Below are 56,857 nucleotides of genomic sequence, written 5' to 3'. Positions count from 1 at the left end.
TCTTGGAGAAGCAGCTCCGCTTCCCAGACCGTCCCCAAAGAGCCTGCGAGTACTCGCTCTCTGCCGTCCCTCCTCCTGCCTTGATCAAGGCTGAAGGCTGAAATCCAAGAGCATTGATCAAAGCGGCTTCTTCGGGCGAGATTCGCTGGCGAGGAAAAGCAAGGGCTGAGGAGCTGCTCCAAGGGGCCAGCGGTTCCTTGCCAGGCAGAAGATGGTGGTGGTGGGCAGGAGGTGAGAAGGACTTGACAACACGCAGGGCAGTGGAGCAAAGGGGTTTTCACCGCCCGGTGAGATGGTGTGCTGTCACAGGAGAGAGGGGTGCTGCCTGCTCCCAAGGCATTTGGGGTTGAGCAGCAGCCAGGTATCTCAATTCTGAGCTCTCCTAGGGAAAGATACAACTTTACATACAGCTGGGACAGAGATGAATAACGCCTGGGCACGGTGTGCCACGTCCAAGGTCCTTTGCCTTGAGACAAAAGCCCCCATTCCTAGGGGCCAGCCTTAAAGCAGCTTAGACTCCACAAAGCGCCTTGAAGAGCAGTGGGCTGGCAGGCCCAGGCAGCAGCCCCTGGTTCGGTGCCGAGCTGTGGGGCTGGGTGCCAGGTGCTTCATGCCAAGGTGAAAGCGGAGAGATCAGGCAGCCAGATGGCATCCTCCCACAGAAACAACCACGGGACACACAACAGCTCGTCTGCCATCGAGGGCTGAGGCCAGCCCCATGCCGGGTGGCTGCCCTGAGGGAGGTGTCCCAGGAGGGGAGGGGGCAGCAGGAGCAGGGGTAAAGCCCTATGTAACTCAACCAAATCCATCTACGGTCCCCCAGCAAAACACACACCCTTCAAAACATTGGGACAGGTCCTCCTGAGAGGTCACACGCCCCCAGTTAACGGGGACACCCGCCTTGGTCACTGCTGCCAAGGTGGCAGACAGCTGGGGCCACACTGCCTTATTCCCTGGTGGAGTCAATCCCCACTAGCTCCAGCTCTCAGACCTGGTGAATCCAGGTCTCCAAGGTCAGACCATCAGCAGGTGCAACTCCAGGAGATTTCCACCAGCCATGAGGCCCATCCATCTGTGGGAGAGGGTCAGATGTGGCTGGTGCCGGAGGAAAGGCCAGCAGTGACATTGGCAGGCTGCTCCTGGCAGCCTCCAAGCTGCTGCAGCAGCTGCCTTTGAGCACTTTTCATCTAATTCAATGAAAATGAGATGTTCAAGTGAATGAATATAATTTAATAATGAATAGCTCCAACTTATCGGAGAAGCTCTCCATCCCTGCCTGACAGCCGCTGCCTCTAAGTGCAGTTTAATAAGGGAATCACCATCACTCAGCCCTGTGGTAGCAAATCAACATTTTGTTACTCAGGGAAAAGGCTCTGCACTTTCCTAAAGGGTGAAGCTATTTCTCAGAGAGCCTCAAGTCTGTGGGGCTTTAAAAGGAAAACGAGAAAAAAAAAGGAAAAAAAATAAGAAAAAAAAAAAAGGAAAAGGAAAAAAGAAGGAAAAAAAAAAAGGAAAAAAAAAGCAGAGGAAAATAATGAACCAGCAAAGCAGCCCATCTTCAGAGGCAAAATGTAATTAAAAATAAAAGCCAGCTTGAAGAAGGCTGTAAGTAATCACAAGCAGCAGCCAACACTGCAAGTGAAAGTGACGCTGGCAGAGCCTGTGAGCAGGGACACAGGGGGTCCTGAGGCTGCGCTGAGCCAGAACAGCATCTCAGGAAGACATTTTAATCCATCAGGGTGCTGCTTTTTTCAGCCAGGACTAAGATATCTCTGCTCCTCGCCATCCTCCCCGGCTGCCTCTGTGGCTGGGACAGGGCAGCATCATCCAGCTGTGGCAGCCCAGCCACCCTGTGCCATCTCTGGGGTTATGCTCCCAGCCTCTGCCACTGTGGAGAAGTGCTGCCAGTCATCTCCACCCAAAATCACTCTGTCTGTACAGCAAAACCAGAAAATGCCCACACAACATCTTAAGTGAAGATGGATTGCGCTGGGAAGCATCCCTGCAGTGACAACGGGACTACACACAGGTCTCACAGCCGGGCAGGCAGCCTTGGGTCCTGATCCAGCAGGCAGCCCTCCTCCATGCTGGGGAAATTCCACCAGCGAGTTATTTCCTCAAGGCACGGATCTGCATCCTCCCCAGCATCGATCCAGGGCTGCATCCCGCCTGGCGCTGCCTGCTCCCGCGCGGGCACAGGGAGGTGTTGAGGCGGGGGATGCCAGGCCCTGCGGATTCCTGCTGACACCTGCCAGCACTGAGTGCTTAATTATTAATTGCATTTCCAGTAGCAATTGTTGCTTGTGCCGATGGAGTTGGACGAGACATCACAAGCAATTAGCAGACCCTCCGCTGGCGTTCGGCCGGTCCCTGCTTAGCGCTCCGCTCACGTCCTCCGCGGGCTGTGGCGCCGGGAAGGAGGAACCATTTCCATCTCCGCTCGGAGCTGCCACGTGCCCAGCCTGGCCATGGTGGGCACGGGCAGCAGTGCTGCCACCAGCCAGGGGCTGGCATTGTCCCCTCCTGCAGCCGTGTGGAGGAGGACACGTGGGACGTTGGCCGCTGTGCATCCGTGTGCCATCGATGGCCATCCCTTGGAGGCCTCCTGGGCAAGCAAAGCCACGAGCAGGAGTGGTGGGAGCTATGTCAGAGGAGCCAAACCCAAGCCCAGTCCTGAGCAGAGAGATCTCAGGGCCAACCTCACCTCTGCCACAGCTCAAGAGTTCAATCAAATTAATTTTTATCATAACTAAAGCGACTGGTCAGTGGAGTCCAAGCGGGCTTTTCCTACTCATTGAAACCGTTTCATAGCTCAATTTTGGGAGCTTATTTTCCACTTCATTGAGTGCCATGTTACTGCAAATGAATATATTCCTTGGTTGGTGTGATGGAAAATACAGCTGTAAATGCTTTCTGCTTCATTTGGGTAAAGAGCTCCAGATAGGACTAAGTATAAAGAGAATTTAAATGCTCAACTTCATTAAAAAAGTTGTTTCCCATTCTCTTTCTTCCTGAAAATACAAGGCTGCTAGCAGAGAGAGCAAAAGAAGGCTTTAAATTTACATCAGTGTCATGCTAACCCAGATCACTCCCCACCCGTGACTGATGGCACATGTCTGCCAGGAGCTTCAGTTCTGGAGGTTCAGAGGAGTGGGAAGATAAGGCAGAGGGTGGGATGCCCAGTGCTGAGGCCCAGGGTCATGCCACACCCACCTGTTTACCTCTACACCTCTGTGATTCCTTTCAGGCAGTTGTAGAGAGCAACACGGTGCCTCCTGAGCCTCCTTTTCCCCAGGGTAACCACACCCAGCTCCCTCAACCACAAGGATTGTGCTCCAAGCCCTTGTCCAGTTCTGTTGCCCTCCTCTGAACACGTCCTAGCACCTCAAAATCTTTCTCGTAGCAAGGGACACAAAACTGAACAGAGGATTTGAGGTGCCTCAGCAGTGTCAAGTAGAGGAATGAAGTGCTTTTCCAACAGCCATAAGCTCTCCCGGCTTCTCGTCCTTCCTGGATCCTTCTCCGAGCTACCCAGCAGCCTCCCTGGTATCTCCCTAGGCCAGAGCAGGGAGAGGATCCTCCTGCTCCAGCTGGGACTGGCAAAGTCACTGAAGGAGATCCCATATCATGCAAAATCTGAACAGATTTCTCCCCTGGGAGGGCGACTGCAGCCCGGGGAGACACCTCAACAGGTCTTGGGAATCTTGAGCCTTGCAGATCCCACTGGGCCAGGATGTCAGGTTGTGCTCTGCTCTTACTCGATGCCAGCAAAGTGAGGGGAGATTTTCTTCTCTGCTAAATCCAATTTTAACCCAGGAGGAAATACATTCTAGGTTCCCAGGGTTTACCCAGAAACAGGTCATCTCAGCAGGGCTGTGGCAGAGCAGGTGGGATGAGTGACAGGCAGTGGGATTACAGCTGACTGCAGGATAAACAGAGTTCACTTAAATCACAGAATAACCACCTATTGCACATTTGCTAAATTTCAAACTGCAGCTTCTTACCCCCCAAATATTTATGTGGAATTGATGAGAATGAGCTCCACGTAAGATTCACAGAAATATCTGAAGTTGATCCAACCTTCTATCTGAGTGGGGAAGCCAGGAGCAAAGGGACATCTGTGGCTCTCTTACCTCTAACAGCCTGGGCAAACCAAAGGGACCCAGGTCCAACAACGCCATGGATAGTAAGAAGGAGCCACAACAGCCTCATGTCAAAGACTTCCCTTCCATTTCCCCTCCTCTTACCATGAAGTTCATCACCCTGTTTTCCAGCAGAGCTTCAGGCACTTTATGAAGGTATTAAATGGCACCATTTCAATCTCCAAGGCATGGGGACAATCCCAATGTGCAAGGGCAGGACAGGGAACCTCCCACCCACCATCCAACCCCCGAGAGCGGCTGCCTCGGTCACCCCAAGACATTGAATCCCATGTGGCCTGGAGGGTCCCTGCCCAGCCTGGCACCCTCACATTATCCAGCTGGAATCCCACCACTCACTGTGCCACAATTTTCGTCTACAACCGCTTCAATAGCTGGCAGCAGGTGTGAACAATTACCTCCCAAAATCTGGATGAAGTACAACATGATATAATTATCACCTTAATGGCATTTCAAGACTATCACCAGCGTCTGGAAGTAAAACTTCAGCTGAGTGAGTTTAATAAGCATATCTAATATAATATTTGTAGGGAAGGGCAGGCTGGCTTTAGGAAGGATTACAGTAGCTTTGCAGCTTTGTGTAGCTTTACACGGGATATTTCACGTGGCAACAGATAAAGCAGGATGAGCCTGTGATAGCTGCAAACCCCGATGGCAGCAGCAGCCTGGAATGTTCCCTCCCAGCTCCTGGTAATAGGAGATTACATGCTCAGAGGCTGGGTGGCACTGCATCCTTGCTCTGGTTGTCTCCACCATGGTGGCAGCCAGCAGGGTCCCCATGTTCTTGGCCAGACACTGTGTCATCTCCCAGACAGAGGGCTGAAAGCTGCATCGGTCTCCACCTGTCCACAGCAGGCTCCAGATCTGCACATCCAGCCTCCTTGAAGGTGCCCCCCCATCTGATGGGAACAGATCCCAGAGGGACCCAGGATTGGCTTAACTGGGCTCAGAGGAGTCCAGCTCTGGCTGCACCAGCTCCACACGCTGTGATGAATCCATACGCCATCTCCACTTGATGCCTTCTCCAGCCCAGGAGCCTTCACCAGCTGTGAATCAATGACTTGGACCCCCAGACCCAGCCAGGCACCTCAAGTCTTGTGAATTAGTGCCAAGGGAGCAGTGGGCAAGGAGTCACCGGGGATTTTCAGCTGGTCCTGCTGATTCACTCACCCCCCAGGGATGGAAATCACAGGGAGGGCAGGTGATTGCTCAACAGCTCAAGGGATCTATTGTTCATGTCCAAGCCCTGAAACACCCAGCCACAGGGTGCCAGGAAGTGAGGGGTTTATTCAGGTTTAGAGACCTTCCTAAGCCTAACAGATATCCCAAATGATTTTTTATGAAGGATTAAAAAACAGAAAAGAGCTTTGCAAGTCTCACATTCCAGTGTGGTTATCCTAAGCAGAAGGTACCTGTCAGCATGTGAGAGCCCAGACTGCCCTGGGACCAGCCAGGCCTTAGGTAATATTCCACATAAAGCTCCTGCCTCCATGTGCTGCCCTGGAGAGCTCCGTGGAAATGCTGCCTTACTGCCTTGAGATGCATCAGGTTTTGCTCAGCTTTGAACCACCGGGTCACCTTGTTGTTAATTAATGCACCACTAAAATTATGTTTGGGGGCTACTAAGGTTTATTGGGTAGAAAATTATTTCAAATACAGAGAGCAGGCAGTAAAGACTGGAAATATGTTTTCAAGTATAAAGCTAATTGCTGCAGGGAATCCCTCTGGGATCCATTTGGAGCCCTGGCTTTTTTATTTCCTTCCTCCGCTAACGACCCGGCCAAGGTTTGTAGAACAGCAAATGCACAAGTGATTGCTGCTGGTGTGGTGTCCTGCACACTGGCAGCTGGCACGGGGGGATCCACAAGTTTCAGCCACGTGCCCTGTCACAGCAGAGCAGGGCAGCCTGGCAGCCAGAGAATCGTGGAATTGTTAAAGTTGGGAAAGAACTTTAAGCACTGCCAAACCCACCAAGCGCCCATCCACCCATTTTTTGAACACTTCCAAGAATGATGACTCACCACATCGCTGCTCCAACGCTCAACCTTTCTTTCAGTGAAAAAATATTTTTCCAATATCCAATTTAAACCTTCCCTGGAGCAACTTGAAGACATCTCCTTTTGTCCTGTCACTTGTTACCATGGTGGCAACCTTGCTGGAGCCAGCTCTGCTCTCAGCTGTAGGGCCTCTTGTCATCCTTCTGCTCTCTGGATGAGTTCAATGAGCCACAGGAGAAGCCTGTCCCACCCTCCTGCTGACATGGGTGTTTCTGGAGAGGAACCCCAAGAAAAGGATCTGCTGCTCCCAGGAAAGCCTCGTGCAAGTCCCACAGACATACCAGTGTTGGCAACTGCACTCAAAATCATCAGAAAGCAAAACTGTCCAGATGCAGCCCTGAAAGTGAGACTGACCTAAGGCCAGACTTGTCACCAGAGGACTTTGCTTCAACATCCCAGAGACCCCAAAGTACCTGTTTGTCTGATAAAGGATGTCCTGCCTGATATCCTGCAGGCCTCCAGCCATCCCAGTAGGAAGGAGTGAGTCCCAGTTTCCAGGAAGGAGTCCACTCCTCACAGGTACATGCAAAGTAAAATATAAAATAAAACAAAATAAAATAAAATAAGATAAAATAAAATAAGATAAAATAAAATAAAATAAAATAAGATAAAATAAAATAAAATAAAACAAGATAAAATAAAATAAAATAAAATAAAATAAAATAAAATAAAATAAAATAAAATAAAATAAAATAAGATAAAATAAAATAAAATAAAATAAAATAAAAATAAAAATGTAACTTCCCAGGCCAGACTCAGCCACGAGTGGATCAGGAAGAGCCAAGAGGGGTTACCTTGCTGAGCATCTCATGAGGCTGCTGAGAGGCAGTGGCTCCCTGGCTCCCAAACCCCAAGGCCAGGCCTTGCTGCCCTGCCCCAGCCAGGGACACTGCACACTGCTGCCTGGAGAAGCGCTCACACAAGCCTAAGTGCTTTTCTGGACCTCAGCCCAAGTGAACTGAGGGGGTTTGAATGGCACAGATGGCATTTTTCATCTTTCTTTTTCTCTTTGGTTTGGTTGTTTGGTTTTTTTTCCTCCCCTGACGGTGCCCTCTGAGATGTAAGTGCACAGTGTGACCCAGACAGGTGCCTGACCTGGACACACTCAGAACAGTTTTATTCATAAAACTATCTTGTTCCCCACTCAGTTTGGTGATGGGGGAACACACTGAACTGCCTTACTTGCTATGTGCAGCCATTACTTTGCTCTATTTAATTTTGTTTCCTAGAAGAAGCATCTCTCCCTCTAATTGCTCCTTTCTCCAGCACCTCTGAGGCACACAAGGTTCCAACACAAGCCAAGCATCAGGATCCTGCTGCTGGTCTGGACTTAAAGGGTCTGGGCAGCAGCAGGGCCACCAAGGAATGTGCAGGTCTGCTCACCCATCACCTGGAGACTTTGATGTCCTGTCACAGCCATAATCCAGGCAGAACAGGCTGGAATCACTCAGAAATCGGGATTTGCTGGTGCTCCCTCTTCCCCTAGGGAAGCAACTGCCCTGGGAGCACGACAGCAGCCAGCTGTGTTGTGGAAGAGATGCTCCATCTCCCACCGAGTTGGCCAGCACAGACAAATGAAAATGGTGCCATGCTGCCCAAAACCACCCACTCTCTAGAATTTCCCCTTTCAGAAAATACTAACACAAATAAAACAATTCACAGCCAAAAACAACCCCCTTGGAAAAAAAAAAAAAAGCCATTTGTGGTGAAGGAGGTTGTGTCCAGCAATCATGGCCAGGCTCTGGCTGTCATTCCTGACTCAATCCCTTCTGTAACTGGAATACAAAATCAAACAATTTCATCACCACTGGATTTTATTTCACTTCCTGCTCCCATGGCTGTCTCTCCTGCCTGGACCAAAGGCTTGTGAGGCAGGAACTGGCTCCCCCTAAGAGAATCTCCTATTTCTGGTGTGGCCAGCCTCCACTTGGGTTGTTCTGTGCAGAGCCAGGAGTTGGACTCAATGATCCTTATGGGTCCCTTCCAACTCAGGATATTCTGTGATTCTGTGACTCTGTGGTAGGGATGCTTCTGTCATTAGTAACCAAATGAGGCACCACATCCATTTGAAAGCAAAACACAGTTCCAAGACTTCTTCCTCTGCTGCAGCCCATGTTAGACAGCACCGTGCCCAGCTGGCATCACCTCACTGTGCAATTCGTGTGGGGTCACAAACCTTTCTTTAATGGTGGCCTGAGCGTGGAGCTGGCTCTTGCAGGCTCTCCAGTCCTGCAGTTCAAACAGCTTGGTCTCTGCCTTGGCAGCAGGAGCACGTCAGCTCCAGTGCTACAGAAACAACGCGCTTTGAAATGCAGATCCTGCCCCGCTTTGTTCCCGCATCTTTGTAGGTGCTGATTTACAACGCCCTCGCATCTTGATCACTGGCCTTACACCAAGGCCCCTGCACCGTCTGCGTGTGATGAACTCTCGTTAGTGCTCAGGACCACGCAAACCCCAGGAGCCTTTTGCCTCCCTCGGCTGCTCTCGACTGATGCTCGGGCAGGGAGATGCGGCGGTGCAAAGCTCGGGGTCAGCAGCAGCCGGACGGATCAGAGGAAGCTTTTCAAGTTCAAGTCCTTGGTTCAGAAAGCTGCTCAGAGGAGCAGCAGTTCACGTGTCTATCCTGGTGCCATCGCAGGGGAGATCACGAATGAGAGAAAATTACTGCTCATGCACCAGCAGCTGGAGATATCAGCCCGCCTCCGGGCACGGGCAATCCTTTCACAAGGGGAAGCCGCATCAGGAGAGCTTCGGATGGAGATGGATTTGGGATCCCTGCGATGCTGATCACCTCCCCTAACGCAGGTGTCTGCCCCAGCCTGTCTCCCCTGTCCTCGACCAGCGAGCTCGAGCTGCCAAGGGGAACGTGGCTCACGGTCTGCTGGCAGACGCCCCATCCTTTTCAATTATGTGCAGTCCAATTCCCATCACGAGGAGGGGAGCCAGGAGGAAATGCCACCGAAGTCAGCGGAGTCATGCTGCACAGTCTGGAGTGAGCAGGAGGAGATGCTAAGCCTGGCCTAAGCACACCACCCGGGTCTCTTATATCTGCCCCGTGCCGGCACAACCCTCATTTAAATTTATGGCATCCGTTCCCTAACTAGCAGGCTGTGTTTATAATTAATAACAGGGACGTGGGGAGATGTGTCCTTTTTTCCTCTTTAAATCCAAACATCAGACAGTGTTTCAGCCTCTGCTGCCTGTGATGCAAAGCCTGCTCCAAAACCTGGTCCCCAGCTGCCAGCCTAAAAGCCAAACCGCAGGGCCTTGACCCCAGCAAACATTACCAACACACAGAGCTGATTTTTTCCCAGGCTAAAGCTTTAATGGCCCATGGGCTTGGAGCCCTCAGCCCAGCTCACAGAAGTGGGCACCAGCACACTCTGAGGTGAAGCCAACACACCTCAAAACTTTGGCAGCCACCAGCCCAGGGAATAGATGCTACAGAGCTATTCCTGCTGGCCCAATTCCCACAAGAGGAATGAGCCCCTTTTTACTGCCTGTCCTCACCCCAGGCTTAGGGCAGCACAGAAGGGCAGACCAGGATGTCCAGCAGCTGCCCAGGATTTCCATCCCAGCACATCAGTCAGACCTGGAGAAAAGGCCATACCCCAAGCTGTCGGACAAGCCCATGGGAAGTCCAAAAGCCACCAATATAACGTGGCATGGGAAGAAATCAACAAAGATAAAGAGCTCTGTGAATTTCCTAGGGCCCTGTAAAACCGAGGAATTATTTCAGAAAACTGTAAGATCTGTGGAAGCCTCCAGGCACCAGAAGGAAGCCAAACAAAGCCCTGTGTTCCCTGTTGGCTGACTGGGGAAATTACTCCCTGTCCCCAGCTGAGTTCCAGCTGTGGCCACTCTCTGCCACCTCAGAGAGAGACAGGACCACCACCAAACCCAGGAGCCAAATTAGGCACCAAGGGAGATGAGGATTCATCCCTGGACTCTGCAGAGGACAGCAGACCCCCTGAAGTGAGGGATTAACACACAGCAAAGACAGCACAAACAAAGATCAATCCAGTCTCAGCACACCAGATACCCAAGGACTCTCCCTTCTGGAAAGGCTCTGAATGAATAATCCTTCCCATGAATATTGAGAGCTATCTTGAAACAGTGGCTGTCTCTTCCCACCCACCAGCCCTTTTGAAGGCCACTCTAGAAGGATCTCTTTCAAGCATCAGAAACTGCTTTTAAAATCCCATCTAAATTTATTTATGGCTGGCTTATCACACTGGGCTGCACCTTTCCTGACCGGAGTCCTCACAAAAGCCAATGCATTAACAACTGGATGTCTTTTAAACCCTTCTGGGGGTTACACCTAATCCCACTTACTATAGAAAGTCTGGGATACAGCCAAAGGATTTGCCCTGCCCTGAAGGGGGACCTTTGATGGGACCCCCAGCCCCCTCCTTCCCCTAGGGAGGAGCAGGGAGGGAGAGTGACTGGATATCTTAAAGCCTGCTTTAATGCCCAAAACAAGATCTATGTGTAGACTTTGTGGCTGAAACACCATTAATTTTTATTTCTCCTGCACTGAGGCTATTTTGGGCTTGTCTGCCAGCAGAACTTGGCCCTTCCTGCATGCAGAGGCTGATGCCAAGCAAGGAGGAACAAACCCGGACACCTGGGATGGGAAAAGGTCCCTGCTCCCTGCAGGATGGCATGGCTGCCCTTCCAGCCCATCCCACAGGGGTTACAGATGTTCTTTAAGCCCTCCCCTGCTTTCTAAGTGATTCCTAACTCCCACTTCATTTCAGCAAGGACCATTAAGCTTCTGAGATCTCTTGGAAACCTAAATAAAAAGTCTGAGACTACCAAGAGATTTGCAGCCAGTGGTGGAAGGAAATGCTATCCATCCCCAGGAGAAGATGCTGAGGGGGTGGAAAACCAGTGTCAAGCCTCTGGGACCTCCTGGATATACACTGAGCATGAGAGAGGCTGGGGACATGGCCTCCAGGAGGACACCACAGACAAACTGCACACCTGGACCATCTTTCTTAAGGACACAGGAATTCAGAGGGTCCTTCCACCCCGGTAAAAGTTTGGGATTTAGATGCTCAGTGATATGGTTGAAACAATTTCCTTGATCTTTTATTACCCTGGTAAATAATTTATCGGGACAGGCATTTTAAAAAATCCCATAAAAGACCTATAAAACATATTTATCACACAAAAAAACTCCACTCCTTGGCTCCAACCAACAAGCTGAAAACTTGTTTGTATACTTCACTGCACATAAACTAACCAATGCTTTGTGACAGCTTTAAGCTTTTTAACAGCTCTCTCCCTGATGCTTTTTATTTCCATTTTTCTCTCTGTGAATTCACAAGGTAAAACAATAAGAACCCACCACAACAGGAGAGGCTTCTGCTCTTGGACAGATATTGACAGTCAGGAACTGCCTTCCCACTTTTCCTGGAAAATTTAACAAATGTTGCTTTTTTTGGCTGAAAAACACAACTCAAAGTTGTCGTAATTCAGAGTACATTGGGACATAGGAGTTGGCAGATGTACACAGAGGGATGGATGCATGTGTGACTCAGGTGCCAATGGCACAGGCTCTTTGAGCCTCAGTTTCCCTCCTGAGATCAGGAGCACTTCTGTCATCTCCTGGCAGAGGGCAGGGTCCCTTTTTTTGTCCAAGCCTTGAATAAATTGAGAATTCAAACAAAAGGCTGAGGAATGAGTTTTCCCACCCAAAACATGCAGCAGCCACAGGCACCAAAGCTTTTTGGCATTCCCTCGGACACCCAGAGGATCCAGCTGGATGAAGCCTAGCCAGCAGGATGAGAGCTCAGCCTGCTGCCAAAGTACAAAACCAGAACCCAAACCACATTCATTGCTGCAGGCAGGATTCCTGGTGCCAGGCAGTCGCACAGATCCAAAGGCAGACTTTCCACATCCCCTGCAGGGTGCCCACAAACCCAGACCTCATCTGGGACAGCTCTGCCCAGCAAAACACCAACAAACACAGGCAAGGGGTGACTGAGCTGGGGATGGTCTGAGGGGGGTTTCTCCTCATCCCAGGAGCAAGGGGAGCTGTGGGAGCAGCAGTGAGGCCAGACTGAGTCTGGAGCTACCCTGCATCACTCCTCCAGGCGTGCAGAGAAGCTCTGGGAGGAGGGGGAGCACAGCTCTCCGGGTCAGCAGAGCTGGCCATCAGGGCTGCCAAGGCACACAGACACCCAGGCATGCACAGAGCTCGCTCCAGATGGCATCTGGCAGAGGGAGCCAGGAGCAGTCTGGGTCACAGCGCTCCCCATGCAGGACTTGGCTCTTCCCCATCCCCAGGCATCTCCAAAACCCCTCATCCTGGTCCTGGTTCCAACACAGGAGCAATATAATCCAGTTAAAAGCCTTTTCAGGGCTCAATCAACACTCCAGCTGTGCTCCCCTCTTCACTGGGCTTTCCCCCTTCTGCCTTCCCAAAGCCCACACCAGGCACTTGAGCTGCAGCTGCTTTCATATCTGTGCAAGCCAGAGTGCTCCTCTCCACCCTGGCTGGTTCTCCATAAAGCTGCTCTCTGCCTCCACCATGTTGTCTACAGGGAGATCAGAAAGTCAGAGCAAACTCAGCCAAAAGGGCTGTTAGATGAAGAACAAGCTCTGAGAAGGTAGTCATTGGTCAAAGTAAGCTGGGGCTGGGGTGTCTGCATGCTAGGCATCACCTCTCCCCAGCTCCAGTGCCACCTTGGTACACTCACAGGGCATGTGATAGGCCAGCAAGGACCTATCACCCACAGCAGCACAGCAGGGACATCAGGCTTCCCTCTCTCCTCCTCATGGGAGGAATGATGAGCCATCACTGCCATCAGTGGAAGGAAGCAGAATGGGCACCATGAGCTGCAGTATGGATTAGATCTCTCCAAGCTTGCTGGGATGGAGATACAGCTGCGGACCTCAGTGGGTCCTTTTGGCCAGGGAACATTGTGGAGTAGCTTTTCCTGGGACTCCAGGCTCAACTCTGGGGCCTCTCCCACCTTCACCGAGTCCCACAGCTCCTTTGGCTGCCACTTCTGTACTGATGAGCACATTAGCAGTTAAGTCCATTTGCAGATTTAAAAGTCAAACCCTGCCACAGGAAATTAAAAGATAATGCAAAGAATTATTTAAAAAAATTAATCTTTATTACTCTCCACTCCCAAGCTGCTAATAAAATAAAATGTGTTCCTCATGCAGTCTCTATAAAAACAGGTTATAAAGCAGAGGAAGAGAGGGAGGCAGATGCTTTAAAAAGGCATCTTTCATCCCTCCGCCCTGCCTGCCGTAACCATCCATCTGCACCTGCATGTCAGCTCCCAGCGGTTTCCAACCCAGCCAGCCCTCTTTGCCCTGCAAGGTAATTATTCCCCATTTCCATCTGATCCCCCTTGTCCTCCCTGTTTTACATCTCCAGGGGATCAGCAATCCAGGGTCCAGATAGCAGTCTAGAAGGCGGTTTAATGGCACACCCTCCTTGCTCCAGGTATATCCGAGCCTGTATAAACCAGGATGAATTACAGCTCATTACAGAAAGGCCAGGCACTTGGGAAGTAAACAACACAGCTATTACAGACGCCAGCAACAGCTCCACAACACTGGAGCAGGGCTGATACATGCAGGGAACCATGCCTGAGAGAGAGGTCAAGGATGCTCAGCAGCTCTCAGAAACCAGTGAAGAGGCTGAGGGAGGTGGCAATTGCAAGAGTTTCTTCTGAAAATGCTTCTCTCCGAGGCTGTGCTCAAGAAAGCAGCTTAGTCCTCGGTTTTCTAGCTGGAGCTTGAGCCCATGAAGTCAGATATGGGGCTGCAAACAACTTCTGTGTCATGATACCATGAACAAGTCAGCCAGGTTTTGGTAGGTCCAAGAGCCACCACAACTGAGGAAGAGAACCCAATTTAGCACATGAGGGAGATGAAGAAGCAAGAGGCAGCAAACCCACCAGCTATGTCCGTGCTGCAGTAGAAGGAACAGCCACAGGCACAGATCTGTGTCCCACCTGCCTTCTGGCCAGCCTAGGAGTGTGCCCGGCCAGGAGAAGACCCACCACCAGTGTTCCTGCCAAAGCAGTGCCCCTGGGTCTGGTAGAAGCACAGGCAGGCCAGGAAGGAGCAGGGGGCTCCACAAAAAGAGAGCTGAGGGACCAAGAGCAGCTGCATTGCATCACAAGCACAGCATGAAAGCTGCTCCATGCCCTGAGCTGGGGCAAAGGAGCTGGAGCCGAGCAAACCCCGGAACATGCCCTGATGGCTCCATGGGAACTGCAAAGCCCAACCTCCCCATCCTCAGATGAGCAGAACAAGCACCAAGCCCACCCTAAGGCCTCCCCCAGGCAGCACACAGTGGGTTTATTCCAAGTAAGGCAGCCCCACACCTTCTCCTCATCCAGGATAAAGGGAGCATTTGGCCTTTTCTGTCTCCAGGAGGGGAAGACGCATCTGGAAATGAAGTGATGGCAAGGAGCAGGTGCCAGGGGTGGAGGAAGGAGACAGGCAGAAGCACGATCAGGCTCAAACACAACGAATGAGAGCCCCCTGGGAGGGACAGTGCCTGCAGTGCTGCTGCCCAGGACACCTGCGGTCCCCAGCACAGGCAGGAGCACAGGGGGACACCACAGCACAGCGAGGTAGGAGGTGGCTTTCCGAGGGGAGGTTGACTATGATTGATGGTGCCGTGCTGTGCTCTCACTGATGTAGAAAATTAGAGAGAGATCACTTCAGATACCGACCCATCTGAGACACTTGTTGTGTCCATCTCCAGTACACAGGCGCCTCTCGGGAGCTCTCCCCCAGGTTTGCAGGCTCATTATTCAGAGTGCTGAACTGGGAAAAGCAATGCTCTTTTATTCCAACTTCTTTTCTCCCCCCAAAACTACTGCATTGTATTATTCTTGGGAGCACATAAGGCGCTGATTTCCTTGCTCAGCTACTTGAAGGAAAGTTTGATTCGCCTCAACTAGGAAAAAGTATCCCTTCACTTTTTCTTTTCTCTCCTCAACCAAAGCCGGGAAGACCCTTTATAAAATACAGGAGCCATTTTCTAAGATGGAAATAGCTCCTTTAAAAACAGTGAGTCATGCTCCACACCGAGATGGATCTGATAGCTGGCACTCTACTAATGTAGCCTTGTGCTATTGTCCTCCTGGCAGGTTGGTCCCTTCTTGGCTTGCAATCCCTTTGCCATTTAACCAGTTCCTGGTTTATTGTGGCTGCTTTTGTTCTTCCACTGCTTCTCTGCCAGATGACAAAAGAGTTTTAAAATGTTCCTTAAGTGTGTTTTAAAAAATTCCACATAGGCTTTCATATGAAATGATGAAGCCAGCAGTCTAGATGAGCTCAGGAGGGGTCACAGCACAAACAGGACACAGCTGGGCCCTTGACTTCAAACAATGCTGTCCCTCATTAGTAGACAACCAGTTTCTTTCCAGACAGACACAGCATCTGAGCTCTCATTCCTTTAGTCCCAATGTTTCCATGCTGGTCTAAAAATAATAGAGGAACCTCTCTGACTGCTGCCCAAACAGTCCCAAACAGGCCTTACAGTCCTGCAGCCAGTCATCTTTCTTTAAACTCCCCCACAGCTCCAGGCACCTACACCAGCCCAGGCTCTTCCACTTTGCCAGCATGGCTATGAGAGACTGACCAAGAGGCTGGATGTGGGGACTACCACCTCTGGCAAGGGCAGGGAAATGGTTGAGTTTCCTTCATGACTCCAAACTGAGCCCCTGGATTCTCCTGCCAGCTCTGCACCTTGGGACAGCTGACCCTGTTCCCATGGCAAAAGGGCAGGTTTCTTTTTCTTAACTCTTGGGTATCTCAAAAACAGCTTCAAACTTGCTTTGAAGCCCATCACCCAACATGAATGTCCAGGCTAAGCCCAGACCTGCTTGACTCCTTTGTTGGAAGGACAACGGTGCCACCAGCTGCAGCCCTGCCAGTGCTCTGAGCATCCCTTGGGTCACAGGGCACAGAGGGCTGGCAACAAGCAGCAAACACCAAATTCAAGCCAAAGTCTGAAGCACTCAAGAAATCCCTATAGGAAGATGATTTGGAACAAACCATTGCTCTTCTTCCCTCCCATACATCCACCACAGACTGACCCCAGTGCCTCCTACCGATTTTCCCAGTGGTAGTTAGTCATCTGCCCTTTGGAAATCCCTTCTGGGGGTGGAGAACAAATCCCCACACATCCCCCCTTTCTCCATCTGTTAATGGCTTCCCTCCACCCAGGCTGAGCCTCCCCCAGCCTGAGCTAATGGTAGGAAATTAGCATTAAAATGATGGTTCGCTATTAGCGGTGCCTCAGCTCCCCATCACGCTCCAGGAACAGCAAATGACAGGCTGTGATTTCCCTGCCGCGGTGCAGAGGAGAAGGAACAACGGCAGCCAGAAGTGCTGAAGATACCCAAGGAAAGTTTTAGGCTCATCTCTCCCACCCCAGCAGCCCTTTTCCCTTCGCCATCCCCGCCGTGCTCATCCACCGCACAGGCAATCCTACAAACAGATGGCACCTGGGCAGGAAAGCAGACAAATTGGCTCCCACCTGCAGGAGCACTAAGAGCTTTCAAAGCACACGAGCGCTCGCTCGCCAAGAGCCCCGCGGGGTGGAAATGCCGGAGGAATCTGCCATCGCTCGCCTTCCTCATGGCTCCACAGCTCCAGATCCCTCCTCGCCTGGCTGCAGGCGTGCAGCTGGCTGCTCATGGGAGCTGGTGGCAAGAGGAGGCTGTTGCCGTGTCCTGAATCGAATGGAAGAAGCAATTCAGGCTTGAGCATCAATGGTGTGATGTTTCTTTCCATGTCAGCACACCACTTTGGTTTGGAGGGCTTGCAGCCTGGAGTGAGAGGGTTTTCGTGGGTCCCCACTGAATATCCATCTGCTTGTTGAAAAATGAGCTCAGCTCAAGCTGCCTGCTCTCTCTTCCTGCCAAAGTGGGGGTCTGCCCTCCCAGGAACCTCCCCTCCTTGACCAGGTAACTGTGGCAAGAGTGTGGATGCTATTAAGAGTTATTTCATTTTCTGCCTGCCTGCTCCTCTGAGCCCACCTGGCTGTAAGCTTCTCTGTACCTAGCGGTGAGGGAAGCAGCTCACGTACCAGCCTGCAGAAAGCCAAGAGGCAGGAGCAGCTCAGCAAATCCGTGGGTGTCAGGGCAGGCTGTCAGCTCCCTTTGGGCACCTGAGTGACCCTGCACTTACTCAGCATAGATGGTGAACTCCTCCTCGCAGAGCCCCACAGTGCTGGTCAGCTGCAGCACGGAAAGGGGACACAGCAGGGCTGAAATCTGCAGGAGCATTTGGGTGCTTTCAGGGCATCTTATGTGGAGTCATGCACACCTGCTGAAAAATTCCAAAACTGCATTTTAAGCCCCTTAAAGGGCTTAGGTCAAACTGGTGACCGGCAACAGGATCCAAAGGAACAGCATGAAGCTGTGTCAGGGGAGGTTTAGGGTGGGTTTTAGGAAAACATATTTCACTCAGAGGGTGACTGGGCACTGGAACAGGCTCCCCAGAGCAGTGGTTGTAGCCACAAGCCAGCCAGAGCTCAAGGAGTGTTTGGACAATGCTCTCATGGTGGGATTGTTGGGGTGTCTTGTGCAGGGACAGGAGTGACAGTCCATGATCCTTGTGGATTCCAACTCAGGATATTCTATGATTCTACAAAACAGTGCCCTTCCCTCTACCTCATCCTAACTCGCTTTAAAAGCACCTGGACCAGCAAGTGTCCTCAAGCCCCAGCCTGCCAAATGCATTGTCATGGGCCTAAGGGATGCAACAGGCAGAGGGAAAAGAATAGTAGTAAAGAGCAGGATAAAAAAGTTTTCCCTTTCCCCAGCATTCTCATCAGCAGCTGAGATGTGGGAGCAGGGAGGACTCACCTGATGATGGATGAGAGAGAACTGATCCTTGGTAAGGCAGAGCAGGAGCAGAAGGAAGCGCTGCTCCCAAAGGCGACTCTCACACCTCCTTGGGATAAGAAAAACAACCATGAGAGGCAGCAGAAGCCCTTCTCCCTGCATGTTTGGAATCCATCTCCGGCCTGTCAGGGGGGCCACGACCCAACCGCACATTTGTATATTCACTGAGCCGTACACCCAGCTCAGGCAGACTCCTGACAGATGCAGATGGGAAAGCCATTTTTCATAAAGTGAGGGTAAAAAGGGAACAAGAAAAATATAGCAAAACAAAAAAAAAAGGCTCAGGCAACAGCTGGAAAAGATACAACAGGCTCAGGGCTGAGAGAGAAGCAGAATCAGATTAAATTTTTGGATCTTTAAGCACATTAAGAGGCCAGTCCCCTTCCTCTGTTTTCTACTGTAGCCTAGTGGCAGTAGGTCTCTTCATCCTCTTCTCCATAACCAGCTGAAAAATGAAAACTGGACCCAGAACAACACCAAGGCTTTGCTGAACGGGCCCCTGGGGACAGATGCTGGTAGAGGGGCTGCTGGAGCAGGTGAGCACAGGCACCTTTCTACAAGATCAGCTCCTGTTCAGAGGAGATGAGAGACAGCCTGCAGAGAGCATGAAGCATTAACATATAAGTCTGCCCCTCAGACCTGGACCTAGCTTAGGCCTGGCCCTAAGGAGCATAGGGCCCCCAGGGCCCTGGAGGAACATCCCTGGCAGACCTCCTGCTGGAACAAGCCTGCCAGCATGGCAGAGGACCACTCTGTGCAACGCTGCCATGACAGCAAGCTTCCAATGGCCCCAGTTTGTTTCAGGCAGTGACAAGGGGTTTCCCTCTGTCCCAGGTCACCATGCAGCCAAGAGGCATCAGTGACACAGAGCCACTCACCCAGACAGCAGGAAGCTCAGCACAATAGATGCTGTCCCCTGAGCAGCATGCCTGCCTGCCCTGCTCAGCACCAGGAGCCAGAGGGTCCCAGTGCAAGCCATGGGGAAGGGGAAAGGGAAGGAAGAATTACCCTCATGGAGGGAAAGATTTCACCTCTGCCAGTGACATTCTGCTGTTGTCACCGCCAGCCATAACATCACCCTCTTGATGTGAAATCTAAATTGACAGTGATACAGGAAAGGAGCTGAGAGGGCAGCAAACTCTGCCCAGCCCTCTTTGTAACCCCCAATCTCTCATGGCTTCCAGCCTCTGCATGGAGCAGAGCCAGCACCTCATTACCAGGTTACTAAACAAGTAGATATTCCTTTTCCAGAGCCATGGAATAATATTTTCTTGCAGTTATCCATCCTCCTGGACAACTCCGAGGAGAATTTCATTTTGGTCTCTGCCGCATCATCTTTGATTCTGAAGTGAGAAACAGATGTAGGAGCCCACACCTCCTTTGCAAAACAACACATGCAGCAATAAGCTGAAGTCACCAAAGCCTGAAGAGCTTCTGGTAAGAAAGTCCAGGTGCCTTCAGACTCACTGGAGGTGCATTAAGCCCCATTGATCCCCGCTGCCTGTGGCATTTCCAGTGGATATTCATTCTCTTTGTCCCACGAAAAGGCAAGCACAGGGCTGGGCAGCAAGGCTTGGTGAAGGTTACTGCTGAGACCTGGCAGAAATGTCATCCAGCAACACGTTTCGAGAAAGATTCATCCCCAAGCAGCCTGGCTCCATAATAAAAGTGTCAGAGCAGCTGACTTGCTTCCCCCCATTCTCATTGCATACAGATTTATCCTGTCTCAGGTCTCTCTCCCTCCACAAGCCAGCACGTGCCTTTCCTTTCAATAGGCTGGCAGTGAATCTCAGCCAGCTGAGATCGTAGGAGAAAAGGGAATACAAGAAAGGTGAAGGCATCATAGGGGGAAAAAATTGCTCAGGAGCCATGTTTTCCTCTCATTTCGGCTGCTCTCAGTTCTGAAATGGAGGAGGGCGACATGAGAGGTAACTTAACATGAGAATGCATCAAAACCAGCAGCCATTTGTTCTGATGTTCCAAACAAATTCCCTAGCTGAAAAAAAAAAAAAGAGAAAGATATATTAATGGTCCTTTGCAAACAACTAAAAATACCCACAATGGCCAGAGCTTCTTTTGGATTTTTTTTTTCCTTCTCTTCCCTCAACTTACGCCCAAAGGAATGTGCCACACAAATTAAAATGATTTCCCTCCAACCTGCAAGATAGGAGCAGGCAAGGCATCCTTCAGCTGTGAGTGAAAGAGATGGAGCCTGCCTTTGTCAGGAGCATGCCAGCCCCGGGGAGGTGAGGTGGTGGGGGACGGCAGACAGAGCTGCAGGGATCCTGTTGGTTAATTCCCAGTAACTGGGACAGACAGGTCTGTGCCAGGCACCCAGCTGGGGTCCAGGGGGTGTTTCGTCAACATCAATAGCAGAAGTGAATCCTGGGCACCTCAGCTGCCTTGGGGGGATGTAGAGTAAGAGCAAAGAGCTGTGGAACAGCTTTCCATGGAGCAGAGAAAGCCTCTACTACCACCGAAGCAGTCCTGTTAAATTTGCAAAATGTATTGCAGGGGGCAGAGGCTGTGATACCTCCTGGCCCCATGGACATTATCACCCAAGGACATTGTTTTCCTGGCCCATGCCAGGGTACCCACTCAGGAACGTGCCCTAGCACACGTTTTCTCCCCTCAGCTGTGAGTCTACTTCTAGCAGTGAGAGCTCATAGGCAGAAGGAAAACCAAGACCACCCCCACCAGACTATAAAAGCGCTGCTTTGCTGTGCCACAGCTGTTTCTCACATCTGGATGCAGACAGCACTCAGAGCACTGCAGCTGGCCCCAGCTCCTTGGTTAGCATTCCTGTTAACACCAGGCAGGCGAGAGGTCTGGCAGCCGAGGTGAAGGGCCACTTCATCTCCGTCATGTTCTCCTCTGCTAATGAAAATGTTTCTCCAGCGTGTCCTCGGGAAGGTTTCCTTCAGCTCCAGCCCTCGTGTGATTGAAGGCTAATCTCTGTTACTCGTGGCTGAATGGCAGCCCACGAGGAAGGTGATGTATTGTGTTTCACTTCGACTCGACATTTAATGGTGCTGGCAGAAGAAGAAAAAGCAACAGATGTTTCTGGACTGAAAGTGAACTCCTCCCCAAACACTGAGAGGTCAGGGTAGGAACAGAGGCCTCATGGACCCTTTTAAATTCCAGCCTGCTTTGAAAGGCCACTTGGCTTGCCAACATCCTCCCTCCCAGAGGCAGTCCAGCTGATAGCAGTGGCCACAGGAGGTGACATGTCCTGCTGCCACCCCATGGAACATGACTGGCCTCCAGTGAAGTCCCCATCATCAGTCTGGTCAGCACAGCAGTCTGGAAGAGAGCCAAGGTCTAGAGTGCAGACTTTTTTTTGGAGGAAAGCATGTGACAAAGGCTCAACACTCACAGATTCCTCTGGCTGGCTCCAAACTTAGTCACTGAAGCCTCAAGATGGGAAATTTTTCAATCTTCATGTTAGCTTCCTTTTAAAATGCTTGGAGACCTCCTGATAAAAAAAAAAAAAAAAAAATTGAGAGAAAAAATCAGGTTTACAATCCTCTTGCTTTTGTGCTGCTCGCACTCAAGGAGACACCTGGCTCCATGACACACTTTCTCCTCTGCTCCACAGCTCTGCAAACACATTCCAGGCCATCCCCACCACCTGCTGCTCTCCTGCTGTTTCTCCCCTCACTGGAACCACTCAATTATCTATCATGGCACTCTGCCCCCTCTATCTGCAAAGCTTTGTGGCTTTTCTTTTCCTTTTTTTGCCCCTATAAAACCACTATCAGCATTTGTTGAGGACACCCAAACACAAAACAAACTCCCCTGTTTGCTTTCCCTTCTCCCACTAGCACTGGTTGTGGGGCGTTTACCATGGACCACACAAAATGCATCCCTCAACAGCTAAACCTGGAGGAGGAGAAGGAGAAATTAAGAAAACATACAGGAGGGAAAAGAAAAAAACTTCCAATTACTGGCAATTATTTCTACTTGATCACCCACTGTGCACTGTGCCCCAGACACAAATCACACTTGGCAGGGCGGCACAGCTTGTACCTGCACACACAGTGCACAAGTGAGCACACAGGCTGTTTGGTGAAGGTATTCCAAACCTATTTGGGCACCTATTTTGAGCTCAGCTGGCTCCAGCCTTTCTGAGGGTCTCATACACACCAGTCAAGTTAGAGGTGATGCTCTCACAAGCCATGACCCAAGTCCTGGAACAGAGGCAAGGCACTTGCCTGGAGCTGAGGCCTGCCATGAGAGATTGCCCAAGGGATGTCCATCCTCATTCCCAGACTCACCTGTCTGGGTTCTCTGGCAGTTTTTCCTTCCCAGGAGGCATGGCAGCTACGGAGAGCACTTGCAGACGGCACAACCCTGCCAGAGACACCTTCCCCTCCACGGGAGAACACGCTTTGCTCCCAGCCAGAGGGAAGGACGAGGCACCCAGCACGCTGCCGCAGTGGAGGAGGCACTCAGCCAGCCACTAATGCTTCCCACTGTCTTGGAGCAAAGGGATGGATTAGCTTTTATTAGCTCTTATGAAGAGCACATCACTCCTGCCCTTTCCTCCTCTCACAAGGCTCACGCACAGGCTCAGCTGCGCCACAAGTGAAGCAGAACCAACTTACCTACGTGCTGGTGGCCCCAAACTCCTCTTGGGTCTTGGATAAATCTTACAAATCCTAAATCTTAGGCGAGCTGGGAGTTAGAATGGAGCAATCCTCCAAAGGGTGCTGCTGCAGGTGCTGCCCAGAAGTACTTAAATAAAGATGGATGCTTGGCTTTTACATCTGGATCTCTCAGGTGGCACTACGCCTGAAGGAGGGCATGGTCTCCACAACAGCCAAACCAAAGCCAAGGCCCGGTCCCCAGAGCAGAGACCCAAACCCGGGGCTGTTAATCTGGGGGATGGTCCGTGGTTTTCCTGCTGAGTGCTCCTGCCACATGCAGCATCCCTGAGCCCCAGCACCCAGGCAGCAGCTCGGCTGAGGGATGGTGCTGCTCCGGAGAAGTCTCTCTAAAGGCGCTCTGGGGCTTGTTAGCAGGGTGATAAAGGGGATGAATGGCCTCAGAGAAACGCTCTGTCTCCTGCTGCGGCATTCATTATCCTTTAGCCAGGCAATTCTTCACACCAGCCAGGAGCTCTGGGCTGCCTCGTTCATCGTCCGCGGGGGCTGCTTCCCACGAGAGGCCACGCTCGGTACCCGCGGCTCGCCCCGGGCGGCTCGAACGCTCGGAGCTCATCACCTTCCTCCCACACAAGCGGATTGCTTTCCCAAACACGAGGCTCCCGTGAGCCGAGCCACAGCTGCCCCCGGCCCCAGATCTGCGCATTTTCAGCCTGATTTCCCAAGGAGCACAGAGCACATCCTGCTGCATCAGTCTGTCCTCTGCCCACTCCCTAGCAACTTCTGACACTGCAAACAGATTTCAAGCTGATGTGACAGAGCAACAGAGGTCTCGGAGACAGTCAGAGTCTATAAATTTCATGGGAACAGATTACCAAACAGAGGAGAGACATTATTAGCACCTTCCAAACTGTAGTGTATCATCCCTTATTAGACATCAGACAATTTGTGTGGGAGAGAAGCTATAAATATCCCAGGAAAGGGAGCTGCTCCATTCAGCACTAATAACTTACTGGACACCAGAGACTCCAAATCCAAACGGTACATCCGCAGAAGATGAGATTTCATGGATCCCACTGCACGTAGCACCAACAGGAGAAGGTTTCAGGCCTATTTGGCTGATAGGAGATCCAGCCAGCTAAATGGCATGTTTGCCTTTGGAAAGTCCATGGAAATGGAAGGTGGGCCCTTCCCTCATCCTTCTTCAAGAGACCAAGCTGAGGTCCTTCTGCATTTCCAACCTTAATTGCCCTCCCAGATTTATGGATGAGTTCAGCTGCTGCCTAAAATGGAAGTGACATGCCCAGCTCCAAGGGGGAGAACTGATGGGCTGAGCAGCTCTCTCGCCCCCACAACTCTCCCATTGCCTCTCCACTGTGTGGACAGAGATTTCACCTTCCAGAAAAGATGTTTTATCCACAGACTGCTGCCAGGAAATGCCAGGAAGACATCCCAGAGTCGGAGCAGCACCTGGTGAGCTCTCAGCAGGATCACTTACACGTCAAGCTGCTCATCAGCTCTTGACTGATGGGTGGAACTTGTGAGTGAGAGGAAGCTCATTCCTCCACACACGGGTGCTTGCTGCCCCAGCACGGGGCTGGCAGGCAGCAGCATGGGTGCTCTTCCCCCAGGAGGAAAGAGTGAGCCTCAGAAACCCTCCTTCTTTCTGAAAAGGATGCAACACCTTCCTGGTTCTCCCTCAGAGTCAATTAACATTGTCACATCAGCCAGTGTGACACAACCTTGCTAAGGCTGAGCCCAGCATTTCAGCTCTCTCTGACCCCTCTGTCAGAAACCCAAACCCTGTGTGCAATTTGGGGATAGAGCAGGGTGATCCCTGTGCTCATTTAGGATCTGCACTGATAACCCAGTTGTTATCTGTTTGGAGTGTCGTTTCCAGCTTCAGGCATTCCAGAGCCCTGGCAGAAACTGAGAAGTGAGAAACAACCTTTTTCCCTCCAGCTCATTTGTGACACTATCCCAGCTGGCCAGACACAATTTGGGACTTCTCTGATTCACCTAGTAAAGGTCAAGTCCCAGGAGGTGCCTTCAGCCTGGTGAATCATGTATCACTTGTACCTGTGGGGCTAAGGACAATTTAAACATGTGCTACAGCACATCCTTTACTCAAAAAAAAAAAAGAGATTTACACTCCAGGGGTGGTGACTTCCTGTTCTGACCAACAAAAGGGGGGATGGGGACTGAATTCAAGCTTATGTTCATTAAAATAGAAGGGGAAAAAAAAAGAAAACCCAGAAATCCAGCCACTCTATCCTAATTGCTCTTATCCAACCTTTCACAGTGTTGCATTGAGCTAAAGGGCCGCACCTGAAAGTGTGCCAGGAGCGGCATGAAATGTTAATGTTGCAATTAAAACAATATGAATATTGCAGCACTGCTCTGCTGCTTCCCATCAACTGAACAATTCTCATTCAATAGAAGTCAAGTTACATTTCAGGAAATAATGAGGTCTGTTAATTAAGTCTGGCCTATGAAGACAGCAATCTTAAAAAGAGAAAAAAAATATTCAGATCTCCCCAAAATATGTACATTTGCTGCTTATTACCTGCAAAGGGGAGTCTTTAACGCTGCTCAGTGCCAGGATCACAGGTCAGCACCACTGTCTTATTGCACACATCTAGAGGAAATTCTCTTTGTAATGATAAAATGCATAAGTCATGACCTGCCTTGTCCCCGGGCGCAGAGCAGGGAAGGCCAGGCTGACTCGTCCCACGCTCTGAATGCAGACAGCAGGTCCCTGACAGTGAATGCCAATCCCAGGCTGGGCTAGCGAGAGGCAGACCAGGCTCTGAGGGGCTGAAGGCAGCAAATCACGTTCAGCTGACACAGGACAGATCCCAGATTGCACACAGGGAAGGGAATTTTCCTCCACAGCCATTCACACAACTGAGTGACAGTGACACTGGCTTGAGCTGGTGGGAGCCACAGGGAAAGTGACCACTGGGTAAGTCCTGGAAGGACAAAGACTTGTCAGGATCTTCTTGTGTTTTAACTCTAAAAAGAGGCAAGAGAGGATCCCCCCTTCCTGCCCCCTGCATGCATCAGACATAGGCACATGTTGCAATAACATGAGCACACAGAACAGCCTAAAGATAGGAAACACTGGGTTCCAGGGGTCCCAAAGGAAATTGATATCAACACACTGCTCCTATGACTTCCCCACTCTCTTTGTTTTCATAATATTCCCAAATTTCTTTATCTGTGACTGTTGTTGGGGTGCCATCCTCTCTCCCATGTTCCTCCCAGCCAGATAACTGCAAGGAGAGGTTGGGCAGGGAGGGTCCATCAGCAGGAGCATTTCAAGGGAAGAGCAGAAGACTGGGAACAGGCCCACCCTGTCATCCTGCTGATTGGATGACACGTCTTTTTTACGACACTTCGTTTTCTCTTTCTCAGAATTTCAGGAACACACAAGAACCACTCATCCTCTGGACCTGAATTCTGCCATCAGTCCCAACCTGACCAACCCACATGGAGCTGTCTAGAGGACACAGAGGAGCTTGCTGTACAAAGAGGAGGCTACAGCAGTCCAAACCTCTCCAACCCCTCCCCTAACCTACTTCCCCAAACTCCAAAGGAAAACTCATCCAATGGCAGGGTGAGGGAGGCCAGTGGAATCCTGGCTCATTCCTTGGCCTCTGCTGATGCTCCAAACTTCAGCCTGTTTTTAATACAGACAAGCTTCCTTGTAAGATCCAGACAGAGACTGAGCCATGCTAATCAAACGTGGTAACACAATGATCCAAATCAGGGGGAGCTGAAAGCATCAGGAAGGAAACACTTCATCTGAAAGAGGAGAAAAATCCAGATGAAAAGATCAGAAAGGACTTTTTGGGTCCTGAATTGTCATAAGGGACTCGGGTACTATTTCTATATCCATCTGAGAGAAATAAACCTATTTTGTCACCAAGGCACACCCAGGGGGATGTCCCCACCTTGCTGCCACCAGCAGCAGCTCGCTGTTTTGTGGATGAGTAGGTGGTCTCCTCCCTTCAGACCACACTTCTCACTCTATTTCCAGATGAACCAGCACTCGCTGCTACCAAGTGTCTGTTCTGCAATAAAGAGCAATAAACATGCCAGAGTAATTAATGTCTTAACAACTTATTACAATCCTCAGATAATTAATCACAAAAGCTAAACATGCTGTCTCACCCTCCTAATGTGTTAATGCTCTAATTATTATGCCTCAATTAAGGGAAAGTCAGCGCTCCTTGCTTAGAAGTGCATGTTTAATAAGGGTGCCTGAATGCAGGCGAGTCAGAGTGAGAAGCGAGGGGATGATGGGGGTTAAGGAAGAGGACACCATTTTTAATGAGGTTTCATGGATGGCTCCAGGCAAGGTATTGACAGCTCCTATCTGGGATCTCACACACGACTGCACGTGTAACTGGGGGCCATCTGTGGTGGCTCCGTGTTCTGCTTCCCACCGGACTATTTATAGGAAAAGCAGCATGTGGGGCACAGAGAAGGCAGGGACTGGAGATGAGCAGTCACACCATGGATCTGGCCAGCACCAGGCAGTTCGTGGAAGCTCTCACAGCAGTCATTAAAGGAGTGGTGGTCTCCTCTGTCCAGCCCACTTCTTGCTCTATTTACAGACAGACTGGCACTCGCTACCACTCCTGACCCCTGCAAAACCTCCCCAGTGCCCAAGCCTCTCCACCCAGTCTTGTTTCCATGGTACTCCTTGCCTCCAATCAAGTTAACTCTGGGATATCCCATGGAGATGATAAGAACAGTCCCCAAAAACCGGGATGTGATATATCTGCTCATCTGATTTCAGCCACTACCTGGGAGTTTTCCACAGGTTCCTGCTGTCTGAAAGCCATGTCTCAAAGAGCACATCATTTAAAAATGCTTGGCTTATAGATGGGAAACCTGAAGGCCAAAAAGTTATTCTGCAGGGGACTTGTGGTGGCTACCAGCCATAAATCTGCCTTCCAGGTGCCTGGCTCTGAACCTCTCTGAATGCTGGGAAACTTCAGAAAGAGGTTCTTGGTGAGGAAGAGCTTGAGCAGATCCTAATGATGAATGTTGGGCCTGAGCCCCTCACCATGTGATAGCAGGAGATTCCTGCTGCCCTCAAGACACATATAACACTTGTGTTTGGGAAAGAGCTGTGAGACAATGTATACTCAAAGCAAAAATGGCATCACGTCCATCCCAGCCTGCAGAAGCAGTGACCCTAAAGAACAAAAGGCTCAAGGCACTGGAATCATGGAACTCTGCAATGCAGCAGACGTGGGAAGCAGGAACTGGGATAGTCAGGCTCCAGATCTTTGTACCATACAAAAAGCTGCAACAGAAGAATGGCTGGAGCCCAAGTCTCCCAAACAAACCCTATGAAAACTTCTTTTTCCAATAAAAAAGAACTCCCCCGCTAAAATGGGTCTTCACACACAAGAAAACTCTCTCTGAACCAGCCTGGTTTCTGTTCCATCCAAGCCTTTTTAAATTTCTCAGACAAATGAATCACCAGAAGCATTTCCAGCCTAGGTTCGACTGCAAAACGATTGCATGAAATAACATACTGTGTAGGTTTGGATGGTTCCCTCTGAGGAATAAGGGAGAGGGAATAAGAAACAAAACAAAGTAAGGCAACCTGGAGGGGACATGAATTTTAAAACCCATGAGCACTTTTAGTTTTCAAATAATCCAAATAAAAAAAATGTTTCACGTAGTTACTTCCACAAAAATAATTCTGTCACTCTGATTCTTTGGTGATGTCTCAGAAAAAACAAAAGAAAGCTCTCCACCTCTGAGACACCAACCTGACAGCAGCTTGACTGGTGAAAAGGGGCTGTTGCCTCCCCACAGAGGCAGCCCTGTGAATTCCCACAGGGATGAGAGCTCAAAAAGAATCCTTGTGTGTTGGGCCTCTCTCCACACCGCTTTCTATTCCAGCAAGAGGCGTGACCTGTCCAGACTCTCCTCCATCTCTTCACAGAGGATAATTTCAGACATCCAGCTCTAGTTCCCTGCACTGGGCTGGAGGCATCACAGCTCCTTATCTGGGCAGCTTCACGAGGCTCTGTGAGTTGCTGCACGGAGATTCCAGAAACCACCCAACCTGCCAAACCTGACCACCCAGGACAGGACCATCAAAACCATTGAACTCTGAGCAAACACAGCCTCCTTAGGAAGACATACGAGGGATGTGATACTTTTTGAGGAATTTAAGGATACTTCTGCTGCTGTTTTCATTGACTTGTGGAGTGGAAAGTTTTCTATGGATGTTGGCATCTGTGCTGAAGGTAGCAGTGCTCAGACTCTTGCCTTCTTTTTTCCAAAAACACAATTCAACTCCCTCAGACACTGCAAGACCGACTACTTTTGTACCTCTCCCTTCTCCGCAGTACCATCAGTGGTCACCTGAAAATATGGGGCATTACTTCTATTCTGGGTCTAGAAATTTTGGATTGGTTATAGTAGATTTGACTTACTCCAAAGTGTGTCAAGTCAGCCAAACATTCAGTGCCAGACGTTCTGGAGAAGCTGCCTGGCTCATGTTAGCAGGCTGTGGGGTTGGAAAAAGCTATTTACCTAGAAGAGAGTAGTATCACATGGCTATGCCTCTTTACACCTTTCTCATCTGAACTCAGGATAAGTTTCTTGGATCAAGTTGCTGCCCCAACAGCCCCAGATCTGCTCCCAAACCAACTCACTGGGAACACCTGCCAGAGCCCTAAAGTGAGGCTTGAATGGGGAGGGCAGCCTCTGGAGAACAGCAGATGAATAACAAGGATGTATAAAACATGTAATGACCATCAGAAAAAAATAGCATCACTGCTTCCCAGAAAAACACAGCCAGCCTGAGGAGATTAGAGGGCTGGACCATAAAGTTGGCGCCAAATGAGCCAGATGCCCCAGCCCCAACCCTACAGCCCTCTCCAGCAAGACTTTTCTGAGCTCAGCTTTCCCCCTCTGTCTGCCCCCTTCCATTAAGACAGTGTGCAGCATGACAGCTGGGAAACCCAATCTGGTCAAAATTTTGTTACAACCCCGCTGGTTTTTATCCCTGTTTACCAGCATTAATTTTAATGGCTTTTCCTACATTAACTTTGTCCTGAACCTGTTGGAGGAAAATTCCTACTCACTTGCCTTCTGGAGAACAGACTGGGTAATTTTCCCTTGTCATTTAACAGCCCGCCTGGGCTGCTCAGGAATGACAGCCACTGTGTACTTGTGGAGGGCAATAAACTCCCCAAGGCTGGGGGAGGAGGATTTACATATCCCTGAATACACTGCCCATTCTTTGTTCAGTTTGGGTCTTAGCTTGTGCTGGTCCAGCAAGTGGGAATTTCTTCCTCCTCCTTTTCAACATGGAAGGGAACTACAGAGCCTGCACCAAGGATAAGCAATGCTTCCAGACAAAGTGGCAACCTCCCCAAATCTGGGCAGCTTTGGGCTGGGTCTGCCAGCAGCCAGCTGAGTCTCATTTTCCCCTGGAATTATTAAAAATTCCTGTAAAACAGGTCTGGAAAAAGATAATGGTACTAGAACATGCATGGAGAATGTTTCAGAGAAGCGGGGAGCAGGCAGATGCCTCTGCTCTGCAATGCCCAGCTCTGCCCAGGCTGGCAGAGCTGGGAATCATCCAACAGGCAGTTTCCCTGTTTGTCTTGTCTTGTGTCCCACACACCCTTGTTTACAGCAGGGAGCAGAAATGAGGATGAGGCAATGCCTGACCCCTCTCTTTCTCATCTCTGTTCCTTCCAGCCACCATCCTGGCCTCCTGTAGGAGACACCACAGCTCCATCCAGGCTGTTTCTGCCAGAGAGAAAAGGATTGTCCTTCCCTTTGTTCACCAGATGCTGAGTGTGGTCCCACTCCTCTCTCCAGCACAGAGAGGGGTGGTGACTCAGACCATGGGAAGGAAAAGAAACACTCACATGTTTCTGCACCTCTCTCCCCATTAGAAAACAAGGTAACAGCTCTTTCCACCAAAGAAATGCAAAGCATGTGATTCAGGCATATTTCCAAAGTTTTCTGTCTCTGCCAGCACAAAAAAGGAATATGTTTAGAACAAGTGAAGTTATTTGTTGCATCACATGATGCCCATACTTTAAAAGTACAGATGTTCCCTCCATGCTCCAAGGGGTGATTTGGAAGACAGAGGACTCAAAAACTCCTACTCTATCCAACCACAAGCACCTGGGCTGCTGTAGAGGGAGGGTTGCCATGGAAAGTTGAGGAAGGCAGCAGTGAGGTGGCTGGAGTATTCCCACCAATTATCATGAAGAATTTTGACTGCTCTGCTGTGTTTTCTGAAACAGCCTAGCAACCACCTCTGAAATGTTTCTTACATGTCTGAGAAGCGTTAAGCAGGGTCACATGCAGAGAAAACTGCGTGAGCAGGGAGGGCTAGGTCTCCAGACAAAGCCCTCTGGGCATGGACACCTCGTTTCCTGCTCCAGGAAACTCCTTCATGAGGTACAGGCAGTTGGATCACATGGACATCAGAGCAGGGTGAAGGAGGGAGTGACAGGGGACAGAGCCAGAGCAGCAAGAAGGAGAAGAGCTAAAGAGGAAACCAGAAGTCCCACACCTTCATAGGGCAGAACAGGGCAGCTTGTCATTGCTCAGTTCAGAGGTCCTGGGTGGAGAATCCACATCAATGGCAATCTCTTCTACATACAAGTGAACTTGTCCATAGGTTCACTTCAGATGCACTGCTTCCACCAGGATCCCTACTTCTCTGTCCTAATAAAACAGAAGAAACAAAGAGCTGCAAGACACCTTACACTGAAAAGTTGAGAGACCAAGAGGCCACAGCATCCTACCCTCCTCCAGTCCCTGAAGTAATGAAAAAGCAGATACTCCACATGTGCCATTCTGGCCTCTTCCACAAGAAGGGCACTTCAAACTGACAAAGAACAGCTTCTGCCCATTCATTAAGTTCTTGGCATTAACCGATTTCTCTCCAACCAAGCCATAAAACCCAAAGCTGCATGCAAGGAGCATCCTAAAACATCCTTGTAAATCTCAGCCACCACACTCATTAATTACAACCCAGTGATAGTTCAGGCCATTAGTTCTGGCTGGTAACTTCATTTATTCCCACGTTAATGCTTGATGTCAGTGGTTATCTCATTACCACTCTATTACTTACCTACTTAATCCATCACTGCAACCCAGGCCAGAGGAGAGGAGCGGAGTTTGCCCTGCATCTGTCGGGAGACGATGCATCAAGTGCAGAGCACCCAAGAATCACAAACAAAGCACTTCTAATCTGCAGCTGAGGTTATCACTGTTAAGAGGAGGAAATGACACAGATGAGTGTTGTCAGGAACACAAACACGTTCCAACATTGAAAAATTGTGGATATTGAGGATCGAGCTACCTATTAAATCAGAGCCAAAAGCTTTGGGAAAAATGGAAGCAATATTAGCAGTCATGTATAGAAATGACATCAGCTCTGCCCTCCTCCTCCTCCTCCTCGGACTCCCATTCCTCCAAGCCCCAGGTTAGTTTCAAACAGTTCCTGCCTGTTAAGCAGTTTGAAATGGAAAGTCAAAGTATGAGCACTGGGAGCTGCTACCTGCTGAGTGCTCCAGAAAACACGCAGGCATTGCAGAGACCATGAGCCCCGAGTGCCAGTGAAAATACACCTCAAATGTGTACAGATACAATAGTTCTTGGCATTTGCACACATACCCAGCTGGAGTTCCTCTTGTGTGGTGAGCAGGCACTTCCAAAAATGTGCTTTATTGCATCTACTACACCCCTGCCTCCTGCTGATCCAGTCCCAGGGGTCTGACAAGGGTATTTCAGCCTAGTGAGACCATCAGCCTTTCCCTGTCACATTCCCTCCTTCTCCCAGATAGTCTTGCTGGAGACAGCATTTCAATCTTCCCCTGCTTGACACAGAAAAAGGCAAGCTGTTTTTATGTTACCCAGGCTGTGAAACCAAGATGTGAGCTGGGGAAAGGGTTCAGAGGGACATTTCCCTTGCAGCAGCACAGCTTCTCTTCAGAGCAAGCAAAGCAGTTCTGCTCCACCCCAATATGGTGCCCATACAACAATAGGGCAGGTGACTGGTTTTCACTGCTCCCAAATGACATGGGACTGGAATCCTCTAAAGTGGGAGAAGTTGATGCCACCAAAAGCAAGGTAGAAAAAGAAGACAGCTCCAAGATAATGTCAGTAGTTAAGTACCAATGATTTTCTCTGTGATCAGTAACCCCCCACCCCCAGCTAACATGCCTGTGCTGGCAAAAGCAGGCTCTAAATGGTGCTGTGCCAGAACAACTGACAGGGCAAGTCTGCGAGATGCCACAATCAGATGTAATTAAAACACCTTTGCTGCCCTGCTTTCCATTCTCTCAGCAACAAAATCCATTACAGAATGCAGTTAGAAAATGATTTAAAATGTCCCTGAAGCCAAGTTGTTGACACCAGTGTAGACAGATGGATTTTGATACACCCTTGATTAAACAGCTTTCTGCAAAAGGCAAAGAGGGCAGGAAGGGAGCTGGGTGATGAGCTCCAGGACCATCCTAGAAACAGGGGCTATTCCCCAGGGAAAGCAAGTGCTGCTGGAGGAGAAAGATGCCCAGTCAACCAGCCAGAGGCTAAAACAGCCTTATCACCCTGGGAATCAGGCTGCAACCCTCTGCTCCAGTACCAGGCTCCTGTCCCTGTGCTTCCTGCTCAAAGTTGGGCTGGCAACACCACGTACATCACTTCTAGTCTCCGATGAAAGGATGCAGGGAAAACAAACAACAGAAAGCCTCACACAGTGCTCAGCCCCTAGCAGGGCCAGCAATACTTCCATTTCCCATGGAGTTACATACCCCAGTGGGATTCCCCAGGATGCAGTAGGGTACTCTTTCCAAGAACAGTTTTCCCCACAGATTCATGACATCTCTCTTCCTCATTCTCTCACACACAGATGCTCTTGCACTGATAAGGATTGAACTCCTTTGACAAAGATAAAGTCTTCTCCCTGGCCATCTATTTCTATCAGGCTGGTAGGAGCTCGTTAACTTTAAGGTCTCTGGCATACAGAGCTGCAATCAGCCATCAGGGTGGAAAGTTATTAGGGGTGTGCAAAAAGGAGCCAAAACCACATTAACCCTCTTCTCTCAAGGAAAAAAGGTAAGAAGGAAGGGAGTTACAACTGAGCCTGGGCAGCTGCCCTATCCAGCTCTTGGAGAGAAGAAATCCAGGTGGAACAGAGGGTTAAGCACAGCTCAGAGAACAACCTGAAGAGCCAGGGCTGAGATGAAACACCTCTTGAGCAAGCAGAGAAGCTCTGCAGGCCGGGATGCTGCAGACACAGGTGTGGGTTGTGGAGCTACACAAACTACTGACCACTGCTTACCAACCCCGTGTCATTCTGGCCTGCTCTGGTGGCCAAATGCTCTGAAGCTGCTGTGACCTGGCAGCAAAGGTTTGCAGACATGTCTCATGAAAAAAAAAAGGGTTTTCCCATCAAATATTCCTCAGGCTTTGTGTACAAAGACATTTGACCAAAGACTCCGGATCAGGAAGGAATTATAAATCAGAAAGTATGAGATACTCATATCATCAGCTCCTGCAGCAATAAAGCCTCTGTTCATGCACAACATTAGTCTCTCATTACAAATGTACATCAGATGGCTCAAATTTCCCCTGCTCCCTCTCATGGCCTGAAAGAAACTGAAGCAAGCAACAAGAACCTTCTTATTAAATAATAAGCATCTACCTTATTATTTCTCTGGAACTTGCCTGTGAGTGCCCTGTGCAAACCTGACACTTGGGAACCCTCAGCTGCTTTATTTTATAGGCAGTTTGACACTGAGGTGGCTTTTGGTCCCAGCTCTGCTCAATGCAGTGCTGGGTCATAAGCACAGCACCACTGATCCTCAGACCTGCAAACAGCTGAGGGGCTGCTGGGCTCCCTTCTGAGTCATCAGAAATTCAGCCTCGAGTTAACCAAGGCACAGCCCAGGCACCACTGCGGCTCCACCTTCCCTGCAGCCACTTAGCCTGGGTAAGGATAATCCTGTTTCCAGCAAGAAAGCAAGTGGCTGAAAAACATGTTCACCAGTGCATTTCAATTATCAACGTTTTTAAACACTGTTTCACACCCCATGAGAATACAGTCACACCTCAGACAGGGCTGCCTCTTCACAGGGTATCACAGCCACTTGGAAACCCTGTTTTTGCACCTGAGAAAGGTTGGGGATGAAGAACCTTTATCCTAAGGATGCCTTAAGCTAAGTCTCACATCTTTTAAAACACAGCGAGAAGGTCACATTTATTGCTTAGCAACTTTTCTCTCCCAAAAGTCATGGCCCAAAACTTGGCTGTGTGGGCACCTACACAGAGAGCTGAAGGAGGGGCTGGTCCTTGCCTTGGTCTCTGACAGATGAGCATTTTATTCCCCCTGTAAACAAAACACATCAGTTGAGCGCCACCGGGGAAGTCACAGGACCAGAGCAAATTCCCAGAAAAAGCCTTGGCAGTGTTCCTCCTTCTCTGTGGCTGCGAGTGAGATGGAGTAATGGAGCACGACACATGGAGCAACAGAAGCTGAACGACACACGTGTTACTGCAAGGAAAATGAACAATATTAGAGGGGAGGGGGGAGGGGAAGGCACTTGCTAACAAGTATTTATTAAAACACAATCTTATCCTCATCTGACCCTCACTGCGATTAAAGCAAATGGGACAGACTGGCATCACTGCTGGGGCGTTCAGGCGATGGCACTGACCATCCATGTACATAATTGCCCAGGAGGTCCCACAGCCACCCTGTCGCCTTCCCTCCAGCAATCCGAGATGTGTCACTTTACGTCACCTCCCTCCCCTCTCTCCCCGTGGCAGGGAGGTTGGAAGTAGATGATCTTTAAGGTCCCTTCCAACCCAAACCACTCGAGGATTCTATGACTATTTTAAGGCCACTCAGCCCCACGCTCCAGGCTCCCAGAGTCCTCTGACACAGTCAAAGCATCTTCCAGCCTCAGACCAGCCAGCTCTCCATGTGTTCTGCTCACTGTGGCCTGTCAAAAGGACACTCAAGTCCTGCAACATCCATAGATCTCCTTCCACTCACATGTCTTCTACAGAGATCACCAAGGGATGAGCTCCCTTCCCATTCCAGCAAGCTCCACAAAGAGGAGGGAAAAATATCTGCTGACTTCAGTGGGATTTGGGGGCTTCAAAAACCAACAAGTTTAGGACCGCAGTGTGTCTGCCCTACTAATAACTACAGCACTTCACAGGAGCACAGGGAATCATGGTTTGGGTTGGAAGGGACCTTAAAGATCATCTAGTTTCAAGCCCATGCCATGGGGCAGGGACACTTCCCATTAGACCAGGGTTTAGAGACCATAAGCATAAGAAATCTTGGGAAATCTAGACACGTGCCAAATGGTTGGACAGACTCCTGAAATGGCTCAGCAAGCAATGAGCTTGGTGCAGTGTCCCCATCAGTCACTGGCTATCAAACCTAATCCCATGGCATGATAACATTCCTTGAATATGCTTTACACTTAAAAAGTAATGAAGAACCAGGGTGAAAAAAATGCTGTGATGGAAGGGAAGAGTTGAAATTCAACTCCTGTAAGAAGCCCTAAAGACAAAAGCACATTTCACATTCTGCAATCTGTAAGAGAGTTGATTTTCTGTTCCTCAGCTTCAATCACCTCTTTGCTAGTGAGATTTGGCACTAGCCCAGGTCTCCTGAGGAAGCAGAGGCAAGGATTTTCCAAAGGATTTGTCACCCACATCTCCTCCCGCAATGCTTCCTTGGGGGTTTTTTAATGAGCAAGGCCCTGCTTTGAAAAAAATATCTGCCTTTAAAAGATGAAGCCATGCCCATGAGAAACCCCAGGGCAATATTTCTACCTCAACCCCAGCTCCAAGCCCCCTGCTTGCCTCCAAGCTCTGCCGCCCTCCACCTGCTTAAGGAGGATGTTTTCATTATTGTTCAATTTGCAGTGAGTTTAGCTTAACGTCCTTCATTGGATTATTTTTATATTTGATGTCCTCTCCTCTCCTCCTCTTCTTTTTATAGACTGGTAATCCAAGTCCCTTGGCAAGGCTGAGTAATCTTGATCAGATTTTAATCAAAGTAAGCCAGATCCTCAGCTGCCAGTATTGATGCATCTGCCTTTAAATATTTGAACGATGCTGATTTACCCCAGCGAGGCGCAGGCCCCATCCATTCAGGAAATTTAAATTCCTTCCTAGGCATCAAGCTAAAACAACAAGACAGAACAAGCAACCTGCTGTGAAGGGGTTTTAGTTTATAAAACCAATACCCAGGATTTCAGAACTAAATGAAAATCTGAGATAATCCCTCCTCAAATCCAGCCTGGGAAAAGCACTCCGGACAGATAAGTATCAAGTAACTTCTTAAAACACACTTTTTCCTTTTGTAAAAGCTTTCATCAAGTCAGAGCCAAAGGGAAATTACCCACAAGGCCTCATTCCTTGACATGACCCAGAGAATTCATGTTTTCCACTCTTAGAAAATGCATATTTTACCCAGGCAGGCTTCTCCAGGATGGGCCTGCTTCTGCTTTCTTCAGCAATGACCCTTGCACCACTGCCAAACCCCAAGCATCCAAAATCAGCATATTAGTTGGAAAATAATGAGATTTCTGGAATACAAAATATTGGCTCCGTTTCCCTCACCTTTAAAGATGATATCTGCCAGCTTCCCTCCACAGATTAGAAAGCAAAACAAAAAGCATTTAGATGAAAAAGTCTCATCTAATCGCCTGACTCCAGGAGATGAGTTTGAGGTAGAAACAGGGGCTGTCCCACTGAACTTGTCAGTATTTGGACTGCAAACAGTGCCCAGGCGGTGCCAGAAAGAGATGATTGCCTCAAATACACTGCTAAAGGCAAGACAAGCCAGTTACCCTGATTTCCTTACCAAGCTGGGGGTGAACTCCTGAGAAACAAGAGGGATTTCGCAGGTTCTCTGGTTATTTCCACTGAGACAGGTGTTACACAAGCATCACTTGAGGAGCTGTAACTCCAGACCCTCACAATACATCTGCATTTCCATCCCTACTGCGAGAAAGCTGTAAGGTCTCCAGGGTGTGTCAGATCCATGCTCTGTTTTAGACCCAGGAGAACAGGAGGAAATTAACTCAAGGATCTCAGTCCCTCCTTCCCTAAGGAGGTTGAAAGCTCCTACTCAGCTTTTCCAGCTGTTGGCTGGACCCACCCTTCCTTCCACCTCCAGCCAGGTTGGCCTGCAAACAACCATATCAAATAATCTCTTGTTCATGACTCTTACTTGCCATCCTGCTTCACAACTAATGCCTCAGCTTTGCTCTCCACACCCCAAAGTCAAGAAGGAAGGACAAGACCAGTGAGGAGCAGCTGAGGGAGCTGGGGTTGTTTAACCAGGAGAAAAAGAGCTCCAGGGGGATCTTCTCACTCACCATAATTCATTCCATGACTGGAGGCTGTAGCCAGGTAGGGTCAAGCTTTGACCCCAAGGAATAAAGATGGGACAAGAGGAAGCAGCCTCAAGCTGTGCCAAGGGAGGTGTAGATTGGATATTAGGAGAAAGTTCTTCACTGGAAGGGTGTTCAAGCACTGGAACAGGCAAACCAGGAAAGTGGTGGAATCATGATTCCTAGAAGTGTTAAAAAACCTGTGGATATGGCACCTGGGGGCATAGTTTAATCCACAAGACACGTGGGGGCTTTGTACTGCTGGGTTGGCAGCTGGACTTGATGATCTAAGAGGTCTTTTCCAACGTAACAAATTCTATTAGTTTATCATAATCCTCATGCAAGAGCCCAGCTCCTGAGCTGCACTTGGATCCATACCATGTCCTCCATGCAAGTCCAGAAAAACCAGTCACCATTCAACTGAGCAAATACTATGGGATTAGGTACTGCCCTGTGAGAGACAAATCCATGGGACAGCGGCCTTAAGATGTTATTACTCATTAAGGGGACCAAAAATGAGCTGGGCCTTAAAAAAACGTGAAGTCTGCTGATGGTTGTAGGGGGAAATTACAAAAAAGCAGAGCTAGGGATGAGGCCAAACCAAGGACTTTGTTTCTTTCCCCATGGATCCTCCATGGTTCTGTGAGGAGAAGAGCCCTCCAGTAGACACAACTGCACCAATTTCACCATTATTAGGCACATTAAACCAGCCTGTGAATAGTCTCATGAAGGAAAGTACACAGAGAAGCATCTGCAGGGGGGTTAATGAGCTCCAGCTCCTGCAAGCAGCAGGCATCTTTTGTCCTTTCACATTAGCTCACCCGAGCATCCCTGATCCGAGACACAGGTTCCTACAGCAGATGGCCTTGTAAGTGTCTGTGTGTGGTGACAAGGAGACCACCACAGGTGGCCCAGACAGCAATCAAACCACTTCACCCCACTTGCCCCAAAACAGGTTCAAGGTCATGCCAAGGGCAACCAGGATCAGAGCACAGAGAAGATGTCATGTGCAAGCAGTGCAAGTTACCCTCGCCTGCCTTCTGCACTGTTAAAGACTCGGCTGGAACGTGTTGTCCAGTTTGGGATGCTGATCTTCCAGACGGTGTGAACAACTGGAGACAGTCCAAGAGAGACAGACAACAGTGACTGGAAATCTATAGGAGACAGTTGGCAAGGAGGGGTGGAAAGCATTTGTGATGCTCAGTCTAGAGAGGATGGAGACACGGTTACAATCTTCAGACAAATAAAAAGAGAAGGAGGGGAAAAAAATAAAAATCATCCACCTTTCCCCATATATGGAAAGCACAAGAAGTCCTGAGCTTAATTTAAAACAAGGAACCTTTCAGTCAAATATTAAGGTAAATTTTCCAAGTGCACTGACAGCAGAAGCACTAGACAGTTGTCAGAATCCCATTGCTTCCCTCCAACATCCACTGTTAAATTAAACCCTTTGGGCTACACTGCAGAAGACCCCATAACTCAGCCACGAGGCAGTCAGGAGAGTTACGAGCTCATTCTGCACTGTGACATGGGGAATGGATAGTCCAGCGCCAGTGAAAAAGAAATTAATTTCTAGCCCATCATAAAAAACACCAAAAAAAACAAAAAGCCACACAGCAGCTGCTGCTTAGAGGGACCTTTAACAACCCTCCCATGTGAAAAGGCCAGTGAAATAGGGAGGGGGTGCAGCAGCTTCCAGGGCTGGCAGGAGCTGGTAAATGGAGAGGAAAAATCCACTGGGCCTGTTAAGCATGGTGGGAAACAGAAGAGAAGAGCAGAGCAAAAAAACCCACCTGCTCTCTGTCAGGTGACAGACACCACACACTGCTCTGCTGTGCCTCTGGTAAGAGGGGCTTGGGCCCTCACAGGACCTTCCAGAGCTTGGGATGCTCTCTCCTCCAGCACACACAAGCCTCATTCTGAGCTGGTGGCTCCGTCCTTAATGTGTCTCCAGGTCAGGCCATTTCCATGCTGGAGCTCAGGACTGAGCCCCCAGGCTGGCTCTAGCCCTTGATGGGTGCCAGGGTAAGGCAGGAATATGTGGTTGGGTGTTCTCAGCAAACAGAGGAGGAAGAGTTTTGGGATGTCCTTGTTTTTGTCCATGTCCAACTAAATAAAATAATACATACATTTATACATATTCAACAAAATAAATCTCAAGTACAGAAACTTTTCAAGCTTGAGGCCAAGCTGGGTACCCTCAAATTCTTCTGAACTTTACTTGGAACATGGGAAGGAGTCAAGGATTTGCACCACCCTCCTTGGATTTGGGTCTTAGCCGCCTGATGATCTCTTGTGTGAGTCAAAAATAGTAATTTTTCTGTCTGCCTCATCATGGGTCTGTCCTGTTTCCAGCCAGATACACTGGCTGGAGCCAGCTCCTGCATCATATCTTCAAATTCATCCAAGCCAAAACTTCTTGTGCTCTGTGGTCCAAATCTCCCTGAAATTCAGCTCTTCGTGTATTTTTCGTTGGATCTGGAATCCAACAAACTGAGAGATGCTTGGAGAAAACAAACTCTGGCTAATTGCTTTAGAAGTCATCAGAAAACATAGAATGATGCAGATCCATGATAAAGCATGGATCTCATGGAGAGTCCCCTAGTGATGTGAGGTTTCACTGCAGATAGAGCCATTCCAGAATGACAGACCTGAATTTCAAAGCCATAAAAATTCCTCCCGAGTTTCTCCTCCCACAGTGACTTGTGCTTGTGTGAGGCTTGGCTCAGACCATCCCACTCACTGTATTTTCGAGATTAAATGCAGTCAGACTCAGCTCACATGAGAAGAAACTTCTGGACCTCTTCCACCACTCTTTTTCTTGTGTGGAGCACAGAGACACCCGGAGACATGTTTGCAGTGAACCATTATCCTCTGCACTCTGCATCCTGCTTTGTTTATAGAGACTTTGTGGAGATTTGTGGGCCTGGTGATGAATTATAGGGAGGAAGACAAACATATTTTACTGTTCCAGGCAAGGAGTGCTGGAATCCTGCGGACATCTGGAGGAATTATTTGCAGAAAATTAACACTGTTTGTCATTTGCATGATGAACTTCTGGATCTCAAATGAATGATGGGAAGAAGCCAGTGGGAGATACTCATTATGCCTGATGGAGTGAAGCCCCTTGACATGATGCTAAGGTCGCCATGATCTATGGACCTGCTGACTGACAACTCTGAGGGCTCTGGAATTGAACACACAATCTAACTGGGGGCGTAAGCGATCTGCCACATTAAACACCGAGGCGTTAATAATTGTTGCTTTGCCTTTGATTGCTGGAGCTTCGGATGCGCTCGTTCTGGCTGTCTCACAGGGCACGCACCTTAACTCCTTACTGACTAATTCCACAGGACACAAAAAGCTAACACACCTGCAGGTATGCAGGCAGACTCACAGATTAAAACTTCCAGGCTTTCTTGTTTCTCTCTTGATGTGCCTTAGGGGATCGTGCTCTCAGCAGCTCCCTGACAGATTCCCCACCTCTGCCTCGGTAGCAGTTACAAATCCCAGGTGGGGGCAGATGATGTGCCATCACCAGCCCTGCACTCAAATTCACAGCATGGCATAGAAGTCCTCAAAGTTTTCTCAATACTCCAGTGCAGCACACCTCATCCTTCTGCATGTTAGTGTTTGCTGCTTGGGAGCTATCTTCATTTTCCCTGCAGCTCTAACATGCCAGGGAGCAGCTCTTGGAGAGCTGGGAGCACTGCTTCCTAACAGGGTGGCAGGGACCCAGAAGAACCAAGCCTGAGAAATGTCATCTCACCTAGGACATGGTGTCTCAGCAACTCAGCTTCTGCCTTTGAAAACATGAAATATTCTATGATCTGTGTCTGAGTTGTTGCTTGTAAGCCTTCTGAGTGTTTCCCAAAGTAGGGGATGAGTTCCCCTCTGCTTCTCAAGGAAAGTTGGGGTGCAGAAGGGATGGGAGGTCTCTCCAGGGGAGCAGAGTGGATGCATCAGCTATGGCAGCCTTATTAAAGGAGAGGCAAGGAAAGCAGAGGGCACCTGGTCTCAGATTAAATTCAATCTCAAGTACTTTTGTAAGCTCCTCTAAATTAATTTCCCAGTGCTTTCACCCCTGTCTCTAAGCAGAGAGAGCAGCATGCCCCTTCCTCACAGGGTGCTGGGAAAATGAATTCACAAACATTTTTGAGAAAAGAAAGCAGAAGAATATCTAATTGATGGAAGACAAAATGAAAACCCCAAATGTTTTGGGCACCAGGACCACCCTGCAATTGCCACACGATGAGGAAAGCATGGGAAGTCCTCTGCTGCTGAATGCAGCTTCCCTGAGAGCACAAGAGGGCAGTGATCTGAGGAGGAACAGCTACACTGACAGTGTTCTCTGTGCAAAGGTGCTGCCAAAATATGCTGACACCTTTTCTTCCGTCAAACGAAGCACCGCGCTGATTAACACGGGCAGAGAAATCCAGCTCCGTCCTTTCGGGAACACCTCGAGGCCACCATGCGATGAGCGAGGGGATGGGGCAATGAGGTTTGATTTCACATGAGAGACATGGAATGAGAGCAAGCCATGGATTTGGGGCAGGCATGGGAGAGCCAGCCAGTACCCACCAGTGCTCTGGGAACAACTGCAGCTCAGGGTATGGCTCTGCTCCAAGCTCTGTCCCTCCTTAGTGGGACTGGAGCTGAGACAGGAAAGAAAAATGAGCATCTGAAAGTCCATATGAATAAGCTAATGCCGAAGGGCTGTCAGTCATGTGCTAATACCCTTAGCTAAAGAAACATATTGATCCTGATTGCCTGGAATTGCACTTGAAAAGGGCTGGGTGACATTTCCAAGGAGACACAAGCTACTTTCAAGTCAATTAGCGGCATTGGAGGATTCATGCTGAGGGGACGCACTCACCTCTGAGGAATGCCAGGAGAGAATGAGAATTGAATTAAGCCTTTTCATACACCGAGAAACAAATCCTTTAATGGCCTGTAACAGCTGACAGGACACCCAGGGTCGCCAAAAGCATGCTGGCAGCAGCTAGGTGAAGAAGTTTCCCCCTTTTGAAGCTGAGGACTGCAGAGCAGCTGAATCATTGCGACAGGCCCAGGAAGGCATGCAGAGCTCCACAGGGTAATCCTCTAAACAAGGGAACACAGGGAAGCAAAGTTTAAGTTCCATGTCAACAATGCATGTAAAGCTCTTCATTCCTCTCCAGGTACCTGATCTCCCTTGGGGCTCAATGGGAATGTCACAGCCAACACATCTGATGTACCATTGAGCAGCATGGCCCTCGTGGAACAGGCACTTAAATGAAGGCCTGCTGCCTTCCCAAAAATATTCCTTACTCCTATGGATCCCAAAGCTTTCTTCAGTGCCTAGGACTCCAGGCAGGTTTGAAACCACCACAGCAAATGGAAAGGCAGAGAAATTAGTGTAACTCTGCAATCCCTCTGTTTTTTCTATTTGAGGGTGCTTTGACCCATATTTAGTTTCCATGGTTCCTTTTATGTTTCTATAAACATGAGGCTTGTACCTGAATTCAAGGCTTTCTGGACAGCTTTACAGAAATTATTTCCTGCTCTCTCACAGCAACTGCAGTCATTCTGTCTCACAAGCCAGGGAGCAAAACCCTTCGATCCCTTTGATGCAGGAGGGAGTGAAAGACTTCCAATCCACCCACAGGGTGAAAGTGACCCCACCAGCTACAGACTGGCTGAGGCCTCAAGCACTGAGCAGGTCCCTGCAGTATTTGAATCTTCCTGAGTATGGCACAGGAAAATGAAAACACTCAGAGAAGCGATCCCACATATTTTCTCCAGCCTCATTTCTGCAGACCCTCAGACACTGTGGGTTTCCCTGTGACAGCATCTCTCAGCCATGAGCCCAAAGCCATGTTCAACATACCAGTGACATCCAGAGACCCCAGAAAAGCCACCACGGTCTTCTGAGTGTTGCCACAGCCCAGGGAAAGCTGCCTGTTGTCCCCACCTTCCAAGGACAATTAGTTCAGCTAAGCATAAAAGCCCAGTTGTGTCCTCAGGCCCATCCTCCTCCACACAGGTACACCAGGGATGCTGCACTAAGAGCTCTAATGGAGCTAATCCTTCCATGCTGCAGCAGCACAAGTTTAATCGTGACATTTTTACCCATCTTCACCATGAAGCAGGTTTTCCTAGTCCAGCACAAGCCAAGATCTTTTTGGTGCTCCCCTGGCTTTCCCCCCATCCCCTCTGCTACACTCCTAAACTGAATGATAGAGACAGACAGCTCCAGTCCCAAAGGAATTCATATGGAAGTTGTTCTTCTCAAGTCAGCTGAAGAGAAGAGACTGTGTTAATAAACCTACAGGCTTCAAGCAGAATAAATGTATCTCCTAACAGCCCCTGCAGACAGGAGGAGGCCTGGGAAATGGATCCTCCCATGGGTTTGCCACGGAGCGTCCCTTGAGTTTTTAACCAAGCATTTTCTCATCCGAGTTTCTTATATGCCAGTGATTTTCCAGAGAGAAAATGAAACCAGAATTCTGACACATCTGAAGAGTCCTGCAGAGGCAGAGCCCCAGTTCTTTTGGTGACATCTCAGACCACAAACATCTATCCAAAGCACAGCCAAAAAGCTTAAGAAACTAATTTTTTTCACTAGAACAACAGAGTGCAGGGTGTCAGGCTCATTTTGCAAGGGCTGCTAGGAGCCTGGATCTCAGTTAAAGCTACGAGGGCTCAAAATAGCCTTTTGCAGTATTTGCAGCCTGTAACATAAAGCATGGGTCATATTACTGAAAGCACCTGAGAAACACAAATGGCTGAGGCTCAACTTCAAAGTGACCCTTGCTTCAACATCCACTTCTTTTTTTTCTGTGGATGGAATATGGTTAAAAGCAACACATAACTACCATTTAATACTGAAGAAGTCGGTCAGACCACACTGATGCTTACAGGTAGAGAGCTGATGCACACAAATGACTTTTCCAAAGCTATACGGTAAATCCAAAACAAAACTGAGACTTAACCTCAGGTCTTCCAAACCCCTCCTTTTCCCCCCAAACCATTGCACTTTGCTTTTTGCTTGCTAATGAAAGCCAGCTGAAGGGATATGGTGTGGCTGCACGGACACACTCAGCAACCAGGGCTCTAGTGAGGAGTACAACCGAGAGAGAGAATCCATTCCCTCTGTGAGATGGGAAGAAAGCAGAGGGGCACAGCAGGGTGCTTCTGACAAGATGGGAAGGATAGCAAAGGGGAGATTTTTTTTGTCTTAACTGTGAAGAGATGTCTGCATTTCCTTTATTAACAGCAAGACTCAGCCCTAGCTAGAGAACAGCAGGAGAGGCTGAAAAACGGGGTCTTTTCAAACCACTATTTCTCTATAAATATCACGCATGAGCTGCTTCCCATGAAAGCAGCCCATTACATTTCTGGGGTGCTCTTGCCCAGCCATAAAGGAAGCCAAACTCATTAAATAAACTTTTGTGTGTTTCAAACCAAGCAACATCATTTCCCCAGCCACCAGCAGCCCAGAAAACCTCACTAAGGGACTAAACTATACAAGAAAGTCGAATTTGGTTGTCCCAGCATCTGTGGGAGCAAAGGGGATGGTTCTCACTTCCAGGTCTGAAGGATCACAATCTTATCTGTATGGAGACACCACCATATGTGATTGGTGGTGCCTATTTGATTATGTTTTAACAAAAAAGAGAAGTAGCTCCCTGCACTGCAGAGCACCACATGCAGGAAGGGCTGACCCAACCACCCTCAGCCCCAGAAAGGAGTCTGCCACGATACTGGTAGGGTCACAGATGCCTTAGGATCCGTGAGGAATGAGGACAGAAAGAGGTCCCAGAGAAGGATGTGTTTGACGGGCAGGGTGATGAGCTGCTGGGTTAAAGGGTAGGTGGAAGGGGGAATGACCAGGTGTCCAAGGAAGCTGGAGGGATGGGAAAAGGGGAAGCCTTCCATCAAGTCTTAAAGCTGTTTGTTCTGGCCCTAGCTGCCATTACGGATTTTTTCTGACCTTGGCAAAGATGATGCAAAATCCAACCCAGTATGAAGTTAGAGGAGGACTCAGGTAATTTTTTTTTCACAGCCGGCTTGAATTCTCATCAAACCCCAGTACACTCCAGCAATGCCTATCGCAGGAGCCTCAGTGAATCCAACAGCCCCAGGGGCCCACACCCCTGCACTAGGAAAGCACTTTAAATACAAACACACAGAGCCCGGGGAGGGGGGGAGATCTTCCCTCTACCTTCTCATATCTAGACCTGAGGGCTCAGCTGTGTCTTCTTACATAGATATTTTTCTACGGAGGCAGAGGAATTAAGCTTTATTAAAATAAGGGCTGTGATTCTCTCTGTCACATGCACCCACGACACAGGAGTTCAACGTGACATGTATCACCAGCAGGGCTACCAGCAAAATTGCAAGAACCAGGAACCACAAGACCCGGGTTCAGGCCAGAGGCAAAGAAAAGACACAACGTGACGAGGGGCTGAGTATCTTGTATTGCTCTCACGTGTGTCCTGGGGTCAGGTGGGGAGCACAGACAGTGAGACAAGGCAGCAATGAAACAATGCTGATCGTGTTTCCTTTGCCCTGTGCCATTCATACTCTAAGGCTGTTACAGCTGCAGCCACGTGCTCCCCACACAGCCACAGAGAGAGAGAGGATTTAATTCTCTCTTAAGCTAAATCTCTAATCCAAAAACCTATGGATAAAAAACAGGGCTGGTAAAGGAAACCATGACCAGCTTTCACCACCCAAAAAAAGTCTGCACAACTGCCTGGGTGCCAATAAGACAGAGATAACTATATTGAAGTGAATAAAATCAATCGTTCCGTAAGAGCTTTCTGGGACCATTAGTTAATTAAGTTGCCAACAGATAAAGGTCTATATAAAAAGCTCTGATCACCTTCAGCACCCAAGATTAAAGAGGACTGGTGTTCACCCCCTGCCTACCTGCAAAATCCCAAACTGTTCTCTGGCTGCTCTCTTTCACAGAGCAGCAGGAGTTAAAAAACCAAGCCACACTTCTGCAAAGGCAAAGGCACTGCCAAGCACAGGAACACCAGGGAGAAGGCAAGCACGTGGCCTGCAAGCTGCCCAGCTTTATTATTTCTTGAAACAAAGACATCTCTTAGTGCAAATGTTTTTCAAGAGGTTCAAGAGATGCAATAACTGTCATGAGTCTGTTTCAGACACATCCACCCTCCTTTTGGGACCATCACTCGGGAGAGGATAAGCAACTTTTTGCTTTGCCCATCCCAGCTGTTCCTGGCCCCACTGCCCATGGCCTCCCACCACGGCAACGAAACATGATCGGCACTATTTCACTGCTGCCTAATTCTACCTCCACACACCCACACTGGAACTAGATGTCCCTTCCAACCCAGGCTATTCTAGGATTCTATGATCCCCAGCCCGCCAAAAGCCGCATCCCAGCTTTTCCCTTAAATGTTGAATTGGCCTCATTCTCCCCCAAGGAACAGCGAACCTACCCAATCCTTGCTGTGCTCCAGTGGTCTCAGCAGAGTTAAAATCAGGCAGGGTCTTTTGAGGAAGTGCTCCCCTCCATAAGGTGAACTGAAAATGAAAAGAGGATTTGGAAGCCCAAGAACAGATGGCAACAAAGAAGGACTGTTCTATAAAGATCTTCAATAACAGTGTATTCTTACAAAAAACACAGAGCATCATGAGGCTTGGCAAACAGGAAAGTCAGCCTCCAATTACCTTTTTAAACACCCCTGAAGAAGCTCCAGGACAAAGCACTGCTATCCTCAAACCCTGCCTTTCCAGAAGTAACAGCTTCCTGGTGCATCTTTACCCTGCTGGGGACCCACAGAGTCCTTGTCACCACATTTCCACCCTCACATTTAAATCTCACTGAGGAGCTGAAGCCAGAATTTAGTGGTTTACACACATCTGCTGAGATGGGGAGTATCATCTTTTCCTGGCTCCCCACGTGAATTACAGCCCCCTCTGGGCAGTGCAGAACTGCTTTTGAAGAAGAGCTAGAAACACTTCAGCACTTTCTGAGCAGATAAAAGGGGGAACTGTCAAATCCAGTAGTTCTGGAGAAGAGAGAGATTTCTGCTTCCTGACGGCTGTTTACAGCACCCGTGCAGCCTGGCTGGGGTATCATTAACCACATCCAGTTAACATTCATATCCCAGGAAATTCATACACCCCTTGCTGCCATCCAGGTTTTCTGAGGCTCTGATTCCCAACGTGCATGAGTCAGAGCTGGACTCCGTTTTTCCAGCTAGTTGGAAGGCAGCTGCTGGAAAGACAAGCTCTGGGGGAAGACATGGGCACATCACAGCACTTCCCTGAAACACAGCAGTGGGACAAGCTCCTAGTACATCACCACAGCATGACATGGATGCAGGACAGTGCATGACAATATGACCTCTGGCAGGGTTGGTAGCACCACAAAACCAGCAATGAAACCTTAGGACACAGCACAGCATTTTACCCTTTGTTTACCCCAATCTCCCAAGGCCTTCCAGCAACGCACAGCTCAGGAACAGCTTTCATTACTTTGTTTAAACCCTTTCCAAACCCACTTAATCTTTAGCATCCACAGTATCCCATAGCAATGAGTTCCACAGTTTGCCTACACGGCATGGCAAGCAATTTCTCCACTTGAAGCACCCCCAAAGTAATTTCACTGCAGATGCAGAAAGAGATGAAAAAGCAGGGGGCAGTCTGGAGGAGAAGAAATTAAACCGTCACAGCTTTAGGAAGAGCTGGCAAGGAAAGGTTAAACAAACTAGGTTCATTCAGCCTAGAAAAAAAAAGGAGAAGACTAAGGCACAGAGGCATAACAATCTTCCAGTAGCTTGCAGGTTATTAAGACAGCAGTCGATTGTTCTCTGTGTTCAGTGGCAGAAGAAGAAATAATTTAACTTGGAGCAAAGAAAGCTTAAGTTTAGACATCTAAAAAAAAAAAAAAAAACAAGATTAAAAACTTTCTCCCTAGAACAGATACAGGGAAGTTGCAGAATTTTTCACCGGAGACATCTAAGGAAAGGTTAAACAAACACCTGTGTGGAGGGGAAAGGTGTAATTGATCTTGCCTCAACGCCAACACACAGAGTACATTATCTGCAGAGGCTCGTTGCAGCCCTCTGCGATATCAACAACAAACTTTTTAACTGCTTTCTTCATGCATTTTTAATTGCATTTTAATTTTTGTCCTCATACAGCTTGAGACAAGTGTAAAAAACAAAGCCATGGCTATTATATCAGAAATTACACGCTTTCCATTCCTTCAATGTAATAAAAAGATGTAAAAGTTAGAACAGATATGTATTGAGCTATACAGTCACACCAATAAATATGTATGGGTGTCGCGTCCCCTTTTGCTTTGCCAAAAATAGTACCAAATTATGCCAACCAATGAAAAACCACGTTTCATTAGGAAATGAACTTTAAAATACAAGATTAAAACGTGGGTTTTAAATCAAGATTTCCTGCTTGTTGATTTAAATCATGATTAAAATGGGTGATTTAAATCAACGACCCTGAAGAAAACAGGCCGCCTCCTCAAGTCTTTAGGATGGAGAAGACAGTGGTGCCCCAAAGACCAGTCAGGTAATTCCTGTTCCTACTGCTCCACTCTTTCTCCAGCTCAGCATTCCTACCATATCCATCTTCTCTGAAGAAAAAGCAATTTCCATCCCCAAGTCCCTTCCACTACCTGCCTCTGGAGCTTGAGCCTGCACAAATCTCTTGCCAAAGGAGCATCATCAAGAAATTTCAAGCTGACACAGAATCAGTCTCAAACAAACTTCTCTGCGGCAATTATAATCAGATCCTCCCTGGATGCAAATAGTGTTTCTGAGCGTGGGCTCCAATCAAAGCTTCTGAATAATTACGACAGGATTTTAAAACCTGCCCTCAAGAACGAGAGGAATGTGGAATCAACATGCCTGCTTGAGGGGATGGAGGTACACACAGAAGGTGGGAGCTTCCTGCCAGCAAGACATGGAGAAGAGAGTCCCAAAGACCTCATTACAAATGGATTTTGGATATCTCATCCCAGAGCTGGTCTAGAACATCAGGGTGCCACAAAAGATGGTGGCTCCACATTTTTGCAGAACACTCTGCATTTGAGGTGGCCAGGTCATGGTCACAAAGTCATGGCATAGGCTCCACACAGAAGAAGTTTTCACAGAGCTCCGAAGAGAGCTCCAGAGATACTTTGGTTTTCAGATGATTCTGCCAAGACCACTGCCAGAGGTGCAAGACACTGGTGTTTCAGCGTGCACTCATCTGTCAGAACTAGGTGAACACCAGTTCCATTTCCCTGGGCCCATGGACACAGATGTGACTGCGAGAGGAAGGAGAATCCCTGGACAGGATACTTCCCAACTTTCTCTTTCCTCCAAATCAAAGGTTTACCTATGGTTCTGAAGATTCCCCAAATGAATCCCACCATTTTTTATTTTTTTACTTATTTATTTAACGGATCTGAGGTACCGAGGAACAATAAACCACCAAAAACCCTGAACTTCAGTTGTTGCAAAGCCAGAATTAACTCTGCAGTCAACACAGGAAGAGATCAGCCCACTGACCAACCTCCACAGGCCACATGGAATATCCCAGTGCCAGAACCTTTCCTTAGAGAAGAAGTGGAGAGAAGCACTCTGAGCAGAAAAATGAATTTTCCAGCAACAGTGTGTGAAATGGAGACAACTCAGTCAGGCTAAGATGACATCTCTGGGAATCACGAAGATCTTAACCCAACTAGTCCGTTCAGGAAGGAAATGCCTCATGGGCATTTTAATGGTCTTGGTGCTGGAAATTTCAGTGCAATAGGAATAGGAGTGGAAAAATACATCAGCAAGGAAGGAAGTGGGAAGGAGAGACCAGGAAAAAAACAAAAGAAATAATCAGATCTCCAAGAAGGATTGGTCATCTCACAATCAACTTGAAATTTTCTCAGCTCCTACTGAGATTTCATCAGAAACAAAACAATTCCACCAAACGACTTTTCAGCAAAAATCCACCAAACGAAAAATCTAGGATTTCATCACCAGTATGAAAATTGCAATTTTCCTTGGTTTGGCTTTTAAAAATCAAAGATTTTTAAGGTTTTGGGTTTTTTTCTTCTTATTCCTGACATTAAATGAAACAGAAAGAATGGCACCCAGGCAGGATTCACCTGTCTTTCTCTTCCCAACTCTTCTAATTTGTGAAGACTTCCTTCTTCTTTAACCAAAATAAAAGAGTCTGTGGAAAAAAGCTACCTCATGCTAAAAGCTGCATCTGCAAAAAAGTGAAGGAAACTTTGAATCAAGGACAGAATAGGAATGAAAGACAACAAAAACACTACTAAAAATATGTTTTAATCTCTCCATTAAGAAAAGTCTTTTTCCTGTCCAGTAAAATTGAACCCTTGGTGAGTTTTTTTTTCTGTGAATTGATTGTTGTATTGCTTTGTTTGGGCTTTTTTACCACTTTAATATATTCCATCTGCATTAAGTTGAGCAGCACAAAAGGGCACTGGGCAAGTCAGACTCAAGATTTTCAGCTTTGGCTCAAAAGCCAAAATCTGCTGTTGATTGCTTGGGTAGAACAGCAGAGAGAGGCCAGAGTGAGCTTTAAAAACAAATTCAACACCTTCCACAGCCCGAGAGGCATCTCCTTCCATCTGCCATCTCAAGCAATTCTCCTTGCAGCATGAGAAGCAGTCCAAGACCTGAGCATATTTTGCAGATCCTCCCGTGATTTTGCAAACTCACCCCATGACAAGGGGAAGAGCCACAGTCTCATCTGCCTCTCCTGCTCCCAGCAAGCAAACTGACTGCCTGGCCCTAGATTCTGTCATTAGAGACAGGAGTCGTTAAGAATTCATGCCCGCTGCCAACACTGCATTTTTTGGAGAGGTCCTGCACTCAGGCAGAACTAATGAGCAGGCAAAGAAAGGGAAGAGCAGTTAAAGCAGAAAACACGCACACAAATACAGCCAAAATGAGAATGCAGACTTATCTGTAGGTCTTCTCCCCTCCGAGGTACTTCGGCAGCATCGCATAATGAAATGTTTACCCGGGGGAAGGGATGATTGTCATACCTGTGATAGGGATGGGGAGGCTGAGGGAGGAAGGATCTAACGGTACCCAGGCACACAGGAGGGCTGTGTTGGAACTGGGGCTGGATTTGAAAGCACCCAGCCTGACACATTCATTCAGCCGAGGAGATCACAAGGTGCAGGCAGTGCCTTCGGATGGCTCAGAAGGCTGCAAATTCTCAGCTGTAAAAATAGGCCAGATAATACCTGTCTGAAGGGGATTTATCCTGCTGTACGTGCAAAATGCTTTGCAGTCATTGGACAAAGGATTTTATCAAAATACAGCCAGAGGCTGGATGAGATATTAGCCTCCCCCTCTTCCAGCTACTGCAAAAAAAAATAAAAAAATAATAAAAATAATAAAAAAATCCTGCTGGTTTCTGGGAGCAGAAGGCAGCACTTCTTCCCGCATTTCTGTGTGGAACAGCCAGCTGTGGAGCATGTGCTTACCACTAATAACAACTTTAACTGCAGTGGAAGAGCAGAGAGCTTAATCACATATAGAAACAGGACACGCAGAGATGGGATTCACAGAGGGACAGGCTTCCTTCGCACCCACAGAGAAGTCTACATAAGGAAGGATGCTCTTCAATGTACACATCTCCATGTACAGCTTTGCTGAATTGTTGCTGCCAGAGAATCGTAACTAAAGCATTTTTCACTTCCATCTGTTTCTGTTGTAAGCCATAATGTTACAGCAGCATTTATTCCTTCTTCTCTTTCTCTTCCCCTGCCTGCTTTTTCCCCAAGCATCCAATTTTTTAGGCCTATAACCCTGAAAATGATGAAAGTCTCCCATTGATTTCAATTGGCTTTTGTTTAAGGGCTTGATAGCAGAGAGAAAAATTGAATGATCATTCATTGAACGAGACAGATTTGGCCCAGTTCCCCAGCTGGTGTAAATCAGCATGAGCACTCAGAACTCGGAGGCTCCCTGCTCTGTGCTGATGACTTAGTCCACTTCCGTGCACACCGGGAATTTTAATGATGCTGCCCTGCCCTGCCAGCACACGGACCCAGCGTGCAGCTTTTAATGCTGCTCAACAGCTCCAGCTCAGGACCATGCATGATCCGCCTCACTCACCTTCAGGACAACCCGTGCCATGGGCTGGAAGTCAGCTCTGAAGCTGCCAGGCTGCTCCCATGGAGCACAAGCCTTTTCACTGCCACCAGGTATCCCAGGCTACTGGATCATCACTCCCAGCAGAAGGCAGAGCATCCTGTTAAGCCCTGTACTCAAACCAGGATGCACCTAATGTGTTACACCCATACTCTGGACTGTGGGAATGGAAGGGTGGCACCTATCTATGAATTTACTTTGTCTCCCTTCCACTCCTTGTTCACCAGAAGGAATTAGCCCACCTGGGATTAGAGCAGGCAGCCTGTGCTGGCAGCAAGGTAAAAAGCACAGGGAGGTTTTGCAGCAGCATGTGCCTAAGGCAAGACAAGAGGCCAAGCACAACTCTAAAGCCATGCTGCTGCCAGAAATCCCCTGGAATTACCTTCCCCTCATGATGCAGATATTGTTTTTTTCCATTGCTCACCTGTATGCCAATCCAGCCTGAGTAAGGTGCTCCTGAGAAGGGCAGGAGAGGATATGGTGCACTACAGCACTGCCATCAGGGCTAACAGTAAGTTTAGGGTTTGAATAGTAGTGAGGAGGCAGGATACAGGGTCAAAGGTAGTCAAACCTCTGCCAAAATGTGTTTTTCCACGAGTTTTCACTTACCTAATTACAGACATACTACGAGAGACAGTCTGGAGGAGCGAGAACCATTTGTCTACAAGCCTCCAGCATTGATCAGCTGGATCCTTCTTTCCCTACAGAGGAGATTGCTACAGTAGTCCAGGAAAGGAAGAGGAAAGGCAAAGCAGAGAAATGAACAAGAGGAAAACCTCTGGCTGGCAAGTCTCTTTCTCACCTTGATTAGTCGAGCAGGATATAGACATAAAATTACAATTGCTTCCTCCATTCCCCCCTGACCCCCCTCTTTGTGTGGGAAAGATGTTAAAACGTCAGGTTTGATTTACCCTGACACACTGACTGACTCACGGCAGCCACAAATCCTCCCCACCAAACCAACCTCCTCTACCTGCCACCAGGCTGCAGATGGCAGGGGGAGGAGGGGGGAAACACCATCTCCCCTTCTTGCTGTGCACATCAAACCAAATAACCTCTTCTTTCACCCACCTCCAAAAAGCAGACAATTTGTTCACGTAGCCTGACGCTGCTGCACAAGTGTGTTTTAAACAAGGCCACGCGATCTCTCCCTTTGCTTTGTGCCTGTCTGTGCTCATTTCTGTTGATGCAAGAATCTGGGGATATGCTGGAGCACACACGTTCAGCTCAATCTGACCACTGCCAACTGAATTACAGCTCAATTTCACCGGGGTGATTAGCTCCAAAAGCAGACAGGAGATGGCAGGGGGAAAAGTAAACGCCAACCTATCCTTGTGCAAACTTCCAAAGGAACAGCTAAAGTGTGTTTTGTATAGAAAAGCAAGAGAAAGCTCTAGGCAGGAGGGAAGGAAAAGGGGTGGATAAAAGGAGAGAGGGAAAGATCTAATAGAAGCGGATGCGGTGCAGTCTGGGATACAGTTCTGGCACGTCTCCAGAGGCCAAAGCAGTTCCTATAGGATGGAGGTTTTCTTTTAAAAATACTAATGGGCTGATTTGCAGAGCTGCTTGGCTCCCAGGTCTCCCACAGAAACTACTCCTCAAACATCATTAACATGTGTGCACTGCTGAGAAAGCCTTCCAAATATGACCCTGCAGCCTGACTGCAGCAGCCGACTCAAACAGCGCCCAAACAAGGGATGAAAAGGATGAGCCTCCCTTTGCCCAGGCACCACAAACCACCCTCACAGGCTGGGGTTTGCTGTGGTACTGTCACAGCTCAGGGCTGGCACGAGATCCATACACCTGGCTCTGACCTCTCAAGGCCACTGCCTCAGCCCCAGGGGATTGCGGTGTCCTCCTCGCCCCCAGGCCAGATGGTCCTGGTGGGAATTGTGATGTATCCCAGCATCATTGCCCTTCTGCATCCATTCCTGAGGATGGGAAGTGCTGTCAGTCAAACCACATCCTCCAGCACTCAGCCTCTGAGACCCTGTGTCATGACAAGAGGCCACAGCAGGCATAAGAACATGGCCACAGCCTTCCCAAGAGGAAAAGGGGGAAAGCAGATGAGGATATCTATAAATCTCTTCTTGCTGCAAAGCCTTTGATTACATTCAACATCCCCAGGGATCTGCATTCCATGGTGATCTAGTCCTGCGTCACATCTATTCATTCTCCTCTTTTGGACTCCACAGCAGCAAGTGATGATGGAATATACACGTAATTATGCTTGTCAGGAGAATGGACATACCTTCATTTTCTTTAAAATTTTTGCTTAATGAGTTCATGGGGTAACCCACATCACAAGATACAGCAAGCCATCTTACACCTCTCTGCACTGTACTCGGCTTGATCATCCCTCTCTCCCAGCTGCCTCTACTCAAACCACACATCTCAATCTGACTAATAACTCCTTGTGTGGAAGCTCCCCTGTGCTTTAAATCACAGACTCTACCTTTTTTTTCCTCCAAAAAAAATTCCAGAAGTGGCAGTTTTAGAGAGAGAATTTCCCTCACCCTCTTGGTAACATATCTGATTCCTGGGATTGACCACCATTGAAATCTGGTGAGACATCCAAACCCCACACCAATGCTGGCAAAGTGTCCCTTCCCACTATTCCAGATACTGAGGGATCAACAAAATTGTTCATATTGTGCTTTTCAGGAGGTTGCTGGAAGGGTACTTTGTCAAATTACTGGAGGGACCAACAAGACACATTCCAGAGCTTGAGGCTACTTGCATTTACTAGCAGAATCACTACTGAGTTTATATCTTATCCACAAAAACAAACTCAGAAACCTTTCCATCCCAAGAGGGAGAAAACACCATTTGCACAGTACAATACAACACAAGGGTTCTCAGTGACATTGGCATGCTGAGCTTCCTTTTGCAACCTCCTGGTTAAGAAAAGTTCCAAAAAATGTGTGTTGTGTGATAAACAAAAGCAGCACAGCTGGAACTCCTGTGATACAGAATCCTGTTTCTCTGTAGTTATTTATAAACTCTTCTTTCCAATAGTTGGGAGCTTCATAAACTAGAGCAGATCAATAGACCTAAGAAGGTAGAGGCTGATCAGAGGGAATTAAATGACATTGGTGTACACATCTTTAGAAATAGAAAGAGTTGATCAAAATGTGTGGGTCAGAAAGGCCTTTTGTTGTTCCTTCTTTTTTTTTTTTTTCCCCAATCAGATATTTTTTCCATTTCCAAATAAAATTTTCCAAGCACTAGTCCTAAAAATAAGCATATTTCCTTTTCTCACACCTAAGCCGAAGTAATTTCTGATTGGAAAATTTCCCATTGGAAAATGCCAGAAACCAAATTCATCATAGTTTTGGGAAGGGTGGCAGGGAGAAATCTGACTTGGGTCTTATTCTCCACTAAAATCCAGTCGCTGCCTTTTTTAGGCTACTCAGAAAATGAAAAGCAAAAGCATTTTTTTCCCAGCAGCAGCACTGCAGCTTTTTGGACAGATGTGGTTATTCTTCATGTGCAAGAAACTTGTGGGCTTCTGGCTGTTGAGACAGCCCAGAGATCACCCCCAGCCACGGGAATG

The 56,857-nt window shown here is 48.6% G+C and overlaps 1 pseudogene across 1 annotated transcript; it reads right to left on the bottom strand.

The window, feature by feature from the left end:
• Positions 1-16,821: 16,821 nt before the first annotated feature.
• Positions 16,822-28,709, bottom strand: LOC148183651 (uncharacterized; annotated as a pseudogene). Its single transcript, XR_015773382.1, has 4 exons — positions 28,485-28,709; positions 26,703-26,792; positions 25,288-25,654; positions 16,822-18,163 (listed from the first exon to the last, which is right to left on the bottom strand). The product of XR_015773382.1 is annotated as an uncharacterized LOC148183651 (transcript).
• Between the last annotated feature and the right edge of the window lie 28,148 nt (positions 28,710-56,857).

Source organism: Pseudopodoces humilis, chromosome 10, assembly GCF_049639895.1.
Source record: "Pseudopodoces humilis isolate 2021_Gansu_Grassland_sample_001 chromosome 10, ASM4963989v1, whole genome shotgun sequence".
In the NCBI taxonomy this organism is placed as follows: Eukaryota; Metazoa; Chordata; class Aves; order Passeriformes; family Paridae; genus Pseudopodoces; species Pseudopodoces humilis.
The sequence above is the reverse complement of the archived record's forward strand: the minus strand, read 5'-3'. Positions and strand labels throughout refer to the sequence as shown.